General features: G+C 43.4%; 1 protein-coding gene across 1 annotated transcript; it reads left to right on the top strand.

The window, feature by feature from the left end:
• The first annotated feature begins 19,740 nt into the window (after nt 1–19,740).
• On the top strand, nt 19,741–59,930 carry ACADL (acyl-CoA dehydrogenase long chain). Its single transcript, XM_040357444.1, has 11 exons — nt 19,741–19,917; nt 33,004–33,174; nt 36,637–36,774; nt 36,859–37,023; nt 37,107–37,173; nt 45,106–45,270; nt 47,880–47,981; nt 48,482–48,595; nt 50,175–50,302; nt 54,902–54,988; nt 59,469–59,930. Exons 1-11 carry the CDS (start codon nt 19,823–19,825, stop codon nt 59,560–59,562), a joined length of 1,326 nt encoding a protein of 441 aa, XP_040213378.1. The 5' UTR covers nt 19,741–19,822; the 3' UTR covers nt 59,563–59,930.
• The last annotated feature ends 2,336 nt before the right edge of the window (nt 59,931–62,266 follow it).

Below are 62,266 nucleotides of genomic sequence, written 5' to 3'. Positions count from 1 at the left end.
CTGACACTATTCAATTCACACCAGTGAAGAATGAGTTTCTTTTTAACCTCTGCCAATCCAAATGAATTTACTCGTGGTTCCCTTGAGAACAATGGAATCAATTGGCTGAACAATAATGTGTTCCCTAATTTCACCTCTGTGAGCTATTTGTAAACCATAATGATAGACAATGACAATTTCAGCACATACAAAGATTTTATTGCATAAGTCTATTTACCAGAAACTGTATTTGTTATGGTTACTAATATTTGTATAGTATACAAGATTTCACCATAACCAATATGTAATTGTATTCAGCCTCAAATTTTACCACGCAGACTGGTTAGGATAAAATGAAGCCATGGGGATAAAATAACCTGAGAGATTAAATTAGAGGACTAAAGTTGGATTGACTGAGGCTTTGATCCTGCCATTTCCTTTCTCAACATGAGTGTAAACAATGCTAGTTCGGTGCATAATTATATTTGTTTTTGCGTGTTTACAGGAAAATCGCGTTTAGAAGCATGTGAGCGTAAACTCAATCTGCTGGCCTGAATATTTGTTTATTTTAGCCACTGGAATACATTTACTCACATATGTGCACATTTATACAGGAATGTGCACAAAATATTGGCCCGGATTCAGATAGAATGGTCTATCTATGGGCGGGCGTAACGTATCTCAGATACGTTACGCCGCCGTAACTTAGGGCGCAAGTTCCGTATGCAGAAACAACTTGCGCATTTAGTTACGGCAGCATGTGGTGGCGTAAGCTCGCCTAATTCAAATGGGGATGATGTGGGCGTGTTTTATATAAATTCACTGTGACCCCACGTATTTGACGTTTTTCACGAACGGCGCATGTGCCTTCTGTGGAATTTCCCAGTGTGCATTGCTCCAAACTACGCCGCAAGCACATATTGGTTTCGACGTGAACGTAAATGACGTCCAGCCCCATTCACGGACGACTTACGCAAACGGCGTAAAATCTTCAAAACTCGATTCGGGAATGACGTCCATACTTAACATAGGATACCCCTCATATAGCAGGGGTAACTTTACACCGGAAAAAGCCTAACGTAAACAATGTAAAAAGATGCGCCGGCCGGACGTACGTTTCTGAATCGGCATATCTACCTAATTAGCATATTCATCGCGTAACTATACGGAAGCGCCACCTAGCGGCCAGCGTAAATATGCAGCCTAAGATACGACGGTGTAAGACACTTACGCCGGTCGGATCTTAGGGAAATCTATGCGTAACTGATTCTCTGAATCAGTCGCATAGATACGACGGCCCGCACTCAGAGATACGACGGCGTATCCGGAGATACGCCGTCGTATCTCCTATCTGAATCCGGGCCATTGTCTGTAAGATCCTCCCTGAAAGCAGGTTTGGGGCATTTTTTCTGTATGTCCCTGAACGCAGCTCTAAAATATGAATTTAAATGCCACAATTTGCATGGATACATCGGCAGAAATGGTGTTCAGAGGCATGCAAATAATGGAAAATGCCTTTAAAAGTGGAATTTTTTTTCTGCACATGTGCATGAGGCCTTATACACAAAAGGTGCAGTTAAATTTTTTACTAAAGCCTCGTACACACGATCGGATTTCCATCGCACAAATCCGTGGATTTTTGTCCAAAGGGAGTTGGCTGTGAACTCGTTCTGCATACATACAGTAAAACGTTTTCAGCTAACATACACAAAACTACATTGTTTTTCAGCTCTTTAGCGCCACCCTTTGGGCAACGTCTGCTGATGTTGTCTGATAGTTAGCATTGGTTCAGAGCATGCATGTTTCTACTTTGGATCTTAGTCCGACGGACTTGTGTACACACGATCAGATAACCTGACGGAACACATTGTCGGGCAATTTGAGAGCATGGCTTTCCAAAATTTGTTGTAGAAAATTCCAACAACAATTATCCGATGGAGCATACAAATGATTGGATTATCCCGTGTACGGGCCTTTAGTGTGTTTACATCCATATACTGCCCCTGCCATTGGAAGCATAAGTAAAAGGATTAAACAGCTGATGGAGCAGATTATGAAGGTACCACTGTGCTTGCACTGATTTACTAAGGACGGCCATATATGGTTCAAATCTTGGCCGGTTCCTGCTGAACCAGCCAAGATTCAAACCATTAATAGGCAGGCTGAATGTACCAAGTTGATTGATCTATCAACTTGGGTGCAACCAGCCTGCTGGATTCGCAAGCGATAATCACTGTTTTCGCCCAGCGGGGACAACTTCCCCTGCTCGTCCCCCACCGCAAGGAGAAGACAATTGCTTGGCAGAAGGGATTTCCCTGTCAACACTGTCTGTGTCATGCAATTTTTTTTTCTGCAACCTGTTATTGCACCGTCTAGGGGTTGCCTACGTTGAAAATCTACACTCAATAAATTGAGTGAATTTGCACATTCACTCAATTTATTGAGTGTAGATTTTCAAAGTAGGCAGCCCATAGATGGTGCAATCACAGGCTGCAGGAAAGAAATTTGCATGACACAGACAGTTTTCCACATACATGGGAATTTGCTGGAATCGACCTGGCAATGCCAGAATTTTGGTCAGCTTTCCAGATCATTACCAGAATTGGTGAAATCTCCAGAATTACAGCAGCCCCAGTGTGTGAAATAATGTTGAGTTCCAAATAAGTACCCATTCATTTATGTAATATGTAACCAGAGTGTAAAGGCAGGTGTCCCAATACTTTTGGTAATATGACATATAATTTTATATATATATATATATATATATATATATATATATATATATATATATATATATATATATATATATATATATATATTGTGCTTCAGCTCTTGTACCCAAATAGTGGATCTAATTCCTGATTTTCACATTACCTTTTACATTATTCAGATAACAGCATTTTTTTCCAGTGGTGAAGGTGAATTATTTTTAAGTTCTTAGTTATGAACAGTAATGGAGCCTGTCAGTTCACATAATTACATCTTGTTTAGACACAATGACAGAACATAGAAATTAGCTGCTTTGAACTTTGCGTGTAAACATTCCTCGGTCAGTCAATGTCTGGTGTTTGCTTCATTTGTGTTCACGTACATTATTTAATGATAATTAAGTGCTGGCTCCTTTTATCTGCATACACCAACGCAATAAAATCTGTGAGTGGAATTCAGAGACTGATGTGAATTTCCGTCGGGTTTAAATAAGACTAAACAGCTGCTCCTCCATAGCAAGTGGAAGACATGAATGTTGCTTCCCTGGAGTTCAGCTGTTGTCACTCTGATCAAGAATATTATCTGTTGTTTTCAAGGGAAAAAAGGGCTGCTGAATGCTACACAAGGAGAACAGAACATTAGAACTTATAAGTTGCTGCTGAAGTGTAGGTATGGCACATACCTGTACATACCAGGAAAGTGCATGTGAAAACACACAAAAATAAATGCACTAGGGTGTGTTATATGGTTCCCTCCTGAAGAAGAAGGACCCTCCAGGGAGCAAGATTCCTGACAGAGCAAGGCACACTCAGGTCCACCTAGCTGAAAGGCCTGGTGGACCCCTCTCCTCATGATCAGCTGAGGCCAGCCAAGTACTAGGTGAGGGGCTCTCCTGAATAAATAACCCCCCTCCAAAGACAGAGGAAGAAGAAACCTAAAGGCCACACATCTTCCCGCTATACTTCAGGGTAGGCCCAAAGATCCACACCCTACATTCATTAAACAAATGGCACAAAAATAAATACAGTGTCAAACAGTGAGAAAAAGAAATAATATTGCCTATGTGCATGACAATAGGTAGGCCTTATGGCTTGGTAACATATAGGTAGATTCAGTAACATTGAGCTAACTTTGCGGCGGCGTAGCTTAAGGAATTTAGGCTACGCCGCCGTAAGTTAGCGAGGCAAGTACATGATTCTCAATGTACTTGCCTGCTAATATACGGCGGCGTAACCTAAAGCGGGCAGGCGTAAGGGCGGCGGATTCAAATGTCTTGGAGGGGGGCGTATTTTATGGTAATGAGGCTTGACCTCACGTTTTTGACGTTCATTTGTTACTGCGCATGCGCCGGGGGCCTACATTTCCTAGTGTGCATTGCGGCTAAGTACGCCGTACGGACCTTTTGATTTCGACGTGGACGTAAACGACGTAAATCCCGATTCGCGGACGACTTACGCAAATGATGTAAAAAATTTGAATCTCGCGGCGGGAACGGCGGCCATACTTTAACATTGTTATTCCACCTAATAGATGGAATAACTTTAGGCCTGCTAATGCCTTACGGAAACGGCGTAAATCGACTGCGGCGACCGGGCGTACGTTCGTGAATCGGCGTAACAACTCATTTACATATTCTACGCCGACCGCAATGGAAGCGCCACCTAGCGGCCATCCAAAATATTGCAATCTAAGATAGGACGGCGCAAGCCGTCGTATCTTAGATATGTTTAAGCGTATCTCTGTTTGAGCATACGCTTAAACATACGTCGGTGTAGATTCTGAGTTAGGTCGACTTATCTACTGATAAGTCGGCCTAACTCTACCTGAATCTACCTAATAAATTGCTCCGCATATTAGCTCACTATGAAATACTTACCTCGGAACGAGGTGTGTAGCACTTACCTGGTCCACGCCGAGCAAGATTTCATCTTGACTCGGCGTGTCTTCCGGGTATCGCCGCTCCAGCGCTGTGATTGGCTGGAGCGGCGATGACGTCACTCCCGCGCGTGCGCGCGGGAGATTTAAATTCGGCAAGCTCCGGCGGCTGACGGTCCTTTCGCCGTAGATCCCCCCTGCGCATGCGCCGCTGCAATCAGCGGCGCATTGCGAGTGGAATATCTCCTAAACCGTGCAGGTTTAGGAGATATTCTCCTTACCTACAGGTAAGCCTTGTTATAGGCTTACCTGTAGGTAAAAGTCAAAAAAGTGGGTTTACAACCACTTTAAATTAAGCTAAAGTTAGCTTCTTATTCGGCCAGCTTCTTATTCGCATTCAGAAGTTGGCTCCTTATTCGGCCAGTTTCTTATTCAGGTTGGATCTTTATTCACAAAAGTGATTATTTACTAAACAATCATCTGCAATGTTTATAATAAAATGTTGAACTTTAAAAACAATTCTATCTCCCTAAATGCAATATATTTATCCACTTCATTACTGGGCACTTAAACCCCCTTCGTGCCCAGACCAATTTTCAGCTTTCAGCGCTGACGCATTTTGAATGACAATTGCGCGGTCATACAACACTGTACCCAAATTATATTTTTATCATTTTTTTTTCCCCACAAATAGAGCTTTCTTTTGGTGGTATTTGATCCTCCCTGCGATTTTAATTTTTTGCGCTATAAACAAAAAAAAAGACAGAAAATTTAAAAAAAAAAACACACAATATTTTTTACTTTTTGTTATAATAATATCCCAATTTAAAAAAAAAAATAAAAAAAAAATTTCCCTCGGTTTAGGCCGATACGTATTCGTGTACATATTTTTGTTAAAAAAAAATCGCAATAAGCATATATTGATTGGTTTGCGCAAAAGTTATAGCGCCTACAAAATAGGGGATAGATTTATGATTTAAATTTTTTTTTTTTTTTTACTAGTAATGGCGGCGATCTGCGATTTTTTTGTCAGGCCTGCGATATTCCGGCAAATGTATCGGACACTTTTGACACAATTTTGAAATTTAGAAATCTTAAAATATGGCACCTTGACAGCCATGCATTTCAATAAGAAATTCAGAAAGGGAACCAAGATATTCCTATATGAAAACCAACTTGGCACACCCAAATTCCACTTGTTTTATACTCATTGGGTATCCTTCAATTAGTTAAAGTTCAGTTTGGCTGACTCCAAACGAATGGAGGTATCTACAACTCAAACATTTCATAGCCGCGCTCACCCATCCGTTGAGAGAGGGAGATGAACTTGAGGAAATATATCTAAGATATATAAAATCCTCATGGAAACACAAGAGTTGGAAGTGCCGACATTCATAAAAAATTGGGAGAAGGAATTGGGGGAGCGAGGAAGGAACCAAGAAATAAGTAAAATCTTAAAACTTGTACATGGATCATCAATAAATAGTAGGACAATAGAAATGAATTACAAATGTATTACTAGATGGTATAGAACTCCAGATATTCTGGGGAAGTACCAAATAGGACAGACAACAGAATTCTGGCGGGGGTGTAAACAAATAGGAACTATGGCCCATATTTGGTGGGGATGCCCCAAAATTAGAACGTATTGGAAGGAAATACTAAGGTACATAAAGGACATTACTAAAATTGACATACCAGATGATCCATGGGCATGCTTATTCCATGGGGTAGACATTCCGAAAAAAGAATATATAAAGTAGGTGTTCCCACAAGGCCTACGTTAGGGGCCTCCTGATACAGTTAACTGCCAGGGAGAAAAAAAATAGAAATATCAAAATAAACTCACTACTAAAAGAGATTGCAAGTCAAGAAGAGTTACATAAAAAAAATCCTCTAGATATTAATTTGGAACGTCATCTTTCCACTCTAAGAATGGAACTCAAATCTATCCTGATAACTGACCATGAGAAGTACTTTAAGAAACTTAATTTAAAATATTATTCAGAAGGTAACAGAGCGGGTAAACTATTAGCTTCCCAATTACGCCAGCGTAGACAAAAAAATAAAATTATTAAATTAGCCCACCACAAATCAGGAAAAGTAATGTTCAATCCCCAAGAAATTGTAGATGCATTTTCACAGTACTATGAAGAATTATACAATCTTAAAGAAGATATTAATACCCCCCAACCTAATACTAATAAAATAGAAACTTTTTTGGATACTGTTAATTTACCCTCCATCGACCCAATATCCTTAGAAAATCTCAATAAACCAATCTCCAATGAAGAAATTTTGAAAGTCATAAATGATCTTCCCAAAAATAAAGCTCCAGGTGCTGATGGACTGTCAGGTGAATATTACTCGGTTTTTAAGGATATTTTAGCCCCATATTTATCCAGACTTTTCAATCAAGCAGCAAATTCAAAAACTTTCCCAAATGAACTTCTAGAAGCTGTAATAATAACACTTCCAAAACCTGACAAAGATCCTGACTCTCCCTTGAATTATAGACCCATATCTTTACTAAATTCCGATCTTAAAATTTATGCGAAAGTCCTAGCAAATAGATTAGTTGACATCACCCCCTCATTAATTAGACCCGATCAAGTAGGATTCGTTAAAGGTAGACAAGCTCCCGATAGCACTAGAAGAATGCTGAATATTATTAACAGAATACATAATGATCGAATGCCCGCCCTACTTTTAACACTTGATGCAGAAAAAGCATTCGACAGAATGCACTGGGGATATATTTCACACACTTTATCTAAATTTGGCCTTGAAGGATTTATACACTCTGCTATTATGGCATTATATACTCATCCCACTGCTAAAGTTTTTTCCTCAGGTATGCTTTCTAGAACTTTCACACTAACCAACGGGACCAGACAAGGGTGCCCTTTATCCCCACTGATTTTTTCCCTTGCAATAGAACCCCTAGCGGAATATATTCGCTCTTCCCCAGATATCAAAGGCATTGCGATTGGTCAGGATGAACACAAGTTGGGCCTTTTCGCTGATGACATTATACTGACTCTGGCCGATCCTGAATTATCCTTACCTTCAGTAATTAATGCACTAGAAAAATTTAAGGAAGTCTCATACTACAAAATCAACATAAATAAATGTTACATATTACCCATAAATATCCCTACTCCATTAACAGTCAGCCTTAAATCAAAGTTTGGATTCATATGGAATAACAACTCGGTAGAGTACTTAGGAATTCGACTTGCACCACTGCCAGCCAAAATTTATGATGTTAACTTCCCCCCCCTCATAGAACAAATTAGTGGCGACCTATCGAAAATGCAGAAAATTCAATTATCATGGGTCGGGAAAATAGCTGCATTCAAAATGCAAACATTACCAAAGATCATATATTACTTTAGATGCCTTCCTATCCCAATTCCGGCTAAATTCTTCAAGCAACTAAACATTAAACTGAGACAGTTTATTTGGAATAAAAAAAAACCAAGGGTAGCCTTTTCCATTCTTACCTCCATTACGGCTCATGGTGGTATGAACTTACCTGACATCAGGAATTACTATTATGCAGCAATACTAGATCAAATGAAATATTGGTTCTCCCCCCAGAAAGATAAACTATGGTTGAACATAGAACAAGATTCTACCAAGGCCTCCGATTTATACACCCTAGCATTAGCTAATATTGTACTCCCAAAAGTAGTCAATCCCAATCTATTAAGTATTAAGGCCACACTATTTGCATGGAAACACATACTTTCTAAATCTAGACATTTAGGAAATAAATCTAAATTATACCTCCCTACAGAAATTATTAACTACTGCAAAATCCGTATGTCAGTAGACGATTGGATCAAACAGGGATATTATATTTACGTTAACCTCCCCCTGAATTATAAAAATGTCACTTTGTGCAAGCTGGGAAGGTGTAAGCGTCTGAGGGATTTTAACCCGGAAAATACGATATACCATCGTTAATCTGGGATTATTTATCCCAACAAAGGGATTACGTTAAAAAAGGTATTTCATACTTCTATAACATACTTTCATCCCAGCCAGTTGAAAAAAACACTCATATGATAAAATGGGAAAAAAACTTAGACGTATCCTTTTCCTGGGATCAATGGAAAAAATCATTCCAGACAATTAAAAATGCATCTTCATGCATCGAACATTGGGATAACGCCCAAAAAATTACCAATAGATGGTATCTAACTCCCTACAGGCTATCTAAAATCTACCCTACAATGTCCGACATTTGTTGGAGGTGCAAAGAACAAACTGGAAACCTCCTACACACTCTTTGGAGTTGCAAATCACTGAGAAGCTTTTGGAACTCAATATCATCCTTCATAGCAGATTTCACAGGCAACCTGCTTACGCTTACACCTGCCTCAGCTTTACTGGGCATTGACCTGGAGATATACCCTACCATTTATAGAACTGTCGTGACCCATATCTTGATAGCCTCGAGACTAACTGTTACTAAACTATGGAAATCCACAGAAGCACCTAATATTTCCACGGTTATAAATAGAGTGAATACCCAAGCTCAATTCGAGCTGATGCTAGCTTATAAAAACCACACAATCCCCTCTTTTAGGAAAAAATGGAAAACATGGCTAACACATCATAGAGCCTCCGCCTATTTAAAAGATTGCAATATTTAATTTCTACTTGAGTTTTTGAAAACATTTATGCTTAGTATTAAGCAGTATGCAGGTGTAGAGCAATGAATTTTTTATTAGTTTATAGTGGATATTTTGTTTGTATTTATTTTACTTTTATTTTTATCTTTATTTATTTATTTTTACTCTTTCTATAGTACAGGCTGTACCATTACTTATCGTGATGTCCTTCCAGTCCTACAGTTAGAACCCAGTTGGGGTAGACTGGTCTAGGTCATCAAGGCCCGTACCATGTTTACAAGCACAGCCTTTACAGATCTGATTATATCTCTGCTGTTTTGTTTGTACTGCAACTCTGTCATTTATGCTTTTGCTGTATGTATGTACTATTTTATTGATATAATAAAAAATTTATAGTTGAAAAAAAAAAAAAAAAAGAATATATAAAGTCAATGACAATCCACATGATGAATGCTGATAAAAGCCTGATACCAAAGAACTGGAGGGAAGTAGATAGCCCAAAGATAGGGGAGTGGTTTGATAGGATAGAAGAGACACAAAATATGGAATATCTTGGACATAGTTATGAAGACACAAGAGATGTCTTTAATAAGAGATGGGAAGATTGGAAAGAGTTTAAACCAGGGCTTAACAAATTTGCTTAGAATCTAGGAGCCAGCTAAAAAAGTTAGGAGCCAGTTTTTTTAATCAGCTGTCCAGCGCCCAGAACAGCATGTCTGGTGCATCAGGCAATATGAATTGCTCGGGCCTGGTGCCAAGCGAAAAAAGACCAAAAAAGTAAAAAAAAATAAGGTGGCACTGATGAGGCTGCTCTTATGGGCATTGGTTTGCTGTATTGATTGGCACTGACAGGTGGCACTGATGAGGCTGCATTGATAGGTGGCACTGACAGGCAATGCTGATGAGGCTGCGTTGATGAGCTCCACTGATTAGATGGCACTGATGGGTAATGATAGGCGGCACTGATGGGCGATGCTGATAAGCACTGATGGCGCTGATGGGCACTAAAAGGCTGCACTGATGGGCACTGATATGCGGCACTGAGGTGGCACTGACAGGTGGCACTAATGGGCACTGATGAGGCTGCACTGATAAGCATTAATGGGCTACACAGATTAGGTGGCACTTATGGGCACTGATAGGCTGCACTGATGGGCACTGTTAGGCGACATTGATGAGGCTGCGCTAATAAGCACTGATAGGCTGTGCTGATGGGCACTGACAGGTGGCACTTACTGATATGCACTGATAGGTGACGCTGATGGGCTGCACTGATGGGGTAGCACTGACAGATGACACTTATGGGGTGGCTCTGACAGTGGCGTTACTAGGATTGGTGTCACCTGGTGCAGAAAAAAATGGTGTTACTCCCCCTTCCACCAACTATAGTCCTCCCCTCAGTACAGATCCTCTCCTCCTCAGTACAGACCCTCTCCTCCTCAGTACAGAATCCCCCCCTTAGTGCAGACCCCCCATCAGTATAGATTCACCCCTTAGTACAGACCCCAGAAGTATAGACACCCCCCTTAGTGCAGACCCCCCATCAGTATAGAATCCCCCTTAGTACAGACACTGCAGTACACACACCCCCTTAGTACAGACCCCAGAAGTATAGACACCCCCTTAGTGCAGACCCCCGCAGTGTACAGACCCCCGCAGCATAGACACCCCCTTAGTGCAGACCCCCATTAGTATAGAATCCCCCTTAGTACAGACCCCCGCAGTATGTACAGACCCCAGAAGTATAGACACTCCCTTGGTGCAGACCCCCGCAGTGTACAGACCCCCGCAGCATAGACACCTCCTTAGTGCAGACCCCCATCAGTATAGAATCCCCCTTAGTACAGACCCCAGAAGTATAGACACCCCCTTGGTGCAGACCCTCACAGCATAGACACCCCCTTAGTGCAGACCCCCATCAGTATAGAATCCCCCCTTAGTACAGACCCCTGCAGTATGTACAGACCCCAGAAGTATAGACACCCCCTTAGTGCAGACCCCCATCAGTATAGAATCCCCCTTAGTACAGACCCCCGCAGTATGTACAGACCCCAGAAGTATAGACACCCCCTTGGTGCAGCCCCCACAGTGTAAAGACCCCCGCAGCATAGACACCCCCTTAGTGCAGACCCCCCCATCAGTATAGAATCCCCCTTAGTACAGACCCACGCAGTAAATACAGACGCCAGAAGTATAGACACCCCCTCGGTGCAGACCCCCCCCATCAGCATAGGCACCTCTCCCCCACTGCACATGTCCATCTATTTAATAGAGTGTACAGACCTCAGAACAGCGCGGCCGGACATGTACACACAGTGGTGTGTATGTCCCTTGGGCTCCTCCTCCTCACTCGATGTAAACACAGAGGAGGAGGCGCCGGCGGCTTCAGCTCCACTGACAGAACGAGGGAGGCAATGTCCACCAGAGGGCGCCGGTTTGCAAATAGGAGTGTTTATCCCGCTCCAGCAGGCCGCAAAGCCGTGGCCTCAATTATCGGCCAGCCCGATGGATCCGAATACTGCTGCGGTGTAATCCAGGCGCCAGGATGCAATTTCCAGTCGCCATTGCGACCTGGCGCCTGGATTTTGACGAGCCCTGGTTTAAACTAACAGGTGCAAACTACAAGTGCAAAGTTCACTTGAAAAAAAAAAACAGGATTTTAGCTTGCACATGATTGGATAATAAAATCAGCAGAGCTTCCCCTCATTTCAGATCTACCCCTCAGATTTACAGCGACTGCACTTCCAAATGCACTTTCAGTGCAATTTCAAGTGCACTTTGGACATGTAGATTGCATTGTGGTGCAAAGTGGATTTGCCTTTCGTAAATAACCCCCATAGTGTTGGTTGTCTACCCTCCTGTTGACTTGTTCACATTTCACAATAAAAGGAACTTTGCATCACTATATTGTGTTTTTATGGATAAGTATAGATAAAATAGCTGTGTGTGTTTCTTACTAGCTGTCAAAGTTGATATATACGTACTTTTTATTAATACAGGGGTAGATTCAGGTAGCAATTGCGTCTGCGTAGTTACGCAGCGCAATTGCTTAGTTGCGCCGGCGTATCGAGTGCTCCTGATTCAGAGAGCTCGATACGCCGACTGCAGCCTAAGATATGACTGGCATAAGGCTCTTATGCCATCGTATCGTAGGCTGCATTCTTATGCTGGCCGCTAGGTGGCGTTCCCGTAGTGTTCCCGTAGCGTTCCCGTAGTGGTCAGCGTATAGTATGCAAATTGCATACTAACGCCGATTCACAACCCTACGCGAGCCCTGCGTACGCAGTTTACGTCGTTTCCGTTCGTCGGGTTCCGCGTAAGGCTGCTCCTGCTATTAGCAGGGGCAGCCAATGCTACGTATACCCGTCGTTCCCGCGTCGCAAATTAAAAATTTAACGTCGTTTGCGTAAGTGAATCGTGAATGGCGCTGGACGCCATTTACGTTCACTTTGAAGCAAATGACGTCCTTGCGACGTCATTTGCCGCAATGCACGTCGGGAAAGTTTCCAGACGGAGCATGCGCACTACGTTCGGCGCAGGAACGCGCCTAATTTAAATGATCCACGCCCCCTACGGGATCATTTCAATTACGCGCCCTTACGCCGGGCAGTTTTAAGGAGCGCCCGCGCAAATTACGTAGCTACTGCTTCATGAATGAAGCGTAGCGCAGATAATTTGCGTAGGCGCAGGGTAAAAACGGGACGCTGCGCCTCCGTAAGAAGTGCGCAGCGGTACCTGAATCTACCCCACAGTAAACATATTTGAGCTGTTTCTTCAATATTGTACGAGTCTCTATTTACTACTACAGTTAGTGAGATGATGGAACCCAGGGTGTCAGAGGTAAGGGAGGATTTGCAGAGTCAAGGTAATCTGTGGGGTACAGAGTCTATTAGCAGCCCTTACCGCTACTTATCTTTCTATCTATTTCAAGGATAGATAGCTGCATTATTTTATGAAGTCATTCTGCGCCCTCTTGTGGCCAATAGATCCATGAAGCCTTGCCTGCAATTTTCTGTTTCTCCTTCCCATCACTTGCACAGCAATTAATGCGCAATTACAAAAAAGGGTGCAAAGACATATTCTCCACATGGGTGTTAATTAAAAACAATTGTTTCAATTGGTTTCCATCACCCAAAAACCAAGACACAACAAACAATAATATTGGTTTGGATAAATTTGATTGGATTTTCCACAGGAATGGACCTGTTTTCTCATGGAAATGGTTTATCGATCAAACTGCAAGCGAGCGCCCCCCCCCCCCTCCTGAACCATACCAGGCCACATGCCCTCAACATGGGGGGGGGGGTGCTTTGGAGCAAGGGTCTCTTTCCGACAACCCTGGCTGGTGGTTGCTGGGGTCTGCGGTGGGTATCGGGTACATTGTACCCCAACCCATTCACCAAAAAAAGTGTTAAAAAGTAAAAACCACAAGAGACAGTTTTTGACAATTAAGTGTCCCGCGATGTACATCCATCTTCAATCACGCCCCCCGACGGACCCGAAAAATAGAAAAAAACTAAAAATACTCCGCCTCCGTGAGAGGCCTCCCATCGAAGCGGAGCTTTTTAATTTTTTTCTATTTTTCGGCGTGATTGAAGATGGATGTACATCACGGGATATTTTATTTTTTAATAAAGGAATTGTCAAAAACTGTCTATTGTGGATTTTACTTTTTCACACTTTTTTGGGTGAATGGTTAGGGGTACAATGTACCCGATACCAATTCACATGGAGGGGGGGATCTGGGGTCCCCCCTTGTTAAAGGAAGCTTCCAGATTCCGATTAGCCCCCCTGCCTGCAGACCCCCACCATCACCAGCCATGGTTTTTGGGAAGAGGGTGCACCCCAAAGAACCCTCCCTATGTTGTGGGCAAGTGGTCTTGTATGGTTCAGAAGGGGACAAGTGAGTGCCCCCTCCCTTTCCTGGCCTGCCAGGCTGCATGCTCGGATAAGGGCCTGGTATGGATTTTGGGGGGGACCCATTGCTGTTTTCTTTTATTTTGGCGTAGAATTCCCCTTAAAATTTATACCAGACCCAAAGGGCCTGTTATGGATTTTGGGGGGACCCCACATGTTTTTTTCTTAATTCTGTCATAGGGTTCTCCTTAACCACTTAAGACCCGGACCTTTAGGCAGCTAAAGGACCCGGCCAGGTTTTTCGATTCGGCACTGCGTCGCTGTAACAGACAATTGCGTGGTCGTGCGACGTGGCTCCCAAACAAAATTGGCATACTTTTTTTCCCACAAATAGAGCTTTCTTTTGGTGGTATTTGATCACAATTTTGAAAAAAATCCAATGTTTTTTACTTTTTGCTATAATAAATATCCCCCAAAAATATATATATATATAAAAAAAAATGTCCTCAGTTTAGGCCGATACGTATTCTTCTACCTATTTTTGGTACAAAAAATCGCAATAAGCGTTTATCAGTTGGTTTGCGCAAAATTTATAGCGTTTACAAAATAGGGGATAGTTTTATTGCATTTTTATTATTTTATTTTTGTTACTACTAATGGCGGCGATCAGCGATTTTTTTCATGACTGCGACATTATGGCAGACACTTCGGACAATTTTGACACATTTTTGGGACAATTGTCATTTTCACAGCAAAAAATGCATTTAAAATGCATTGTTTACTGTGAAAATGACAATTGCAGTTTGGGAGTTAACCACAAGGGGGCGCTGAAGAGGTTATGTGTGACCTAATATGTGTTTACAACTGTAGGGGGGTGTGGCTGTAGGTGTGACGTCATCGATTGTGTCCCCCTATAAAAGGGATCACACGATCGATGACGCCGCCACAGTGAAGAACGGGGAAGCTGTGTTTACACACAGCTCTCCCCGTTCTTCAGCTCCAGGGACCGATCGCGGGACTCCAGCGGCGATCGGGTCCGCGGGTCCCGCGGTCACGGAGCTTCGGACCGAGTCGCTGGAGCGCGCCGCGGGTGCTCGCCCGCGACCCCATGGCTTGGCTTAAAGAGCCACGTACATGTACGTGAATGTGCCTGGCCGTGTCATTCTGCTGACGTATATCGGGGTGAAGGGGTCCTTAAGTGGTTAACCACTTCAATACACTGTATTATATTCTCTGCACTGCACTATATATCATGCACTGTATTACATATACTACACTGACTGCACTATATATTCTCCACTGTACTATATATACTACAGTGACTGCACTATATACTCTGAACTGTATTATATATACTACACGGACTGCACTATATACTGGGAACTGTATTATATATACTACACTAACTGCACTATATACTCTGAGCTGTATTATATATACTATACTGACTGACTGCACACTACACTAACTACCTGCCTAATCTCCATTCATTCACTATAACGGTCGCCGTGTAAACTGCAGCCTTATATAGTGTGGGGCATGGACTTAGCCCCTGAGCCATGATTGGCCAAAGGCACCCTGCCTTTGGCCAATCATGGCTCTCAAGCACATCGCGCTGTGATTGGCCAAAGCATACAGGTCAGGTGCATGCTTTGGCCAATCAGCAGCTGTCAATCACTGCCATTTCGCAGTGATTTATAGGGCGCTCCATAGCGGGCAAACTTCCCACGAGCGCCCCAAATGTTTATTTGTTATACGAACAAATGCACACCCAATGTTCGAGTCGATCTTACGTTCGACTCATACATCGGGACCATCTCTAATTGTATTAAAACCTCTACTGCAGGGGTACTGAATTAAAATTTGTGAGGCTGGATTCACACTAGTGCGGTGCGAATTTCAGCTCTCTTATCTCTGCAGAGAGATAAGAGAACTGTTCAGCAGATCATCTCCGTTTTAGCTGCGAATCTGGAGACCTGGGAGAGGGGAGGGGGAGGGGGGAAGTGTATTAAGGTGAATGAGAGAAATCCTGAAGAGAAATTAAACACATCTGCGAATCAGATGCATGCCCATAGAAGATAATGGGCCTGAATTTGCACCTGAGCCGCACCGCAATGCCTAGAAAACGCACACGTTTTTTCGGCAATGCGCAGTGCGAATGCATCGCACATATGTGAACCAGCCTCATTGAAATTAATGTATTTAGAAATGTTCTGCGAATTGGATGCGGTTTAAGCCGTAACCAATTTGCATAGGTGTGAACCCGGCCTGAGGGTCTGGTCAGTAAAATTTTCTTCCTGCAGAGGTCTGAATCTCATGTTCTATGTCTCAGATTGTTCCGCCCCCGCCCCCCTTACATCACAGTCCCCTTTACATCAGTGTTTTCTGTTCTCCCCTTCACATCACAGCCCCCCTTCAGATCACAGCCTCCCTTTCACACCAGTGTCCCCAGTCCCCCTTTAATGCCAGTGTCCTCGCTTTACATGACAGTCTCACTCGCAATCCCAGCCCCCCCCCCCCCCACATCACAGCCTCCCTTACATCACAGGCTCAATTGCAGACCCCCTCTCATTACAGCCCCCCCCCCCACATCACAGCTTCCCCCATTCTCACATCACATTCCCCCCTCACAGCCCCCCTCCTAACATCATAGTCTCCTCTTACATCACAGCCTCTCTTGCAATCACAGACCCCCATCTCATCTCACAGCTTCACCCCTTCTCACATCACAGTCACCCCATTAAAACACCGCCCCCTGCAATAACAGGCCCTTCCTCCCTTGACAGAAATACAACAGGTCTGCATAGAGAGTGGGAGCTGCCCAACTCTTTATGTTAACAACCAAGTGATTGGTTGCTTGGACCACCTCACATCCTAGCAGTCTAATGCTTGTTCATTTGAAAAGTTGGGCAGCTCCCACTCTCTGTGTAGACCGGCTGTATCTCTCTCCCTTTGCCCTGCTGTGAGGTTACCAGCAGCAGCGGTGGCAGGCGGGCGTGGATACACAGATGAGTCCAATCAGGCTACTAAGTTGTGCACCCGTGGTCCAGACAGGACTGTCACCTGGTCTGTCTCCAGTCCAGACCGTGGTCCACCATTTAGTGACACATGTTCTAAAGTATATGTCAGCTCCATCCTATCTCTTATCTGAGCTTTAGTTTAAATCAGATCTAAACTCCCCAAAATACTCACCTCCTCAGTCCAGCGATGAGGCATTATATCCCTTGCCCCCATGTGCTGCTCAGTATGCATTCAACAGAAGACAACGAGTAGGCAGAAATGTGTGTGTTATTGCAGAAGAGCTGCCCACTTGGCACTTTTAGTTTTTCATTAATTAAGTTTAGTTCCATTTTAACCCCTCACCTTGCTTATCCTACACATCTGTACATTAATCCCTTCATCTCTATCCTCCTACTGTTTCCTCCTACTGTACATGACCTAACTTAGGGCGCAAGTTCTTTCTGAATACGGAACTTGCGCCCAAAGTTATGGCGGCGTAACGTATCTAGGATACGTTACGCAGGCCGGACAGATACGCTCAGGTATCTGAATCCGGCCCACAGTAATCACACCTCCTTGATTAGTGACCACAGAGAGAAAGCTCCCATGACTTTTTTCATCAGGAAACAGACAACCAGGAAGTGTTCAGAACAGAGAAGGATTAGAGCAAAAACAAACAAGGAGGACATGAAACCAGGACTGCAGTAAGGTAAAGGAAGCTATTTAGCTAAAAAAAAAAATCCTTTAGTGACCCTTTAATTTACCAGGAAGGGAAGTCCTGGGTGGAGGCACTGACAACTTTATTATCAAACACACTCTCTGGTTCTCTTATTTACCTACAGGTTTAGTGCAATATCCTGTTTGGGGAAGGTCATTACTCATAACCAACCCCAAAAGAGGGCTATAGAATTAAACTAATGCAGTCATTATATCTAATGATTGGTAAACTGTGATACCATATAACAAATGTTTCCTTTGGGTTTAAAGTGGAATTGAAGTCTACTTTTTAAATTGTTCCTATTGTTGCCTAATTATAGGCTTACCTGTAGATACAGTGAATATCTCCCAAACTTGACCTCACCGCTGCATGCGCTCTGAAGAGATGGCATGCCTGTCTTAGCAGCCTTTGCAGAGTATGTGAACCCAAGAAGAAGAGCGGGTGAAGATGGAAGCTTGGGGGAGCCATGACAACACTGGGCTGCATGTCCAGGTAAGTCTGTCATAATGTGCTAGTATGTGGTGCATTTAGTACATAATGACTTAAACCTGCAGGGGGTCCCAATTTTTTAAAATTTTCTGGCGGTTTACTACCGCATTAACTAGTTCATGACTTTGTGTGTGCTACACGTGCCCAAAAAAACTCCATCATTTTACACTGGACATGTGTAGCATATCCAGTCTCTCTATTTCGGCTTCTGGGACCACCCCCCTCCCCTTCCCAGTATATAGTATTTGTAAGCTTTGATTAATCAAAGCCGGGATCACTGTATAGTCAGATGTCTGCAGTAGGGATGAGCCGAACACCCCCCGGTTCGGTTCGCACCAGAACATGCGAACAGGCAAAGAATTTGTTTGAACACGCGAACACCGTTAAAGTTTCAAAAAATCAAAAGTGCTATTTTTAAAGGTTAATATGCAAGTTATTGTCATAAAAAGTGTTTGGGGACCCGGGTCCTGGCCCAGGGGACATGTATCAATGGAAAAAAAGTTTTAAAAACGGTAGTTTTTTTGGGAACAGTGATTATAATAATGCTTAACGTGAAACAATAAAAGTGAAATATTCCTTTAAATTTCGTACCTGGGAGTGTCTATAGTATGCCTGTAAAGTAGCGCTTGTTAGAACTGTCCCTGCACAAAATGTAATTTCTAAAGGAAAAAAAGTAATTTAAAACTACTCGCAGCTATTCATGAATTTTCGGGTCCCGGCAATATAGATCAAAGTCGTTGAAAAAAACGTCAGGGGTCCCCCCCCCCCCCCCATTACCAGGCCCTTTGGGTCTGGCATGAATATTAAGGGAAACCCCAAACCAAAAAAAAAAGAGTGTGGGGGGCAACGACGTCCTCTTAAAAGGACCAGATCTCAACAACACACTTCTTGGTGTTCTCATCAGATTCCGCAAAGAAGCCATCGCCATAGTTGCTGACATACAACAAATGTTTCACAGTTTTCTAAGACAATTTATTCTAGCGTTGCACTTATTTATCTTTTTGTTTATAGCGCAAAAAATAAAAACCGCAGAGGTGATCAAATACCACCAAAGGAAAGCTCTATTTGTGGGGGAAAAAGGACAAAACTTTATTTGGGTATAGCGTCACATGACCGCGCAATTGTCAATTAAAATAATGCAGTGCCGTATTGCAAAAAATGGCCTGGTTGTTAAGGGGGTAAACCTTCCAGAGGTCAAGTGGTTAATGCAGAAGAGACAAAGTACTGTATATCTCTTCTGCATTACAAATCCTTCCTGTTTTAATTTATCACCTAAAGTTGCACTTTAAACTCTACATCTACCAGATCAGCCACAAGAGGGCGCTTTATTATCTACGGTGAATCGGAAGCTAATCCCTATCAGTTTCTAGGAGTCACTTGGTTACAATATACATTCCCAGATCGGTCACAAGAGGGCGCTGTAACGCTCACGTCTACTGGGTGAAACGTCAATAGGAGAGTAGAGCGGACTGGCCCCTCCCTCCTGCTCTTAGTTCCTGTCGGCTTCTCCAGTCACCGCCGTATACTCTTCTTAGACCTTCAATACTCAGCAATGGCTGCCCGCTTCGGACTTCTAGGGAGATCACTGCAGCGGCTCAACAGCTCAGCCAGACTTCCCTCCAGCGCCCCGGGTTGGGCTGCCGTGCGGTAAGTGAACAGCACGACAGAGCGACGTGTGGTGACAGTGATCGGTGTATGAGGAGTGTGTGATCTGTGATCTGTCAGTGGATTCCTCCTAATCGCATCATCATCCGTCCATAATCATTCCTAATTCTCTCTATAGGATTACAGCGGACTCTCATTATTCTCTATGATCGGCCAAAGTCACTGTGACATCTGTCACCTTTACCCCACTTCTCTGTCCGCCCCGCCCACCACTCACTAACCCCTCCCACCACACTGCAATATACTCCATCATATTATTTTCATACAATTATTACTAAATCTAATCATACATCATATAATATTAAAAATATATATGTGTGTGTAAATAAATAAATATGTGTGTAAATAAATAAATGTGTGTGTGTGTGTGTATAAATATATAATGTGTGTGTGTGTGTGTGTGTATAAATATATAATGTGTGTGTGTATAAATATATAATATGTGTGTGTGTGTGTGTTCGTGTGTGTATAAATGTGTGTGTATAAATATATAGTGTGTGTATAAATATATAATGTGTGTATAAATATATAATGTGTGTGTGTGTATAAATATATAATGTGTGTGTGTGTGTGTGTGTAAATATATAATGTGTGTGTATAAATATATAATGTGTGTGTGTGTGTATAAATATATAATGTGTGTGTGTGTGTGTGTGTAAATATATAATGTGTGTGTATAAATATATAATGTGTGTGTAAATAAATAAATGTGTGTGTGTGTGTGTGTGTGTAGGGCCGATCCACCCTATAGGCTCACTATGCAAGGCGCTTGGGGCCCCGCAAAGCTGCGAAGGGCCCCCCAAATTCCTAGAGGCCCCGCCTGGTGAGAAGTCATTTTCGCCCCCTCACCCCGCTTCTCAACTCGCTGGCTGCATGGGAGAAGAGGTAAGAAGTCAGCACCCCCTGCTTCTCAATTTAATGTAAGATGTCATTTCCGACAGCAGAACACCCCCTCCCCCCGCTTCTCAACTTTCTTTATTGTGACATGTCACTGTCGTCAGCGCCCCCCGCTTCTCATTTTTAATGTGCCATGTCATTTTGCTTAGGGCCCCAGGGAGGTCAGGGTTGGCACTGTGTGTGTGTGTGTGTGTGTGTATGTATATGTATATGTATATATATATTTCTCCCCTGTAACGTTAAAGCAGAGTTCCGCCGAAAAATAATTAAATGTAAAAGTCAGCAGCTACAAATACTGCAGCTGCTGACTTTTAATATATGGACACTTACCTGTCCTGGGCACCCGTGATGTTGGCAGCCGAAGGCGATTTGTCCCTCGGGTGCTGCCACTGCCATCTTCAGTAAGGGAATCGGGAAGTGAAGACTTGCGGCTTCACTTCCTGGTTCCCTACTGCGCATGTTCGAGTCGCGCTGCATGTCCTCACTGGTCCCTGCTGTCTTCTGGGACCCTTGTGTGATCTATGCCCGGAAGTGGGAGCAAATACCTGGATTACACAGGTATCTGCTCCCTCCTGAAAGGTGTGTGTTTTCATATATATATATATATATACACACACACACACACACACACACACACACACACACACACACACACACACACACACACACACACCAGGCAGTTTTATTAGGTACACCTAGTATCGGGTTGGACCCCCCCTTTGCCTTCAGAACGACCTTCATTCTTTGTGGTATATATTCAACAAGGTGTTGGAGACATTCCTCTGAGATTTTGGTCCACAGTGACATGATAGCATCACGCAGTTGCTGCACATTTGTCGGCTGCACATCCATGATGCAAATCTCCCATTCCACCACATTCCACTTGATTAAGGCTCAGTTCACGTAAGTACGATGTGGGAACGCTGCAAATCCACTTCGGTTTCCCACATCGCATCTGACTTCCAAGGCAGTTCACGCTGCCCTATGCAAACCTCTGCGGGTGTCTATAGGAAGTTAATGGCGCCCCCAGATGGGGTTTGCAGATCGCGGTGCGCACTGTCAATTTGGAGATGAATCGCACCCATGCAGTCCGATTCTTGTGCGGACCAAATTAAGGGTCCTGTATGAGTTTGGTCCGAATGCAATGCCAATTTAGCTGTATTATCTGTATGGCCAACTTCACATCACACAGACATTGGATGGGATTTGCACACCACTGAACCAAGCCTAAGATCTGGTGACTGTGGAGGCCATTGCAGTACAGCGATCTCATCGTCATGTTCAAGGAACCAGTGGTGAGATTATTTGAGCTTTGTGACATGGTGCATCAGAAGAAGGATATGGTCAGCAACAATATTCAGGTAGGCCGTGGCGTTTAAATGATGCTCAGTTGGTACTAAGGGGCCCAAAATGTGCCAAGAAAATATCCCCCCCACCATTACACCACCACCAGCCTGAACCATTGATACAAGACAGGATGATCCATGCTTTCATGTTGTTTACACCAAATTCTGACCCGACCATCTGAATGTCGCAGCTGAAATTGACTTTTTTGATGTCAATGTGACTTGAGTCGCACCAGTTAGAACGGGGACCATTGAAATACATGGGTTTTGACTTGTCACGTGACTTCACATGTGTCAAGTCGCACAACAACTCACAGTAGTGGAAACAGAGCCTTAAGGCAAAATCCCACTTTTTTTTTTTTTTTGTGGTAGAGGGATTCGAACACTTAAAAAAAAAAAAAAAAAAAAAAATTAAAAGCCAGCAGCTACAAATACTGCAGTTGCTGACTTTTAATAGATGGACACTTACCTGTCCTGGAGTCCAGCGACGTCGGCAGCAGAAGACGAGCGATCGCTCGTCTCTCAGCTGCCCCCACCGCATGCTTCACTTTCCGGTTCCCTAGTGTGCATGCGCGAGTCGCGCTGCGCCGTGCTCACTGGCCCCCGCTGTGTCCTGGGAGCCGAGTGTTTCCCAGTACACAACGGGGGACGGATGGACGGGAACTGACAAACTACCCGCAGAGTCTCTCCCCGGAAGTGGGTGCAAATACCTCTCATAGACAGGTATATGCACCCCCCCTGAAAGGTGCCAATTGTGGCACCGGAGGGGGGAGGGTTCCGATGAGCGAAAGTTCCACTTTAGGGTGGAGCTCCGCTTTAATTTGCAGGGATTTCCTCTTACTTTCTGTTTGGCTATGGGACAGGAAGTGAAGGAAAATCTCCACAATGGGACACAGATGGCGAAACAAATTTGACAGGTGTTCTAACTAGAGGTCGACCGATATGGGTTTTTCTCTGGCCGATGCCGATATTTGGAAATCGGGGCGGCCGATGGCCGATATGTGTTGCCGATTTTTGCGGCCGATATTTTAGGCCGATTTTTTTTTTTTTTTCCTTCATCTCAAAAAACCTAGGGTGGAGAGGTGGGGAGGAGATCATTGTTTAGGCTGGAGAGGTGGGGTGCAGCCTGTCAGTGCCACATCAGTGCCCACTGGTGCAGCCCATCAGTATCCATTAGTGCCCACCAGTGGAGCCTATCAGTGTCCATAAGTTCCACATCAGTGCCCACCAGTGCAGCCCACCAGTGCCACCTCATTAGTGCCCACCAGTGCAGCCTATCGGTGTATATCGGTGCCCACTAGTGCAGCCCATAAGTGCCACCTCATCAATGCCCACCAATGCATCCCATCATTGCCCACCAGTGCATCTCATCAGTGCCAACCAGTGCATCACCTCATCAGTGCCAACCAGTGCATCACCTCATCAGTGCCTCACATCAGTGCCCACCAGTACAGCCCAATGTTATTCACTATTTTAATAAATCACTTATATATAATAACACCAATGTGCTCAAAGTGACCTGCTATATACAATCTCGGGAAGTGTAAATAATATAATGTATAATATAAAATATGAACATGCATAAAGAAAGTCCAATTTTTTTTCAAAATTCCAAGGATTTGATGCCAGTAATCTTGACCAAAATTCTGTGACTTTCCACCCCTATTGTGTATCACCACCACCTCTTATATGCTATGCGCTCACCAGATCAGGGTAGGTATATAGCCTGTAATATTATCCAGGTGTGTGTCTCCTCAAAACTGCAGCAATGATGCCGTCTCCCCTTCAAGATATGTGTCAAACCAATAAGCAGAAAAAACTTTAACATCCACACCATCCTCCAGCTGCCTTCCTTGCTCCAAAAGAAAAAAGCCTCGTATGGTGTAGCCACTGCCGACATCCTCCACTCTGAAAATAAACGTCCCCAGACGTGCTGCGTGCCCTGCCTCTGCCTACAAACCCCAGGATGCAGTGCGGGCCGGCAGTTAACGGCCCGCACTGCATTCTGGGGTTTGTAGGCAGAGGGGACGTTTTTTTTACAGTGGAGGATGTCTGCAGCGGTGGCCGCCGATTGACTGTTACCGGCCCGACTTTCTAAACTAAAAAAAGAAAAAAAAAGTCAGCAGCCAGCAGGCGGCAAGATAATCGGCCTATTTTTCATAATAATCGGCCGATGCCGATATCTGTAAAAAGGCGAAATATCGGCCGATATATCGGTCGACCTCTAGTTCTGAGGCCTAGTACACACGAGAGGATTTATCCGCGGATAGGGTCCACCGGACCGTTTCCGCGGATAAATCCTCTCGAGGATTTCCGCAGATTTGGATCTGATGGAGTGTACTCACCATCGGATCGAAATCCGCGCCGAAATCCCATCGCGATGACGTGTCGCGCCGTCGCCGCGATGATGACGCGGCGACGTGCGCGACGCTGTCATATAATGAATTCCACGCATGCGTCGAATCATTACGACGCATGCGGGGGATCCATTCGGACGGATTGATCCGGTGAGTCTGTACAGACCAGCGGATCAATCCGTTGGGATGGATTGAAGCGGATAGATTTTAAAGCATGTCTTCAAATTTTTATCCCCTTGAAATCCATCCCAGGGGATAAAAATCTGCGGAAACAGATCCGCTGGATTGTACACACCAGGGGATCTATCCGCTGGAGCCGGTCCGCGGATCAATTCCAGCGGATGGATCCTCTCGTGTGTACGGGGCCTAACCCTCCCTTGCTCTATCCAAAATGGGGGGGGGGGGGAAATGTTTTGCCTATACTACTTTAAGTGTGTCGAGATTTTTTTGTATGTGCTGTCACAGACTGCAGATACAATGAAATTAATGCAGTGAATATTTTAAAATGGGATTTTTCCTTTTATATGTCCAGTATGGTGGATCTTCAAAGATTCTCCACTCCTTTCCTTATTATAACACCAGAAGAACAAGCTCAGGAAGCACTACGCTTTTTTTGCATCCGTAGACACACTTTGGATTTTTCTCAAATCGCCTTTCAGGACAACCTTGGAGAGAGCGCAGCTCCGCCTCTTCTGTAGGAAACACCCACAGGCTTTAAATCCCTCCTCTTCCACCATGGCTTCAGTTATTGTGTTTCCTCCGCCATGGTGGAAGCATCAGGTTGGAGCCAGGGAGCTGCGTTCTCTCCAAGGCTGGAGACAGGCTTTTCCCTCATTGTTTTTACCTTTTTGTAAGGTGGTGACTGAACCATCCCAGCTCCTCCGCTGTACCTTTAAGGGGGGATGCTCCGGAGTCCTCTGGTCTCGCCTGCTCACGGGAGCTTTAGGATCCATAGGGGACGCTGCGTCTGGTGCCCGGAGTCCGCAGGTTTTGACCCCGGTGGTCGGGCAGGTACCGTTTCTTTCAAGAAACATGTCCTGCATGTCGGTTCCGGGTCCCGGTCTGGCGGGTGACGTCACGCCGGCGACGCGGCGTTTCCTGTGGAGGCGTGGCGCTCGTGGCTCCTGGCGCCTGGAACGCAGGGACTGGAGGGCGGGTTCTCTGACCGGCGCTTCCGTTTCCGGCTCCCACTGATGACGCGGAGCCCGGGAAATTCAAAAGCCCAGCGTTTTTCCTCTACAGCTGTCTCTCTGCAATGGAGGAAAGAGTTACAGCGATGGCGGATGCAGGCGCCGTCAGCACCGGTCAGGCCCAGGTAAGAGGGGTACAATGGTGCCTTTATTCTTATCCTTATGGGCTTTCTATTGTGTTTGGTTGTTTTCCTCCTTATGGGAGCCTGCTCTGCTCTGATGGAAGCCTATGCTGGGCCATCTAGCAGAAACTCTGGTGGTTGCTATGTTCTATCTTTCTTCTTAAAGGGGACATTTTTTCACTCTGGTGGTGGTATTAGCACGGTGGTGGTTTCCCTTGCTTAGCTAAGAGAGCTTTGATTTAAGTCAGTGTAATTTCTCGTTTCAGGAGAAAACTGCTAGTAAATCTAAACCAGCAAATCCACCAAGCCAAAGGAAATGTCCTTCCTGTAAAAACCCTTTGAGAGACTCTTGGCAGAAAGCCATGTGTAGATCTTGTATTAAAGACCTAGTTGAAGAGGAATCTTCTCAACAAATTAAAGAATTATTTTCATCTGTCAAGGAACTCTCGGACTCACTTAGTTCAGTGAAATCCATGCTAGTGCAGAGTGCGGTCCATACTGAGCCCCAGCAACCACCAGCAAGCCCAAGAGCTTCCACCTCCAGGCCGGTAGTGGTGGACTCTGGGGATGAGGGGACAAGTACTCTTCCCTCACTGGTAGACTCTGAGGAAGAGGAAGAAGAGGATGCAGGCAGAACCTCTAAATATAAATTATCCCTGGAGGATGTGGATGAACTTTTAGGTGCAATCTACACTACCCTTGACATTCAGGAGGAAAGAGTACAACTATCAGTCCATGATAAAATGTACCAGGGTATGGATGACTCCAAACATAGAGTTTTTCCTGTCCATAAAGTGTTATCTGACACAGTTAAGAAAGAATGGAAAGACCCGGAAAAAGGTCCCTTCCTTCCTAAATCTCTTAAGAGAAGATTTCCCTTTGAAAACAAAGAAACTGAGGTTTGGAATAAGAAACCCAGAGTGGATGCTGCCTTTTCACAGGTTTCTAGAAGGACAGATCTGGCCTTTGAAGACATGGGGGTCTTGAAAGATGCGATGGACAAAAGAGCAGATGCTCTCCTTAAAAAAGCTTGGGACTCCGCATCCGCCAGCCTTAAACCAGCCATGGCTTCCACGGTGGTAGCAAGAAACCTGGAATGCTGGGTAGAGAAACTGAAGGGACACATTGAAGCAGGCACCCATAGGAAAGACCTTTTAGACTCCTTTCCTCTAATCCTTAATGCAATTAAATACATGGCTGATGCATCAGCCGAATCAATTAAAATGGCAGCCAGATCCTCAGCACTTGTCAATTCAGCTAGGCGTGCAGTCTGGCTAAAAACGTGGTCAGGGGATACAGCCTCAAAGATTAAACTTTGTGGCATCCCTTTTTCAGGGGATTTTCTTTTTGGGCCAGACCTGGAAACAGTCTTAGATAGAACGGCCGATAAAAAGAAGGCTTTCCCAGCCAAGAAGAAACAGACGTTTAAAAAGAATTTTCGTGCTGTTCAACAACCCTACAAAAATAGAGAAGATGTCAACAAAAAACGTTGGATTCCTCAAAAGGGTAGGGGAAGAGGTGGGGTTCTCTTCAGATCTCCTCCAGATCAAAACCCTAAAGACAAATGACGTAACTACTCCAGTAGGGGGAAGACTGTCATCCTTTCTCCCTCAGTGGAGTCAAATATCCACAAGTCCTTTCGTGAAGAACATCATTTCACAAGGTTACAAACTGGAATTCTCGGAATGTCCGCCAAGCAGGTTTTACATTACAGCCCTTCCAAGAGACCAAGAAAAGGCTTCGGCCATGATGAACCTTTTACAGGATCTGATTCAACAAGAAGTCATTGTCCAGGTCCCGAAACAGCAGGAGGGTCGGGGGTTTTATTCCCATATATTTCTTGTAAAAAAACCTTCAGGCAAATACCGGTTGATTCTGAATCTAAAGATCCTGAACAGATCAATACGGTACAAACACTTCCGTATGGACACAATTTACTCCATCACAAAACTGTTGTCTCCAGGTTGCTTCATGGCATCCCTGGACCTAAGGGATGCCTATTTACATGTGCCAATAGCACCAGCCTCCCAAAAGTTCCTTCGCCTAGCCATCAATCTGGGAACATCAGTATGGCATCTCCAATTCAGGGCCCTACCATTTGGCCTGTCATCTTCCCCCAGAGTTTTCACAAAGATTATGGCGGAAGCCCTGGAGCCTCTAAAACTGAGGGGGATCTCGGTCGTGCCATACCTGGACGACCTATTATTCTTCGCAGATTCCAGGGATCAGCTTGTGACGAACCTCCAAACGTCACAGACTCATCTCAAAAATCTAGGTTGGATTTTGAACTTAGAAAAATCGCATCTAGATCCCTCTCGGGAGATGAGGTTTCTGGGCTACACCCTAAACTCAGTAGTGCAAAAAGTGTTCCTGCCTCAGGAAAAGATAGACAAAATCTTTTCAGCAGTGGGTCAGATCCAGACGAACCTTTCAGTACCAGTCAGAACAGTTATGTCAGTTCTGGGCCTTCTTACAGCTACAATTCCGGCAGTCCAGTGGGCAAGGCTGCATTCCAGACCACTTCAGAAAAACATCTTGCAGGTCTGGTCACACCAGGTGCCGTTCGAGAAGCGTTTCAGACTTTCTACGAAAGTGAAACGAGCACTATGGTGGTGGAGGGACCCTTCCAATCTAACGAAGGGTCTCCCATGTTTTTTTCCCCTGGACAAGCGTCTAACAACCGACGCAAGCTCCTGGGGTTGGGGAGCCCACCTGGAGGGTCAAACCGCTCAAGGCAAGTGGTCAAAAATAGAGGCAAGAAAATCGTCAAATTGGCGAGAATTGAAAGCCATTCATTTGGGTCTGATAGCTTTTCAACAGGAGGTCAAAGGACATCATGTACAGATTCTGTCAGACAATACGACAGCAGTGATCTATGTGTTAAAGCAAGGGGGAACCAGGAGCCAAGGGCTCATGGACTTAGCCAATCAACTTCTGTCATGGGCGGAAATAAATGTGGCCTCCCTATCGGCAGTCCACCTGAAGGGATCACAAAATCTCCTAGCAGATCTGCTAAGCAGAAAAAGAGTGGTGGAAGCAGAATGGAGTCTGAACCAGGAGGTGTTCGATATAATATCGGAGGAATGGGGACATCCCCAAGTGGACCTATTTTCAAGTCAACAAAATGCGAAGGTCCAGGAATTCTTTTCAATTCACAGAATGGATCAGGCAGTGGGGATAGATGCCCTGGCACACCCATGGAATTACCGGCTGTGTTACGCCTTTCCCCCTTTTCCACTAATCCCTCTGGTCCTAAGGAAATTCAGGGAGGAGAACACCAACTTGCTCCTGATCGCTCCTTTTTGGCCAAAAAGGCCTTGGTTTGCAACACTTTTGAACCTGGCCTCAAAACCTCCCTGGAGATTACCATACAGGAAGGATCTATTGACACAGGGCTCTGTGTGCCATCCGGAAGCAAGCAGGCTACATCTAACTGCTTGGTTTCTGAAGAAGACCTTCTAAAATCTAAAGGACTTTCTGATAAAGTAGTTAAAACTCTACTATCAAGTAGAAAAGAGGTAACTAGGTCCATCTACCTCAAGGTATGGAAGAAATTTAACTCTTGGTGTTCTTCCAAAAGTTTCGAAATCAAGAGTACTATTTCAGTTCTGGAATTTCTCCATGAAGGAATGGAGAAAGGTCTAGCCGCCAGCACCCTGAAAACACAGGTAGCGGCTCTCTCAGTTTATCTTGAAAGATCTTTATCCAAAGAAACTTTAATTTCTAGATTTTTTAGGGCTCTGGCTCGAAATAGACCGATAGCCCTCAAAGTTTTCCCTTGTTGGGACTTATCTATTGTTTTGCAAGGTCTCACGGGAGCTCCGTTTGAACCTTTACAGAGTGCATCGTTAAAAAGTTTAGTTCTCAAAACAATTTTTTTAGTTGCCATTACATCAGCAAGGAGAATCAGTGAGCTCCAAGCTCTAGCAATTAAGGAACCCTTCCTTAGAGTTTTGCCAGACCGAGTGGTCCTTCAAACGGATCCAGCCTTCCTACCGAAAGTGGCCTCAACTTTCCATCGGTCGCAAGAAATAATTCTACCAACATTTTCCTCAGTTCCGGCTAATGCAGGAGAAGAAGCTTTCCATACACTGGATGTAAGGAGATGTCTGTTACAGTTCCTTTCCGTCACCAAGGAGTTCAGGAAATCAAACGCTCTTTTTGTGGTATTCTCTGGTTCCCGTAAAGGGGAAAAAGCTTCTAAGAGTACGCTCGGTAGATGGCTTAGACAAGCAATTTCTGAAGCCTATCAAGCAAAAGGAGAAGTTCCTTCTTCTGGGATCGCTGCTCACTCTACAAGGTCAACCGCAGTTTCCTGGGCCGAAAGGGCCGGTACTACGCCTGATCAGATCTGTAAGGCTGCTACTTGGTCCAGTTTCTCAACTTTTATTCGGCACTACAGGTTGGACTTGCTGTCGGCCGCAGATCAAGCCTTCGGCAGGAAGGTACTGCAGGCAGTAGTCCCACCCTAGGGTAAGTTACTTGGTTATCCTCTCCAAGGTTGTCCTGAAAGGCGATTTGAGAAAGGCCTAGTTAGACTTACCGGTGACGGTATTTCTAAGAGCCTTTCAGGACAACCGCTATTTCCCTCCCTAAATGTGTATAAAAAAGTAAAGTATATATCTATCATGGTGTTGTGGTTCTCTGTGCTTTGTTTTCCAGTGCCGGAGGCCACACAATAACTGAAGCCATGGTGGAAGAGGAGGGATTTAAAGCCTGTGGGTGTTTCCTACAGAAGAGGCGGAGCTGCGCTCTCTCCAAGGTTGTCCTGAAAGGCTCTTAGAAATACCGTCACCGGTAAGTCTAACTAGGCCTTTTTTCTCCTCCAACAGGGACGGAGCAATACAATTTTTGGGCAAATGTGAAGTTTCCCTATAAGTACATTTGTTTGCCCTCAGTTTTCCTTATGCTTATACTAGAGTGACCATGTGGTGTCTAGAGCTGGCACACTGCCATGGTGTATGAGCAGACCTGACCTGGCTGCCTTCTACAGTGACCTTGGGAATGCCCTATATTGGGTGTCACCTCTATTCTACTTACTATGTTTGTTATAGTAGATCTAAAGCCACTAGATTTTTATTTTATCTATAGCTGTCTGTGTCTTCAGCAGCAAGATTCCCCCTTTTTTTTTTTTTGCCTGGTGACCATTGCCACCTTGACAGAATCCAACATTTTACAGTTGTCATTGGAATAGGAATAGAGGTGAAATCCTCCAATGGTGACGCCTGTTCCAGTGACAACGCTCTTAGCCCTCGTTCACATTGACTGCGGCTTTGAAATCGTGCGACTTCATCTGAAATGGCAGTTTCAAAGTGTGTCAGTGCGACTTGGAAGACATCTGTGCGGCTTCATGCACAGATGTCCATGCAAGTCGCACCTAAAATTGCCAAAAGTAGTGCAGAAATTACTTTTTTCAAATCGATGTTGCACCAATTTAAACAGTGCGATTGCCGGCAGTAGGGTGCGACTTGTCATGCGATTTGACCTGTCAAATCGCATGACAAGTCACTCCAATGTGAATGAGGGCTTTGGGTCTGTGTTGGTAGGCTAGAGAAGTGACCACTTTAAAGCTGAACAGAAAATCCCCCTGCCTAAATGCTCCTTCTGTCTAGGGCAGTGATGGCGAACCTTGGCACCCCAGATGTTTTGGAACTAAATTTCCCATGATGCTTAACGACACTGAAGAGTGCATGAGTATTGTCATGGACCTTGCCTTGCAGTGCTGGAATGTTTCTACTTGAAATCCTAATTCATGTATATCAGAAGATGGGACATTACTGACAGTTCATTGCAGGAGATACTGGACACATTACAAGTGGTTTAGTTGTCCTAACTAGGTCAATAGACAATGACCCTTCAATGCTTAGCTCAGACTATTGAAATGCTAAGTGGAACCAGCTTGTGAAATACCTTTTATTGTGTTCTGCAGGTTAAGAGCGGGTGTCAGACGACACGTCTCTAGGAGATAATTACCTCCACTAAATGACTTTTAGAATGTGTGTTTGAAGATGTATGTGTTTACGCTCAAAGACTTTGTATTGTTCTAAAGGTCAGAAGCCTCCTGTCAGGAGTATTGAATTAGCATGGTAATATCTAAAAGAATGTAACCTCTCAGAGGTAGTAATTAAATTCTGCTAAATAGACCGGGCTATTGTGTACATTGATTACCCCCTGGGGCTTCTGTCTCAATACACATAATAGTCTTTCTATCCAGCTATTGGACCAATCCCTGTTGACCATTTCAAGTCCTCATTTGCATGGTCAAGGAGGACCTGAGTGAGAACTGCATATACTTTACAATTGACCAATAGGAAAGCGGTTGTTGGGAATGGGATGTTCCAAATTCTGTATAAAAGTGTGCTGTGTACTTGAAAATAAAGAGTCCTGTTTGAACTTGCATACAGCCTGCCTGGTGTTTGTTCTTAATGGGTCTGAACGGCACATAGCTGTAGTTCGGATCCCGGAACCTTGGATGACTGGACCATCAGACGTTGCAATCTGCAAGCTGATCCAATAGAAGCAGAGGAGTGTCGGGAGAGCAGAACCGGGCGAGCAAAGGATCTCGTCACAAGTATCATGGGAAATGTAGTTCCAAAACATCTGGGGTGCCAAGGTTCGTCATCACTGGTCTAGGGGGTTGAGGAAGGGGCTGTATTACTTACCCTGTTCCCTGTTCCAGCAGAAAACCAGTTTGCAGGAGCACAAAATAAAGTATTTGTCCTTCTTTTCACACACCTAGACATTACAAGCATGTATCCCTTCCAATGCCAGATGGAGGGGGTGGGCCACTGCAAGGGTATTTTTATTAATTTTTTTCCAGCCCAGAGCACATCTTCTAAATCTTTTTATGCAAATACCACCACACTACTACTTTTGTTATAATTTGCATCCACACGCACTTGTCCACTCGCCACCATAGCACACACACGCACACTTGTCCACTCGCCACCACAACACACACACACACACTTGTCCACTCACCACCACAGCACCGATGCACACTTCTGTATTTTTCCCATTCATCGAACAGGCTTGTCTTTGTTGGTTATATTTAAACTATTTTATGCAGCTGGTCTTTTGGTGATAGGAATTTTACTTAAAACAAATGCAAAAAAAGTTTATTTTATTCTTATATTTTTTTTTATTTATTCTGTAGATGCCAACACACTCAGGCCAGCGACAATGAGGAGAAGCTGCGACCAGAGACATCCCAAACCAGGAGCTTAATGGATATTGGCACCAGACGTGTCTTCAGTGCTGATCATGACATTTTCAGAGAGAGCGTTAGAAGGTTTTTCCAACAGGAGGTGGCGCCCTACCATGCAGAGTGAGTTATGTCTGTGTTTGGGGGTAAATGGGAATTTGAATTCCATTGTCCGGTTTCTGTGGCCATGATGGGGTCTATTTTACTTTGTATTTTCATTGATTGCTAAGTGTACAGAATGAATTGGGTTAAGTGAGTGTCTACAGTAAGGAATAGCAGAGCCTGGGTACTGGGTTTGAATGGAGAGAGGATCAGTGGCAACAATTGTTGTGGGGAGTCTTCTGGAACACAGGTGTCCAACCTATTGGTTAGTACCCCAAAACAGAATTATTATTTATTTATTTTTTCCCCTCCCTAAATGTAGCATATTCAACTTTTATTGACTGCACTAGAACGCTCTACACTGGTTTGAACTAGGGCCATTGGAAAACGCTGTGCATGTGTTTTTGATGCAGATTAATTTGCACCAAACCGCATCTTGTGTTTTAGGACACAAAAGAATGTACACTATATTGCCAAAAGTATTGGGACGCTTGCCTGAATACATGGCATCCCAGTCTTGGCCTGTATGGTTCAATATTTAGTTGGCCCACCCTTTGCAGCTATAACAGCTTCAGCTCTTCTGCGAAGGCTGTCCACAAGGATTAGGAGTGTGTCTATGGGAATGTTTGACCATTCTTCCCGAAGCACTTTTGTGAGGTCAGGCACTGATGTTGAATGAGAAGGCCTGGCTCGCAGTCTCCGCTCTAATTCATCCCAAAGGTGTTCTATTGGGTTGAGGTCAGGACTCTGCGCAGGCCAGTCAGGTTCCTCCACCCCCAACTCACTCATCTATGTCTTTATGGATCTTGCTTTGTGCACTGGTCCAAATCATTTGGTGGCGGAGGGATTATGATGTGGGATTGTTTTTTAGGGGTTGGGCTTGGCCCCTTTAGTTCCAGTAAAGAGAACTTTTTAAGGCATCAGCATACCAAGACAATTTCATGCTCCCACCTTTTTGGGAACAGTTTGGGGATGGCCTCTTATTATTCCAACATGACTGCGCTCCAGTGCACAAAGCAAGGTTCATAAAGACATGGATGAGCGAGTTTGGGGTGAAGGAACTTGACTGGCCTGAACAGAATCCTGATCTCAACCCGATAGAACACCTGGGATGAGTGTTGGGATGAATGGGATGAATTGGAGCAGAGACTGTGAGCCAGGCCTTCTCTCCAGCATCAGTGCCTGACCTCACAAATGCGCTTCTGGAAGAATGGTCTAACATTCCCATAGACACACTCCTAATCCTTGTGGACAGCCTTCCCAGAAGAGTTGAAGCTGTTTATAGCTGCAAAGGGTGGGGCAACTCAATATTGAACCCTACGGACTAAGACTGAGATGCCATTAAATTTCACGTGCGCGTAAAGGCAGGCGTCCCTATACTTTTGGCAATATAGTGTATATTGACTGCTGTTATGCATTAAAATGTCTGATTGGCATTTGGTACCCAGCTGTAAGAGAGGCTGAGAGCCAGAGATAAACAGATTGATTTATGAATTGCCAAGTTGCAAATCTTTTGATTCCAACATGTATGTTATAGAGGCTGTATTGGAATATGAAGCATTTGCTGGGTAGCACTTGAACTAGGGAGTGGGTGAAGCACTTCTACAAATTTCAGTAATGATGGGCTGGTGGGATATATTTTTAGTAAGACAGAATTGGATAACCGCAAAGATGATCTTGAAATAAGAGCAAATAAATGAATAAACAACAAATAGATAAACCTAGTAGTGTGCAGACCAGAAAAGAATGACAAGTCATATGAGAAGATGGTATAGGAAATCAAGCAAGAGATAAAAGCTCATTCAGTGAGGAAGAATTGGGAGAAATCCTATAAGCAGCAATATGGAACTAAGAAAAGAAAGCAAAACTGAGTACAAGCAAATAGATGTGTCAAGTTGCACGGGAGCAATTGAAAGCATAACTTGTTTTTCCATTTTGGATAGAGTAAGGGAGAGTCATGCCCTCTTTTTATGTTATTTATTTGGCCTCTTAGGGAGATTTTCCTTTACTTCCTGTGCCATAGCCAAATCGGGAAGTGAGGAGAAATCCTTCCAAAGTGAGGGAATCCCGAGTTGTCACCAGGGTCTCCCCTGAAAGATGTCCCCTTTATTCTCTATTTTGAGCAGAACCCAAAATTCAGGGGTCTCTTTTAGTTTCAGTGGTGAAGGTAATAATGACAAATGGAGAGAGTCCATCCAAAGCTTGATTAGTAGTTTTATAGTAAACTGGCTCTTTAAAGCGTTAACTAAAATGATATCCAACCTTTTTTTTTTTTTTTTATAAAAGCCCCTCAAGGAAAATATAGAGCTTAGATAAGAAACATTTATGATGGCAGCTGGCAGACTCGCAGACCACCCACATTGTTTGGTATTCTCTTCCTGAGCTGCTGGGCACACTTCTCCCAAGCTCTAGTCAGCTGCATAGGCGTCTATACATAAGCTAATGAATGGACCGATGGGCAGCAGGCCAGTGAATTTTCCGACAGCATACTTAAAAGTGAAGGGACTCTTATTTTGCTGAACCAGAACACCCAGTACTGTTGTTGTGTGGGTTTCATCAATACAGGCTGCTGGTTCTGGCCTACATGTGAAAGGCCACGGGAGTGATTTTACTACCCTGTACTGCAGTGAGTGGGCAGTCACCTATAGCCTACCGTGTGTGTGTGTGTGGGGGGGGGGGGGGGGGGTACAGTGCTGCCAAGTCCAGAGTTTACCATTTTAAAGGGTCACCCACCCTATTATTTTCAGCGGTGGTCTCCAAATTGAAAACCGGAGGCCAGATGTGGTGCTTTACTTGCTTTTATCTGGCCCTTGGGGCACCATTTCTTCCCTCTGACCCTAGCGTTGGGACCATTTCTTCCCTCTGACCCCAGCGTTGGGACGCCATTTCTTCCCTCTGACCCCAGCGTTGGGAGGCCATTTCTTCCCCGCTGACCCCAGCGTTGGGAGGCCATTTCTTCCCTCTGACCCCAGCGTTGGGAGGCCATTTCTTCCCCGCTGACCCCAGCGTTGGGAGGCCATTTCTTCCCCGCTGACCCCAGCGTTGGGAGGCCATTTCTTCCCCGCTGACCCCAGCGTTGGGAGGCCATTTCTTCCCCGCTGACCCCAGCGTTGGGAGGCCATTTCTTCCCCGCTGACCCCAGCGTTGGGATGCTGTTTCTTCCCCTCTGACGCTGTTTTTTCCCCTCTGACCCCAGCGTCGGGACGCTGTTTCTTCCCCTCTGACCCCAGCGTTGGGGCACCATTGCGCCCGCTGACCCCAGCAGGGAAGCATAATTTCTCCCACTGACCCCAACAGTGGGGCGTTGTTACCAATGCCAGGATATTTTCTACTCCCACTGGCCACAGTCCTGCCCCCGCCCTAAAATCTGAAGGATGGTAAACTGGTCCTTTGTTTAGAAAGTTTGGAGACCCCTGATTTAGAGTGTCTGTAGAGAAGCCCTAATTGTACTGCAGAATGATCATCTTATTCCTTTTCTCTTAGATGGGAGAAAGCTGGACAGGTGAGCCGGGAATTGTGGGAGAAGGCTGGCCAGCAGGGTCTCCTTGGTGCCTCTATTCCAGAAGAGCATGGTGGCATTGGTGGTGATATCCTATCATCTGCTGTTGTGTGGGAAGAACAGTAAGTCCCTGAACTCATCAATCATTCCGATGTGTTTTGTCAGGATTTTGTCATCTCTGTAAATCTCTGTGCGCTTTTTCTCAGGATGTATGTGAATTGTACAGGACCTGGCTTCAGTCTTCACTCCGATATCGTCATGCCTTATATCTCACGATATGGCAGCAAGAGCCAGATAGAGAAATATATTCCACAGATGGCGGCTGGTAAATGTATAGGAGCCATTGCAATGACGGAGCCAGGAGCTGGAAGGTATGCAGCACTTATTTAGAAATATCACCAACTTCCTTTAGTTACTGTTTCTGATTAACATAATAATGTGTTGCATATTGCAGTGATCTGCAGGGTGTGCGGACTAATGCCAAGAAAGATGGAAGTGATTGGATATTAAATGGCAGCAAGGTGAGTTATTGGCAAGGTATAGTGCATTGTGTGTGGTGTGTATGTTTTTTTTTACTTGTAAGGCATTATGGTAAAAAAAAAAAAAAACGCTCTATATAAAGAGATAAATGAAGAGCAACATTGGGTTATGCTTTTCAAGCATTTTAGAATATGCATCTTGTTAACATATCTATAGCAAAACCTTCATCACCCTCAAGTGATATAAATTGATGCCATAGTTGTACAGCGGGCACCTAAGGTTATTTATCACAAATCGGTTCAAACAAGTCAAAAAGTACACTTGTTGCTCCTTGGAAAATATGAAGTGTGGGGATTTAGATTCACTTACTCCATTCTCCCACTATGGGTTGCTCATTGGCTGAATAACCTACCTTTAAGTCTGCCCAATGGATCATGGCTATATATTTTCAGTCTTTATTTGAATAGGATTTTTGGGAGGCCATCTTCCTTGAAGATGCTGCTGGTGAAGAAACACTTTATGAATGAAAAAGCGACTTTCACATATATGCAAATTTAATGCACTTTTAACCGCATCCAATTCGCATTACATGTGAATGTGACCGGCTTTCAATGGGGTCGGTTCACACGTGGCTGCGGTGTGTTTTTGGGTCCGGTTCAGGTGTGAATTTAGGCAAAAATTTGCACCTGAACTGGTGAACAGATATACCTCGGACTGCAAATTGCAGCCGGACATATGTGAACCCAGCCTAATGCCGCGTACACACTATCGGTAATTCTGACAAGAAAAGTCTGATGTGAGCTTTTGGTCGGAAATTCCGACCGTGTTTAGGCTCCATCTGACTTTTTCTGCCGGAATTCCCCACAGCAAAAATTTGAGAGCTGGTTCTTAATTTTTCCGACAAGAAAAGTTCTTGTAGGAAATTCAGATCGTCTGTATGCAATTCCAACACGCAAAAAAAAAAAACACGCATGCTCAGAATCAATTGGACGCATTCGGAATCATTGAACTTCATTTTTCTCGGCTCGTTGTAGTGTTATACGTCACCGCGTTCTTGACGGTTGGAATTTTGTGTGGCGGTGTGTATGCAACACAAGTTTGAGCCAAAATTCTGTCGGGGGGGGGGGGGGGGGGGGGAGAATCCAAGTTTTTTGGCGGAATTTTCGATTGTGTGCGCGCAGCATTACACTTTCATTATGGTCCTCATCATTTGCTTTTTTATTTTATACAGGATTTATATAGCGCCAACAGTATGCGCATTCTATAAAGTATTTTTTAATGGCACCTCTGGCAGGCCAGGATGTGTTTTTGTCATCTTTGTAGCATTTGGAAAATAATATTTCTTCTCACAATATTGGCAAATTGCAGCTTTGCATTCAGAAGGAATTGCACTGGAATATATGGAAATATACATGTTGGTCTCACCATTTTACTAAGAGGAAGAAAATAAACTATTTACTGAGTAAAATATAGCAGCCTATAGGTAAAGAGTATGATGTAATGATGGAGAACATTAATAGGAATCATTTTAAAGTTTATAAAAGAAAAACAAATTTGTCTGACAGATGTGCTCTCGTATCTGTCAATTAAGGCCTAAAATGACAGAAACTTTAATCTAACCAACTGTAGGAGGTACAAGATGGAGCCCACAAGAAAACTAAATCTGAGCCTTTCCTCTGCAGTGCCTCCTAGTGCAGAAATGCAGATTTATTTTGTTCGAGGACTGCAGTGAGAAGTACAGTGTTACTTGAACTGTATTCCAGGATTTGGTTGTTTTCAGCTGAGAGAACTTAATTTAAGACTTTGTCTCAGAAATCTTTCAATAAGGTTTTCATGTTTATATTGTTTGATTACCAGGTCATAGATGCAGTATATTATTTATCATTTTAAACAAACCTATTCCACCGGTTTTTATTTTTTCTGGGGAGGGGGGGGGGGGGGGACTGCTTTGAAAAAAAAATTGGGTCAAAAAAAATAGTTTTCCCTGTGTGTTTGTTTGTTTTTTTTTCCCCCCAGATGACCTTTCTTATCTCTACTCACAATTTACTACTTTTTCTTATTGAAAAACGACAGGGAATCTTAAACCTACTTGTTATACTGCCATGTATAGGATTAATGCACACTGGCCAAAAAAAATAAGAGTAGGCCAGTCCAGAATAACTTCATATCTTTATACTTGTCAGTTATTTAGAAAGTGCTAAATACACTTTTATCAGCATGCCAGCCAGTCAACTAGCATTTTAAGAAGAGGTTGCTAATGACAGCCTCCACATTTCTTTTTACAGGTTACCTGTGAAGACCTAAAAACACACTGTTTTATTATTTGCTATTAAAAACCTTTTATCAGAAAAAATTCAAATTTTCAAATACTTTGTAAATGCTAGATGCCTGGCTGTTTTACTGATTCCATAGCTTCAATACCTTCCTGAGTCACTGACCCAGAACAGGTACGTATATTAGAGAATTCAGAAAGCGAAGTCATTATCTACATACTTGTTCTAGGTCATGAAGTCATTGTATTGACGCCAAAGGTTTGCTGTGAGGGCCAGAACACCAGCATATTCAGTAGAAGTCCGCCATAACCTTCATGTTTTCCTCCAATACAAATTTCCTTTAGTGAAGTAGTCCTGAAGGAGATTGTCTAACAAATCAAACAGATTAAAGTTCCTCTAGCCTAATCTCAAAATATTTTTCTATTGCTTGACGTAGGTTACAACACACCATTGCTCTTTGAACTCTTATATAAGATCTGTGTGCTCATTTCATAATGCACACTTCTTTGTTTTTCTCCACATCAGGGTAATCTGTGTACATAAGGCTAGGTTCACACTGCTGCAGTCTCATTTTAAGTGTAATTATGTAGTGCAACTTGGATGTGGTTTGCATATTCTATGGGGTCAAAATCACACTGGAATCGCACCAAAGTATTAAAGGAACCTTTTCCAAAATCACTCCATGCTGAGTTGCATTGATGTGAATGGGCACCATTAAATGTAATGTGATTTCCATTGTCACATCTGAAATCTTACTAGTTTGAATGTAGCCTAAAGGCCCATACATACGATCGGACTTTTCAACAACACCGGTCCAACGGACGTGTTTTATCGGACAATCTGACCATCGGTATGCTCCATCGGACAATTGTTTTCGGACAAATGTTCGCTGTGCATGCTCTTAAACTTTCCGACAACACATGTCCGATGGAGGATCATCTGATCGTGTGTACACAAGTCCATCGGACTAAAGTCCAAAGTACAAACACGCATGCTCAGAGCCAATGCTAAACATCAGACAACAATAGCAAAAGTTGCCCAAAGGGTGTCGGTAAAGGGCTGAAAAAACATGTGATTTGGTAAAAATTTACTGAAACAGTTCTGCTGTGTGTATGCATACCAAGTTCGCGGCCAACGCCCCTTCGGACAAAAATCCACGGAAAAGTCAGATGGAAGTCTGATCATGTTAACAGGCAGGAAAAAAAACCTTCTCGTTTTTGATTGGAGCTTTCTGTCAGAAAAAAATGCTAAACTCTTCTAAATAGGCCTAAACTGTGTACAATTTTTTTTTTTTCTATGTGAGCGTTTTTTTTTTTTGTTTTTTTTTAATCTGCCAAGGGAACTGAGTTTTTTTGGGGTGTTTTTAATTTATTATTATTTATTATTATTATTATTATTATTATTATTATTATTTCAAACCCAGTGTGCATGGAGACTGAGGCTTTGTTTACACCACTGCAACCTGAAAATTGCGCAAATTCCTGGTGACTTGAGTACAACTTTGATGCGACTTTGTAGTGAAGGAAGGGCTACATCGCAAGGAATGCCTGTGCAATCTTCCCGTAATGTCGGATCCAATTCGCATCAATATAGAGAAGAATTCGACTTGGAGGTGACTAGAAGTCACCAGAACCGCTTGGTGACCGCCTCACGTAGATATACGTCGGCAGAATGGCACGGGCAGGCAAGGCAACATATATACGTTGCTCTAAACCTTCCCCCTAGCAGGTGCGTGCCCGCGGGACCTGCGGACTCTGTTCTCCGGTGTCCCGCGATCGGGTCACGGAACGGGGGGATGTCTTTGTAAACAAGACATCTCCCTATTCTGCCTAGTGACACAGCACTGATCGTCTGCTCGCTCTCAATGGGATCAGTGATGTGTCACAGTAAGCCACGCCCCCTAACAGTTAGAATCACTCCCTAGGACACACTTGACTCTTTCAGTGCCCCCTACCGGTTAACCCCTTCACTGCCAGTCACGTTTACACAGTAATCGGTGCATTTTTATAGCACTAATCACTGTATAAATGTGGTCTCAAAAATGAAATGAGAGAGTGGGTAACCGCTCAAAGAGAACCAGGTAATCTGATTCCTGTGGTCCGAGCCAAGGGTGCAGGCAGTGCAATCAAAATGCAGGTTGGGATGAAGGAAAAAAGGTGGGACAGCCGCACTCCAAAAAAACTCCTCCTTTAATTAAAAATCACAAAATACATGCCACAGCAAAAAACAGCACAACAAAAGAAAAGCTGACGTTTCGCACTATGCCTTAGTGCTTCTTCATAGCATAACCATGGTCTCAAAAATGGCGCCAAAAGTGTCCGATGTGTCTGCCATGATGTCGCAGTCACGATAAAAATCTCAAATCGCCGCCATAACAAGTAAAAAATAAATAAAAATAAAATTATAATAAAAATACCATAAAACTACCCCTATTTTGTAGACACTATGGGGTAGATTCACGTAGAATGGCGTAACGTTGTGCGGGCGTAACGTATCCTATTTACGTTACAGGCAAGTGCCGTATTCTCAAAAAAAAGTTGCGGCGGCGTAGCGTAAATAAGCTGGCGTAAGCCCGCCTAATTCAAATTGTGAAGAGGTGGGCGTGTGTTATGTAAATCAGGCTTGACCCAACGTGATTGATGTTTTTCCCAAACGGCGCATGCGCCGTCCGTGGAATTTCCCAGTGTGCATTGCTCCAAAGGACGCCGCAAGGACGTCATTGGTTTCGACGTGAACGTAAATGACGTCCAGCCCCATTCACGGACGACTTACGCAAACGACGTAACTTTTTCAAATTTCGACGCGGGAACGATGGCCATTGGTACGCCGCATATATGCCTCATATAGCGGGGGTAACTTTACGCCGGGAAAAGCCTAACGTAAACGGCGTAACTGTACTGCGCCGGGCGTATGTTCGTGAATTTGCGTATCTAGCTGATTTACATATTTCTAGGCGTAAATCGGCGTACACGCCCCTAGCGGCCAGCGTAAATATGCAGTTAAGATCCAACGGCGTAAGAGACTTACGCCGGTCGGATCTAATAGAAATCTATGCGTAACTGATTCTATGAACGACCGGCCGGCCTCAGAGATAAGACGGCGTATCTGGAGATACGCCGTCGTATCTCCTCTGAGAATCTGGCCCTATAACTTTTGCGCAAACCAATCAATATACGCCTATTGCTATTTTTTGGATTTTGTTACCAAAAATATGTAGAAATAGATATAAAACACATCGGCCTAAACTGAGAAGAAAAATTAAAAAAAATATAAATAAATTGGGGATATTAATTATAGCAAAAAGTACAAATTATTGTTTTTTTGTTTTTTTTTTCAAAATTGTCGCTCTATTTTTGTTTATATTTATAAAAAAATAAACTAAAGAGGTGATCAAATACCACTAAAAGAAAGCTCGATTTTTTTTTTTTTTTTTTTTTTTTTGGGGAAAAAGAACGTAAATTTTGTTTGGGAGCCACGTCGCACGACCGTGCAATTGTCAGTTAAAGTGACGCAGTGCCGAATCGCAAAAAGGGGCCCGCTCATTTGGCAGCCAAATGGTCCGGGGCTGAAGTGGTTAAAGTAGTACAGGAACCTTTTCTAAAGTTGAAGCAACTTCAGTAGTGCTAATTAAGACAGCTCTCTTTGACTAACATGAGATTTCACATGTCTTGTGACTTGGGGCCTCATAAGTCAAATCCCAGGTCACAGCTGTGGGAACCGAGCCTAAAGCTGGATACACACTACACAACTTTTGTTGTTAGATTTCCTTTAGACACACCTTCCACTATGTAGTGTAAGGGCCTGCCTGATGGCTTACAAATTGAAAGTGTTTAGGTTTGACCTCATATTATGTGGTTTTGGTAAATCTAAGACCCGGTTCACACAGGGGCGACTTGTCAGGCGACTTGGCCGCCTGACAAGTCGCGCTCCATTCTGTACAATGGAACTGTTCTAAGTCGGAGCGATTCAAAGTACAAAAGGTTCCTGTACTACTTTGGAGCGACTTCAGAGCGGCTTGCATTGACTTCTATACAAAGGTCGTTTTGCAAGCCATGCTGTACGGGGCATCTTCAGAGTTGGGCGACTTTAAAGCCACCCCTGTGTAAACTGGGTCTAAAAGAAAATATTGAAAGAAAATTGTATAGTGTGTATTCAACCTAAGAGTGCAGATTGTGACTTTGCAACACTGTATCAAGTCCAATATACCAATAGCTACTTTAGGTTGCTACATCTATGCAACCATCTACTATGTTTAATAAATAACCTGAACCAGGCAAGTGGAACTTCACCACCTAAAAGGGGAAAACCAGCTTTTCCTTCTCAACACAAACCCCACTCCCAATATTTGGGATTTATTTATTTTTTGGAGCAGGGGAGTGGGTACCTTATTTTGACAGGTGCCTCCTCTAACTTCCACATGCCCCAGGAAACTGCAGGACCAATCACAGGGCATAACATGTGAATCAGATCGGCATTTTAATGGAGCCGGTTCACATGTCTAAGGGGGGACGCGGTCCGTTTTTAAAAGGGATCCTGTGCGATTTTATTTTTTTTTTTTTTTTTTGGTCCGGTTTAGGTGCAAAGTAAAAATTTGCACCTGATTCGCACCTAAACTGGTGAACAAAACTGCACTGGACTCAGAACCGCAACCTGCAGAGCCGAGCATGTGTGAACCTAGCCTTCTGAAGGAGCCCCTTATGGGAAAAAACATTGGAATATTATATCTTATCCAGCCAAAATGGCCAGACTTAAAGACATATTTATGATTTTTTTTTTTCTCAATACACTAATAATAACCCTTCCCAAATTACTGAAAAAAATGTTTTGTTGCAGTCTGTATCCCCACTGCAGAGGTTTTGCTGCCTCCTGGTACAGGTTTTATTTCTTTTCTACTGTCTACAACAAAAGAGAAGTTTTGGCTGGATCTGGGCTCTACAGGGAACCTGCTCCAACTGCCAATTCCTGTGTTGGAGTGGCAGTACCCTCTCCATGAGTTGCCATCTAGGGCCATCATGTCTCCCTTGAAGCTGAATAGTTTGGGCCGTATAGGAAGTACGGAACTAACTTGACATTTGCTGACAAAGGTGGAAATTGCTGTAGACACGGGTATCGGCATTTGTGATCTATTCTGTTTCACCTTCTACATCTAGTAGGAAAATTATTTTTTTGGGACTCAACGTGACTCCCCAGTCAGAAGTAGAGAGCATTCAATAGATGAGTTGTTTCTATACTTTTTTTTTTTTTTTTTTTCAGTTTTATAGTGGTTAAGGCTTAAAAGGAAATATTTATTGTAATGTTCTTGGTTTATGCTGTGAGTTAAATCGCACTGTAAGAACTGCCATTTTAAACCCTGCATCTTCTAGCCATGCGCTTGTGCTGATCATGTACAGTAGGTGGTGCTGTTGCTTTTTATGATTATGTTTTATTGCAGTTACATAGTAGGTGAGGTTGGAAAAAAGACACAAGTCCAACCTTTGTGAAAGTTCAATTCAATGTAAGTGTGGTCAATTAACATACAATATCTGTTTTTAATGTTTTAATAGCGCAGCGTCAAATTGTGGTAATTGTGTTAAAAATATACCCATGTTTTTTGTGGCGATTTCATTTTATTATTATTATTATTATTATTATTATTATTATTATTATTATTATTTATTATTATTTTATTTTTTCATAAAAATTTTTGTCCTGTCTGCACAGGTATTTATTACAAATGGATGGATGAGCGATGTAGTAATTGTTGTTGCTGTCACAAACCGCGAGGCTCGTACCCCTGCTCATGGCATCAGTCTCTTCCTCGTGGACAATGGCACTAAAGGTTTTGTTAAAGGGCGGAAACTAGAAAAAATGGGCTTGAAGGCACAGGTAAAATTATTTCTTTGAAAGGTCATAACTAATCCTTATCATTTTATTTGCTCATCATATCCAAAAGAATTGAGTGACACACAGGACACATACGTGGAGCAAATAAGCAGCCATGTTTTTTATTTCGGGTCTCCATAGAATAGATAGAGGAAAAGTAAATGTATATGAGCTATGGTGACATAAATAAATAAATGGATCTTTCTTGCTCTGTACAAAATATAAGAATAAGCCTTTCCTCACACCTTCTACTTAGGCACCTTAATAGGTCTGAGGCTTCTGGCTATAACGTCTTCACTGTAAAAAATCTGCTCACTTGTTACATGCAAGGTGACCGTTTTAAAATGTTTAAAGCTCCAGGGAAACACAGATAACTGAACCCTGACCAAAGTCTGCAATTTATCAGTTTTATTTTGTTGAGAGAGGTATGGGTTAATGTACACATTTGCGGGGTTCCTAAAAAAATAAACAGCAATTACATGTAGCCCCCCCCCTCTTTTTGGGAACTATAACACAAAATGCTGACATTGGGGCTGGCAAGAGTGTGCCGTTTATAATCTGAACCAGGAGAAAAGCCTGGGTGACAACTGTGGTGCATCCAGATACACTGCAGGCATGAATATAGAATAGCTCCCAACTTTCTGAGATGGGAATGAGGGACACCAATTAGCAAAACTATGTGCGGATAGGAAACCCCCCCCCCAAAAGAGAATTATAAAAAATATTGGCCAGACCCATAAGTGCTTTTTACCACTACTGCTCCTTTATATTGGCTTTTGAAATTCACAAATGCAGCCATTTAGAATTTGGATGAAAGGTTTAGCTCTGGGAAGCACTTTTTGATAGCTAGAGATAATTAGTGCATTTTTTATACAACTTTATAGATCAGACCAAAATGAGGAGGAAAGAGGGACTTTGTTCCAAATGAGGGACAGTCGCTCCAAATCAGGGACCGTTGGGAGCTATGGTATTGTCATGTGGCCTACCTGAAAAATAAAATATTGCAACCACAACATTCAAGGGCTGTAAGCTGCAGTATCTACTTTTTTTGCTTTTGGGTTTAGACACGCTTTAATTGGTAACGGTACATTTTAATTGATTTATCAATATTTGTGTAATGTGTTTGGTGCAGTAAACGTGCCTTTTTTCTTGCTTCCTTCCCTGTGTGCTGTTCTGTTATAGTCATGTAAGTTGGTTTTTTTATGGCTTCTTCTTTTTCCTTTTCTCCTTTCTTTCTGTATTGTTCCTTCTTTTCCTCCTTCTTTCCTTTCCTTTCCTTTCCTTTCCTTTCCTTTCCTTTCCTTTCCTTTCCTTCTTCCTTCCTTTCTTTCCTTCTTCCTTCCTTTCTTTCCTTTTTTTCCTTCCTTTCCTCCTTTTTTTCCTTCCTTTCCTCCTTTTTTTTCCTTCCTTTGCTCCTTTTTTTCCTTCCTTTTTTCCTTCCTTCCTTCCTTCCTTTCCTCCTTTTTTCCTTCCTTCCTTTCCTCCTTTTTTCCTTCCTTTTCCTTTTCCTTTTCCTTTTCCTTTTCCTTTTCCTTTTCCTTTTCCTTTCCTTTCCTTTCCTTCTTTCTTTCTTTCTTTCTTTCTTTCTTTCTTTCTTTCTTTCTTTCTTTCTTTCTTTCTTTCTTTCTTTCTTTCTTTCTTTCTTTCTTTCTTTCTTTCTTTCTTTCTTCCTTCCTTCCTTTCTTCCCTCCCTTCTCTTTCCTTTCCTTCCCAAAGGTGTGTGTGTGTATATATATATATATATATATATATATAATCTCTGGAGAGAATCGTACCCTTCTTTAGAAATCTAGCAGTCTAATCAGTCAGGGTCCTTGAATTGTATGAATCAACAGAGAACAAATCAAATTGCATATACTATGGTAAAACAATAAATGCAATTTACCTGATTTGGGAATCGATTTGCTCTTCTTCAAGTACTGATGTTGGACAAGAAGAATTGTCTTGAAACAATTCTATAGAGTCTGTGCAGGCTGCTGGGGTTCCTCCACATTAAAATCAGACCAATTCTCTAAGGCCCTGGAATTGTGCACAGGGGCACAGTCATGCTGAAACAGAAAATGGCCGTCTTCAGCTGCTGCGTGTGTGTGTGTATGTGTGTGTGTATGTATATATATATATATATATATATATATATATATATATATATGTATATGTATATATATATATATATATATATATATATATGTATGTGTGTGTATATATATATATATATATATATATATATATATATATGTATGTGTGTATATATATATATATATATATATATATATATATATATATGTGTGTATATATATATATATATATATATATATATATATATATATATATATATATATATATATATATATATATAATATATTAGTGTGTATATTATCCTATCTGAACTATGCTTTTTGTGTTGCAGTAAAACTATGTAATAAGACTAAAGTTTCTTGCATAATTCCACTTGGTGTTCTCAGCTGTGTGCGGTGCTTCATAGTTATGAACGGATTCTTCCTAGAGTGTAGGATGATGGGGTTGTTTCTTTCACTTAATTGAAGACATTTACTGCCTACAGAGTTGAGTTGCAGAAAACTGTTTATTCTGTTTTAAATTGCCTTTATTTTCAGGACACAGCAGAATTGTTCTTTGAAGATGTCCGGCTTCCCGCTGATGCTTTATTGGGAGAAGAAAATAAAGGTTTCTACTACCTAATGGCAGAGCTTCCTCAGGTGTGTCTATACGATAAGTGGCTCTAAAGTCTCTAAAGGTTTTTTACCTTAATGCATTCTCTGTATTAAGGTAAAAAAACATCTACCGTGTGTTCTCCTCCCCAACACCTACTTGACTCCTGTATCAATCCATCGCTGTGCCCAGCTGCAGGTTTTCTCTTCCCTGGCATCTGAGATATTTGGCAGTAAAAAATTGCTATGGTGTCAGTCTTCAGTGGGAGAAAATCATGCCCTAGTGTTGGTGGAAGTAAGTGGTCAGAGAGAGTTAAAAATGTCCTTGGCGCTGTTGGTCAGAGGAAGTGAAAAAAGTGCTGGTGGCAAGTGGGATGCAATGCATGAAGCTAAAAATTCTTCAGCCTTTAGAACTGTGTTTAATACAAGTTATTTAGACTGACGACAGTTGTCTGTCAGGAACGACTGTATGGTTATGCTATATTTGAAATTTTAATTTTAAGATGCAAATTCTTTATTAACACTGATGACTTGTCTATAAATTGTAGGAGCGACTATTGATTTCAGATATGGCCATTGCTAGCTGTGAGTTCATGTTTGAAGAAACCCGGAACTATGTCAGGCAAAGGAAGGCCTTTGGAAAGACTGTGGCACACTTACAGGTATTTATTTTGTCCACACCTATGATAAAAATTGTTATTCAAGAAGGAATAGGGTGCAGTAGGTTCACTTTAAGAACATTTGGTCGTGCTGATTTGATACAATATTGGTCCTTACCACCTGCAAATGACTTGATTGCCTAGAATATGAAGATGTCCTCACTTCCTGTATCCACATTGGAATGATGGTGGTAACTTTGATTTATTTACATCAGTCAATGGACTGGCATCCAAGAGGACCTTCGAGAGGAAAAAAACACATTTTGTTTATTTTCTTTAAATCGGAGCTCCACCCTAAACCGGAACTTCAGCTCATTGGAACCCTCCACCCCCCCCTCCAGTGCCACAATTGCCACCTTTCAGGGGGGAGGGGGGTGCAGATACCTGTCTAAGAGGTATTTGCACCCACTTCTGGGCATATAGCCTGCTGGGGAAACTGCGGGCAATACGCCATTCCCCGTCCTTGTGAACCCCCCAAACCCCCCGTTGTGTTCTGGGAAACACACGGCTCCCAGAACACAGTAAGGAGCGCGACTCACACATGCGCAGTAGGAAACCGGGCAGTGAAGCCGCGACGATTCACTTCCTGATTTCGTCAACGATGATGGCGGTGGGGGCAGCCGAGAGACGAGCGATTGCTCGTCTTTGGTTGCTGACGTCGCTGGACTCCAGGACAGGTAAGTGTCCATTTATTAAAAGTCAGCAGCTGCAGTATTTGTAGCTGCTGGCTTTTAATTTTTTTTTTTACGGCGGAGTTCCACTTTAAGAGATTTAAAGTGTATTTCTAAGCAGAACTTTTCTTCTTTTTTTTTTATTTTTTTGGGGGGGGGGGAAGATAATGGGGGGGGGGGGGGGAGTTACTCTCAAAATTGTATTGCTGCACTTTACCCCACTGGGGAGATTATTCACTGGTGATCATTATCGGAAGGGAGAACTAAAATTTAGGTTGTCCCCAGAACAAAGGGCAAGTGGAAAAATTGGGAGATTACCTCTAACTTCCTGTTGCGTATCTGGGTCAGGAAGTGAAAAGAAATTTCCATAATTTGTACACAGACAACAAAAAAATAAACTGGCTGGGGTTTTAATCCTTCCATAGTCCTTTAAAAAAAAAAAAAAAAAAAAAGTTTTGATTATGCATACACTTTAACTAACAATAGATAACTGGTGTACCTAATTAAGTGTAAAATTATGAACAGATAGGACGTGAGATATAGCTGGTCTTATACTGTATCTAAACAAAGATGTATTATCATCCACTCCCCAAGTATTTGTAGAATTGGCTAGTATAAAAAAATCACTTCTAAAATAAAACATAAATATGTCCTCTCACTTTCCTGTTCATGTCATTTGTAGGTGGTCCTTCAAAGCGCGCCTAAAATGCACACTCGGTAAAGAAAATGAAGCAATTGCATATGGTGTGAATGTAGCAATGGAGGAAAGAATCTGTGAATTGGTTGCACAGCATTAATATTGTGCTGCCAGCTTTTCTAAAAATAAAAAAAACATTTAAATATTTTATGATTTTACAATAGCAAGGAAATGAATTTGTTCACTGAATACTTTCCATATCTTTTCTCTTAAGACCGTGCAGCACAAGCTGGCAGAGATGAAAACGCAGATCTGTGTGGGTCGCACCTTCATAGACAGCTGTCTCCAGCTTCATGCGGAAAAACGCCTGGACTCTGCCACTGCTTCCATGGCAAAATACTGGTATGCATGAGAAAACAAGAGGCCCTTGCTGTATAACAAGAACAAATACATTGCCCTGTGTTCCATCTTTAACAATTGTATTTGTATTGCAGTACTCTGGCATGTAGAGGGATGGGCCTATACTGTAGATTGGCTTACAGATGCAAACTTTAGATTGGCATGTTTTGCTGAATCGGTTTCCCAGCATTGCTGAGTAATACAAAACCATTTAAAAGGGTTAAACTGGTTGACCATGATCCTGGTCTCCATGGTGCTGTCCTTTTTGAGCTCTTTCACAAACTTGGCACTTCTTCCCACTTGATCTTTTCACAGCATTGTCTGGCCAAGTAAAAGTGGGCATAAAACTTCCCTATTTACAAGCACATAAAGTACAGGTCTTTTTTTATTTATTTTAACGCCGGGCTATGCGAGCTGACAAACTGGACTACATGCGCTTTCCTGGCTGCATTCTTACATTTTATGATGCTTTTTATGGACTTCTCATCAATAGCCTCCAAAAAGATTTTCGGTTTCTTACGTAAAGATTGCGCACAGACTCGCCATCTATTCTCACATCAAGTATTCTCCATCAACCTGTATCTGTTCAGCTGTTGTGAAAATAGATTCCAGCGGTCTGTCAGTTAAGGGTTGCCTAGCACTCCACTGTGTGTGTGTGTAATATATATATATATATATATATATATATATATATATAAATTATACACTTCTTTTTTTTTTTTTTTCAGGACAGTGTAGCAATCTTATATATATATATATATTTTTTTTTTTATGTCCATTATCCCAAGCAATAGGCTGAGATAATCTGAAAAATGATGTGCGCTCAGTGTGAAAAGAATTTTGAATTAGTAATACTGACAGCTGCACTTAAAGGGGTTGTAAAGGTAAATGTTTTTTCCCCTAAATAGCTTCCTTTACCTTAGTGCAGTCCTCCTTCACTTACCTCATCCTTCGATTGTGCTTTTAAATGTCCTTATTTCCATTAAGTGAAGGAGGACTGCACTAAGGTAAAGGAAGCTAAGGCTAGGGCAAAAGCGAATTCAGACTTGCCACTTAAATGGGTCACGCAGAAAACTTATCTGGGGGTGAAGGTCACGGCGAGCGTGATGGACTACCTGTCTCTCAACTTGCTGCCCCTTCTGACATTTTCCAAACAAAAAGCGCTGGCTTGGCAAAAGCTTCCCTTGTCCTTGATTCGTAGGATTAACCTCCTAAAGATGAAGATTCTCCCAGTTATATTGTATTTTCTGAGGAATGCTCCGGTATGGATACCGAAGTCCTTCTTTCGGAAACTGGATAGTATCACCAGCTCGTTTCTCCGGGCACCCAAAATGCCTAGGGTGGGGTTGAAGGTCCTGCAGGAACCATGGGGCCAGGGCGGGCTGGCGCTACCTGACTGGCGCAAGTACTACTTGGCTGGACAGTAGGTTTTCGTACATAGATGGCTGAGCTCAGACGCGGGAGATTCGGCTACTATACTTGAGGCAGCCCATCTGGGGTCTTATGAGTCCCTCCGTCTGGCTATCCATAGCGGTACGGGTAGAGATCTCCCTCTTACGGACTCTATGAAGGCTACTGTTAAGGCTTGGGAGGAGGTGGAGAAGTTGGACTGTCCAAGTTACAAAGGGTTTTCCCCCTCAACACCTCTGTGGATGAACCCAAAACTACAACAATTTTATAAATTCGATGACGCTGTAGGGTGGGCATCTAAGGGGGTTAAACTGCTTAAGGATGTTACTCGTGATGGGGTACTTTTGACGTTTGATCAAATGAAGGCCAAACATGATCTTCCGAACTCACAATTTTTCCGATATTTGAGACTGAGACATGCGTATCAGATGCAGTTTGGGATTCAGACGGTCGAATCCTTCCCTTCTAGATTAGAGGACCTACTTATGACAGAAGACCTGCCCAAGACTTTGTCAGTGACTTATAAAGAGTTATTTAAAGCCAGTCCTAAAGCATTACTGAAGTGCAGAGAGCGTTGGGAGGCAGAGGTTCCGGGTATACAGGGGGAGGAGTGGGATGACATGTGGGACCGTCCTTTTAAGTATTTGGTAGCGGCTAGGGACCGGCTGATTCAATTTGAGTTCCTGCACAGGGTGTATTATACCCCTGCCAGGTTGGCTTCGATCTATCCCTCAGTGCCCTCTGAATGTTGGAGGTGTACGTTTGCTCCTGCGGACGCGCATCATGTGTTTTGGGGCTGCCCCCAGATCCAGCAGTTTTGGACTGGGGTCACGACCTGTATAGCAGGGGTTCTGGGGGTACCTGTCCCGCAGGAAATCAGTGTCTGTTTACTCGGCCTGGTGGAGGAGGTGGTCCCGTCTAGGGCTCACAGAACGTTAATTAGTATCTTGCTGTTTTATGGGAAGAAAGCTATATTGCTTAAGTGGAGGAGTCCGGGGGCCCCGGAGGTTGCTTTCTGGAAAGGATTGGTAAATGCTATGCTTCCATATTATAAGGCAACGTATTTGTCTCGGGGGTGTGTGGGGAAGTTCGAGAAAGTGTGGAGGGCCTGGTATGAATCTGACCAGACGGTTGGGTAATGGGGCAGGATAATTGAACTTTGAGGATACCTGTGTTAAGTTATAGTGGAACTCATTCCAGGTGCATCGTGAACAGTGATTTGAGGCTCACAACTGAGAAGGAGAGGTATTATTTAATATGATCTCAGATAAGGATTGGCGGGGGAAGGGAACTGAGTAGAGGGGGGCAGGGAGGGTGTTATGTTGGTATATATGCCATCTGCGATGGCACGGTTATATGTTGCCGGTCATGTTAGCCGATAGGTAAGCTTGGCGGTGTGCCAAGGAATGTATGTTTTTTATGTCTAAAACCTTCAATAAACAGAAATTAAAAAAAAAAAAAAAAAAGGTAAAGGAAGCTATTTAGGGAAAAAAATGTACCTTTACAAACCCTTTAAAAAATATTGTACCTAACAATATTAAATACCAAAGAAACAATTGTTGCAGCGTCAAAACATGTGCATAAACAACGTCTCCATATAGTGCATTCAAATTCAAGTGCATATAGTGCCTCAAATCAATAGGTAGAACAGACTTTTTTGGACTTGATGGATTTATTATTATACCATGCAAAGGACGGACTTTTGTGCAAAAAATCCAGAAAACAATTTAAGAATTATTCTTATTTTTCTTCTTCTTCTTTTTTTTTTTTTTTTTTTATTCTTAAAAGTCCCAGACAATCAATAAATTAAAATGCAGTGTTCATGTGTACATCCTATTGTACGGGTGCTGTAGGTGATCACCCAATCGTGCTCCACTCCCAGATGAGAAGAATATATTTAAGCCTGTTAATGGAATGTAAGACCTTTTTATAAGATCTGACCTTGCATTTGTGAGTCTACCCCTCACTGTAGGTATGGAAAGTAACTTCCAGCAGGAGGGCCCATATAAATATTCAGTCACTTGGTCACGCTCTCCTAATCACCTCGCCACAATGTCGCACTACTATATATTAACCCAGAAAATCATATGGGGAATAGTGTATATAAAGAAAAGAGGGAAGAGAGCTTCATTGTGCAAAGTACATTCATAACATTAGTTTATTAAAAGAAAGATTATAAAGCTGATAAAGACACAGGCATTCGGTATACAATCTCGTTCAATGCCCCGGCGGCTATGCTGACGTCGCTACTTCCTCCACGCGACGCACCTTTCGTTATAAGAGTGGTCCTCACTGGGGTTCTCACAATGGCAGGATTAAATAACATCACATAAAATAGACACTAGAGAACACTTACTAGTGTTTGCCTATACCACAGCCGCCATAGTGTTGGAGTCCTGAGGATCCCCGGCCGGTGGAAGTAATTAAAAAGCTGACCAAATGGATAAACCAAAGATATTACACCCCAGTAAATCCATGTATGTACCAAGCAAGCTACATGGGAAAAACATCTTATAACAAGCTACTACAAAATAAAATGTTAAAACAAGTAAATCTGTACATGTACTAATTACAGTGGTAGCGTTTTCCAGGGACGCCATATACAATGAATAAAATAAGATTGTATATGAAGATTTATTCATTGTATATGGCATCCCTGGAATATGCTGTCACTTTAATTAGTACATACATGTACATGTGTCTTTGGATACCTACACCAGCACTGTCTTGTGGAAGGAAGACTGGGGAAAAGAGAAGAACTTGGGTACAAACTAGAGATCGTCAGTCATTGCAAGGTATCGGCTGAGCAGCACATTGTGGCCCAAATGGGCCTTATGAGCTGCGGAAAGCAAAACATAGTAAAGCAAATGGTGAATGCGCTACTCCAGTCCAGAGAGGTGGAGCCTTACAAGAAAAAATGGATGAACGAATGGTTCTTTTAGCAACACAAAGGCATTCTCTATTTTTTACGCTGCCTACTTACTTTTATTTTATTATTTATTTGTACTATTACAAAACCCAAAAAAAAGGGCATTTGGGTGCATATGGTCAGTAATATTTGATTAACTGTGCATTTTTCCTGTTTAAATACACCACTTCACTTCTCTCTCAGCCACAGATCCATGTTTTTGAATCTTGGTAAGTGTCATGTTGACCTTGTATGTATTTGATGGGGAAAATCTTCTCTTGCAGGGCATCTGACCTCCAAAACAGCATAGCCAATGAAGGTGTTCAGCTCCATGGAGGCTGGGGCTACATGTGGGAATATCCTATTGCAAAGTAAGTTGTTTGTTTTTATTTTTATTTTTTTCACTGAGCAACAGATATGTACAATGTTTATTTTGGTTAATTTTAAATAAATGTTAAAGTTAAAATGTGACTGCTGCAGGAATACTGTTAGGCCCCTTTCAGACGTCTGTTCCCCCTGTCCGTTCATTACAAGTCCGTTAACGGACTTGTAATGAATCCCTATGGGAACGCGTCCGTTAGCGGATGGAGCATCCGCTAGCGTCCGCGTCCGTCGGGATCCGGTTTTCGGACGGAAGAAAACCCTATTTTTCTTCCGTCGGGCGGAACGGAACTGATGCAGACGGTCCATCTGCATCCGGTTCCCCATAGGGCAGAGCGGAGCTCAGACAGGGCGGTCCCTGCACTGTGTGCGGGTACCGCCCTATCCACTGACAGCTCAGCGGGGATCCCCGCTGAGCCGACAGAGTGGACGAAAGAAACTGAAGGGACGTGTGAAAGAGCCCTAAAAGTAGAGAAGAAGGGGAGGACGCATCTTTTTTTAACATCCAATCAGTGGCGGAATTTTCATGGTCGCAACAGTCGCAGCCGCGACTGGGCCCTGTAGTTCCGCCAAGTCTGGGGGGCCCGCCACCCGCCCGCATGAGGGACACAGTCAGCGGGCATCTCCGCTGTTTGTCTCTGAACTCAGTGTGTGAAAAGCTTGGCCAGCGTGTGAGAAAGGTCCCGCCCTCCTCCTAGATCAGCTTGTGTGATAGATGCACATGAGCTGATCTAGGAGGTGGGCGGGACCTTTCTCACACGCTGGCCAAGCTTTTCACACACTGAGCTCCAAGATGCCCGCTGACTGTGTAATATCCAGCAAAGGTGCGGGGGATGGGGGGGGGGTGCCTCACGGCTCGTGCCGCGGCTGTGTCCCTCAGCGGAGCGGGAAGGAACCCGCCGCCCCCTCCTCTGTTTACATCCACAGAGGAGGAGGAGCCCGCGCTCGAGGGACACACCGCTGTGTGTATCAATCAACTGCTATGTTCGGAGGTCTGTGAGTTAAGGGGGGGGGGGAGCGTCTGTACTACTGGGGTCTGCACTAGGAGAGGTTTGCACCAAGGGGGGGTCTGTAACTGAGGGGGTGTCTGTACTGTACTGAGGGGGTGTCTGTACTGTACTGAGGGGGTGTCTGTAACTGAGGGGGGGGGTGTCTGTATTGAGGGGGTGTCTGTACTGTACTGAGGGGGTGTCTGTAACTGATGGGGGGGTGTCTGTATTGAGGGGGGTCTGTACTGCTGCGGTGTCTGTACTGTACTGAGGGGGTGTCTGTAACTAAGGGGGTGTCTGTAACTGAGGGGGTGTCTGTAACTGAGGGGGGTCTGTAACTGAGGGGGGTCTGTAACTGATGGGGGGTGTCTGTACTGTACTGAGGGGGTGTCTGTAACTAAGGGGGTGTCTGTAACTGAGGGGGTGTCTGTAACTGAGGGGGGTATGTACTGCTGGGGGGTCTGTAACTGTAATTTGACGGTAAGTCAATCAAGTGACAGAGCTGAGCAATCAATGCCAACCTTCACCACTGTGCCTCTTACTGATCCCATCCCCCCACCACTGATCTCATCCCTATTCCCCCCCCCCTATTACTTCTACAACAGAGGGGATGGGGGGATAGGGATGAGATCAGTGGTGGGGGGATGGGATCAGTAAGAGGCACAGGTGGTGGTGGGAGAGGATGGCACCACCGCTGCCACCTCCCTCAAGTACCACTGCTGGTACTTGAGTGGGGTGGTAGTGGTGATACTTGAGGGGTGGTGGCAGAAGTGGTACTTAAAGGGGGGGGGGGTGTTGTGGTATTTGAGGGTGGTGGTGCCATCCTCTCTCACCACCACCTGTGCCTCCTTACTGATCCCATCCCCCCCACCACCACTAATCTTATCCCTACCCCCCCCCCCCCCCCCCCCACCACTGATCCCATCCCTATCCCCCCCCCCCCCCCATTACTTCTACAACAGAGGTGATGGGGGGTAGGGATGAGATCAGTGGTGGGGGGATGGGATCAGTAAGAGGCACAGGTGGTGGTGGGAGCGGATAGCACAACCACTGCCATCGCAGCCACCCCCCCTCAAGTACCATTGCTGCCACCCCTCCTCAACACTAGCACTTCCACTGGTCCCATTCCTCCTCCCTACCAGCACTGTTACTGATCCCATTCCCCAGGTCAGGTTCAATTGATCCTATGATTGCTTCATAGGATCAGCAACAAATGTATTGCTTCATTTATGTGAAATCCCTGGTGATATGGCCAGCCCCTCTGCTTTCCTATTAAAAAAACTTACCACACTAGGCAGGAGCACACAGCATGGTCAGTACACTAGTTAGGCTGGTAACTCTGTGTGCTCTCCACCAATGATCAATAAATGTTTTACTTTGTTGTACAGTGTAAAAAAAAAAAATGAAGTATCAAAATCATGCTTTTCGGGGGGGGGGGGCCCTCATGATTTCTTGCACCGGGGCCCTGAAGTTTCTAGTTACGCCTCTGCATCCAATGCAATACTCCCAGCGCACACATTCCTGCACAAATCTTAGATTGGGTGCTGAAATGACCAACGGCTGGAACCGACTGCAATCATTCTGAATACAGTGGACTTTCAGAGAACTCTGATTAAGAAAAATCGTGAACCTGATTATTGTACAGCTGTAGTATGATGCTTGTTGATTAACTTTACCTATTGCCTGCTATTTTAAATGAGTATGCGGGATGACATTGCAGGACTCCTGAAAATGCTAGTTACATAGTTAGTCAGGTTAAAAAAAGACACAAGTCCAAGTTCTAAAAAAAAAAAAATACAATCCCATATACACAATCCTTTACTCACAATTGATCCAGAGGAAGGTGAAAAACCCCAACAAAGCATGATCCAATTTGCTACAGCAGGGGAAAAGATCCTTCCTGACCCCCCCAAGAGGCATTTGGATTTTCCCTGGATCAACTTTACCTGTGAATATCAGTACCCAGTTATATTATGTACATTTAGGAAAGAATCCAGGCCTTTTTTAACGCAATCGACTGAGCTGGCCAGGAACCACCTCTGCAGGGACTCTATTCCACATTTTTACAGCTCTTACTGTGAAGAAACCTTTCCATATTAGTTGCTGGGCTGTGTCTGGCTTCAATATGTTTAAATTGCTGACCTGGAAATAAGTAGGAGAAAAGATACAATTTTTAATTTGCACTTGTTCCATTCTGAAACTAATTTTATTAAGGCATATCTAAAATAAATGATTACATTTCTCCTTCCTCCCCACTTTCATTTTTATAACTTTTAGAGAAATGTTAACACAGGCCTGTATCACTTGGACAGTTTCATTATTTGCAGCCTGCTGTTCACTCACATTAAAGCAGTGCATACAATAATGGTATGCCATTTGTGTAAACTACTATTGCCATCATCCCCCATGTAATGGAGATTAGGTTCTATTCCTTTCTTGCTCTATTTAAATGTAACAAAGCCTTTGTCTGGCGTGCCACCTTAAGGCTACTTTCACACTGTGGCGCTTTGCAGGCTCCATAGTGCTAAAAATAGCGCCTGCAAAGCGCCCTGAAAGAGCCTCCTCTTTCACTCCAGTGTGAAAGGCCTAAGGGCTTTCACACTAGAGCAGTGCGCTGGCAGGATGCTCAAAAATGTCCTGCCAGCCGCATCTTGGAGGCACTTGTAGGAGCGGTGTACACACCACTCTTACAACACCCCTGCCCATTGAAATCAATGGTCATCGCCGCTGAACCATCGGCAAAGCGCCGCTGCAGTGGCGCTTTGCGGGCGGTTTTGACCCTTTTTCGGGGGTTAAAAGTGTCCCGCTAGCGGCCGAATAGTGCCACAAAAATGACGGTATACCGCCACTAAAAATAACAGCGCTTTACAGCCGACGGCGCAATGCCTCAGTCTGAAAGTAGCTAATAGAAACCTGGAAAAAAGATATAATATAATAGTCCATCAAGTCTGCCCATTTATTTTTTATTTTTTACATGTTTTGTATTTTTGTTTGTATTCAAAATTTCTCAGTCTGAGTGTTGCTGCAATCTTCAATACACTGTAAAAAAAAAACACGCACACGGGGGCACAAACACCCTAGTGCCGTGTATTAAAAGCAAAACTATATTCTACTCGCAAACATATAAAATTAGTCTTATCGGACACACAACTCCAGCAGGTAGGACGGGTGTCCTCATCCAATGCCACACAGTTATGAAGCTTACCATTTTCAAGAGACAAGACCCTTCGCTCTGAGGTAGGGGGGCTTGTCCTTCGGAACGTGCAAGCCTTACGTTTTTTTACAGAGTCTATAGAAAACCCTGGGGTTATACCCTCTGACCCCCAAACTTCATGGTTCATTCTGAGAATCGGGGTTATGGTTCTCAGCCTAAACCTACTGCATGTAAATATTGTTTTGTATAGTTTTCTATGAGAGTCTGTCATTATTTGAATATTGCTGATCAGTAATGGAAGCACCGCTTGCACTCTTTCTTTTGCAGAGCCTACGTGGATTCTCGAGTACAGCCAATCTATGGTGGCACCAATGAGATTATGAAGGAGCTTATTGCAAGAGATATTGTAAAGGACAAATGAGCTTCCTTTGTAGACCACACCCAGTGCCTATAATAAATGTGAAATGGTTTGTCCAAATTGCCAACTTTTTGATACTGACTGATTTGAGATATCGTAACCTGTGTATTTAAGGCCTCATTCACACAGGGGCCTTTAAATGTACACCTGTGTGAGGGTCGTGTTTTAGCTATAGGGTCTTGTGATTAATGCATGTGGCCTTAGAGACCTGCAGATGCCTCTGTTTAGTCTCCTTCACATTGCTCTGAGTACTCCGTGTCCCATTCGATCTGTTTATCTTATCGCCATTGTTAATTGTCTGGGGCTTTATTCGTTTAAAGTCGGCCATAGAAGGTTCAAAATTCTGCCGACTCAGCAGGAACCAGCCAAATTTCAATCCATCTATGTGCAGGCTAGTTGTTCTTTATCTATTGATTGACTACAGTACAACCAGTCTGTTTTTTTTCCCCATTTGATTCCTGCCAGTGGCTATAGCCACCAGCAGTGATCATTGTATTCTGACAGCTGGGAAACCTCCTGCTGTCAAAATAGGAAAGAATATTGCATAATGTACAGCCCACCTAGGTGTCTAACTCATGTCCAGACTGTAAGTTTGTGTTTTATGACAATGTTGTGATCTTTTTTTTTTTGGTGACGGGTGAAAGTTAATTATTATTATTTTTTTTTTTTTTTAATGTACACTTTGTCTAAACTATGAGTAACCTTTTTCCAATAAATTTTCATAAAGTTAAATCGCATGGGTCCTTTTATTGGTAACCACTTTACACAATTTATACATGGAACCTGGCTCGGCCCCGCCGCTTCTCACTCCTCATTGGCTGTGATTGACAGTAGCGAGAGCCAATGGCGGAAGAGACCTGCTGCTGCTCTTGTGTCCATCGCTGGATTGAGATGGGACTCTGGTAAGTATTAGGGGGGCTGCTGCACAAAGAAAGTTTTAAACCCTCATGCAAAGAGTGCATTTGGGGGAACGGTGCTCTTTGTGAGCTGTATGCCTGGGGACCCTGTATATGCCTTTAGAGCAGGGGTGGGCAATCTCAGCCCTCCAGCTGTGGTGAAACTGCAAATACCATCATGCCTCTGCCTCTAGGAGTCATGCCTGTGATTGTCAGGGTCTTGCAATGTCTCATGGGACTTGTAGTTTCAAAACAGCTGGAGGGCAGAGTTTGCCCTCGCCTGCATTAGAGTGACTGATTCATACTGTTGGGACATACAGTGTAAGGAGATGCTAATGCCATCCCCTCCAGCCATCTGTCTGTTCTCTGTGCTAATTGACCCTGATATTGTGTGAAGATGTCCTGTGTTTACACTTATGATAATGTGTATTGTATAGCAGTTGAGCGAGGAGATGTGACGTCTACCCTGAAAGGTCATATCTATGAGTCGCCTAGTCTGGGTAAATGATTAGTTAATTAGCTCATGTTAATTAATGTTCTGGTTACCTCCTCTTTAAACTGCATATAAGGTTGTATTCTTGGTTCTTGGTTGTATTGTATTCTTGGTTCTATTAAACACTCCAGGGCAGATCCACAGACATCTGCGCCGTCGTAACTTATCTTTTTTAGTTTGAATCCTCAACGAATCCGCGCCATAAGTTACAGCGGCATAGTGTATCTCTCGCGGCGTAAGGACGCGGAATTCAAATGGCTGTGATTTATGTTAATACGTCGTGACCCAACGTAAACAACGTTTTTTTGGAACTGCGCGGGAAGGACGGCCATACTTAACATTGAGTACGCCTCAGTATAGCAGCTTTAACTATACGCCGGAAAAAGCCGAACGCAAACGACGAAAAAAAATGCGCCGGACGTACATTCGTGGATCGCCGTAAATAGCTCATTTGCATACTCGACGCGGATTTCGACAGAAACGCCACCTAGCGGCCGCCAAAATATTGCACCTAGGAGCCGATGGCGTACGAAGATGTACGCCTGTCGGATCCATCCGAGATGCCGTCGTATCTTGTTTTGTGGATATAAAACAAAGATACGACGCAGGAATTTTGAAATTACGCCGGCGTATCAGTAGATACGCCGGCGTAATGTCTTTGTGGATCTGCCCCTCCATGTTCAGCAGACAAACAAGTCTCTTCTCGTTGTGAGCAGATGGAATATCTGATATCTATATCCAGACTGATAGAAAGCGGTATATGACGGAAGCACTCAAGCTGAGTGTGGGACGTTCCGTTACAGGTTATAACCCCTGTCATGCTCTTTTTTTTTTGACCATCTGTGTCCCATTTTTATTTCCCTTCACTTTCTGTGTACTATAGCCAAAACGCAAAGTGAAGGAATCCATGGTTGTCACCAGAACTAGTGTCCCTTCTATTCCTGTTCTGAGGACAAACCTTGGGATTTTTTTTTTTTTTACTCTTGATGATAACGGTAAACAGGATAAAGAGAGAGGATGAAGCTCCCTAATGGAGACACAAATCGCAAAACAATAGCTAACAGTTGTACTAATCCCTCTTCTCTTTGTCCTAAATGAAATAATGAAAAAAAAATGTTGCCTTCAGTTACTTTGCAGCAGGGGTAGGCAAGCTTTTGAGCACAATGTGCCGAAAAATATTTTCAAAGAAATTGTGTGTGACGATTTTATAACAAAAAAATTTCAACTTCACACTCTCAATCACGAAAAAGATTTTTTTTATAAAGTAAATTCTGTAAACTACCTGAGTAGTAGTGAGAAATTAACATCCTGCATTCAT

This window comes from Rana temporaria, chromosome 6, assembly GCF_905171775.1.
Source record: "Rana temporaria chromosome 6, aRanTem1.1, whole genome shotgun sequence".
NCBI lineage: Eukaryota > Metazoa > Chordata > Amphibia > Anura > Ranidae > Rana > Rana temporaria.
Note: the sequence above shows the minus strand (reverse complement) of the source record. Positions and strands in the feature narration are given on the sequence as shown.

Coding starts and splice junctions, on each gene's coding strand:
- ACADL (XM_040357444.1), top strand. CDS start 19,823: ATGGCTGCCCGCTTCGGACTTCTAGGGAGATCACTGCAGCGGCTCAAC. Junction 48,596..50,174: donor AGACTGTGGCACACTTACAG/GTATTTATTTTG, acceptor TTTTCTCTTAAG/ACCGTGCAGCACAAGCTGGC. Junction 54,989..59,468: donor TGGGAATATCCTATTGCAAA/GTAAGTTGTTTG, acceptor TTTCTTTTGCAG/AGCCTACGTGGATTCTCGAG.